Here is a 72,089-nt window from a genome sequence, read left to right as displayed (position 1 = left end):
CAGCCCATTTTTTCGAGATCTTTCCATTGGAACACTTAATTTCAACATCTACAGCTTTAGTTTTTGTTAAAATTGAAAGTCCATGCCAAGTTATTCTTGACAGCATCAACTACTTCCAATGGTGGTCCTACATTATGGATTTACTTAGAAGTAAAGGTCTTTACAGAATAGCCTCGGGCCAAGAAACCAAACCAAAAGATGAAGATAAGGCAACCAAATTGGAAAATAGTCAATATCAAGCACGTGGGTTGATAGTGATGTCTATTTCTCCAGACCTTAGATTCCATATTGCAGAACTTGATACTCCTAATGAAGCAATGAAACAGATCACTAATTTTTTTGGAATTAGAAATGAACTTAGATCCCATCAACTCGAAAATGAGTTGCTTACATTGGACCCCAATAGTTTTTCTTCCATTGAAGATTTTCTATCCAAGTTCAAGACCCTTAGACTTCTCTTGGAAGGTGTTAAGGTTAAGAAAGAAGATGGTAACCTTATCTATTCCATTCTTACTAAGTTGGGACCAGCCTACTCTGTGTTTGTTTCCACCTTCCATTCTACAAGAGAAGCCTTCATTTCTCAAGGACAAGACTACAAGTCCCCTTCCTTTGGTTCCTTTTGTGATTCTTTAATAAGAGAACAAGAAAAACTCTTACACCTTGGTCTTCTTAATCTTGGAAACTCTTCTAAGAAAGCCTTAGCCACCCAAAAACAACCAAATTCAAAGAATCCTAACAAGTTGTATCCTAAAAAGAATGGTCCTAAACCAAACAAGGGTCCTAAGCAATTTCAGCCTCAAAATGAAAAATCATTTCAACAAAATGATAAGGAAAATAAAAACAAAGGGAAGAAGACTGATAGACATTGCCACTTTTGTAATCGAGATGACCACTTAGAATCCAAATGCTTTAAGAAGATGGAAGCCTTGGAAGCAGTAATGAAGAAGCATGACATCCATTTGGAGCACTCTTCAACTTCAACTTCATCTTCAGGAATAGCACTTTCTGCATGTGGTTGTCAAACATCTCAGTGTGGATATGCACTAAATGTATCTTCTTCTTCTAATGCTCATGAGTGGCTCATTGATTTTGGAGCTTCAGAGAGGCATCTCTCTATATGATTTAGATTTTTGTTTCAGATTTTAGGCTAGCTATTTGAGTTTGAGATGGGTTTTTCAAAAGTTTGGTTGAAACGTGCTGGAAAAATCCAATGGGCATGGAGTCATAAACCTTTGGGTAATCAATCACAAAATGACAGAGCAATTGTAACAAGGCAGGATAAGCAAACTTTTGGATCCTTTAGATTGTTTGTGGGGTGAATAGGATGAAATATGATTGAGTTCAATTAAATATAGAGCATACTAGGATGAGTTATATATTTAACATCAAAAATAAAACATGGATATTGCCAATAACCCAGATCTGAGTACACTTAAGTGAATTCGACATTAATATTCTTGCAACAATAAATAGGAAAAAACATATGGAAACTAAAGAGAGAAAGCACATCACCTATTGTCTGACACGAGACTCCTGGAAAAAAACTCTCTGTATTTTTGCAAATTGATCAATTTGAGTCCAATCCATGACATATATCAATACAGAGCCCTTTTCTTCATACAAGTTCCAACCTCATCTACATATTCAGAAATTTTTTATATAGTGCTTTACATAACAATTATACAAAATAATAGTCATTACATAATTACAAAAACAAAGATATTTTAGTATCTCTCAAGTTCATGTATACAAAAATAAACTTTAAAATATATTTGTATGTCCTAGAACAAACATAGGAAAATATGCTTACATTCAGGGAAAAAGAAGTATCTAGTTAATTGCTTCCCTTGAAAGTAGAACAGGTCCCTAACTGAAGTTTTAGCATTTATGCTATCATAACAGGTCCCTCTACAATAATTCATAAAACCTACTCCTTCTCTCTTCTCAATTCTACTGGAAAATCTTTAGCCTCTAAATCCGTAAATTGGTTCAATATTTTTTATCCTTTGCCTTTAAGACTGGAGTGGTTGTAGTTGTTTTCTACACAAATTTTAACTATCCATTTCAAACTATCATTCCCTCTTTTCCATGTGATTCCATAGCTTCTGACCCATTCATTTGTTGACGCCTCTACATGGTCTACTAGAAACGTTTCCGCCTTATTTTGGCCTTTTTGTTTCACTGATACTCTTTAACTCCTTTACAGTTTGATCATAGTTTCCGACTAATTCATGCTCTAAAACTTTCGTGTATCACACTATCGGATATTTTATGCCCTTTAATATCACTGTGATGCCACTTTGGAGCTTTCCCTCATCAGAACTTTTATTTAAGATCATGTTACAACAACAACGAATTTTGATATATCCCTTGGCCCTTTTTTCTTTGGCCCCTTTCTGTATTTCCTGGCCATAAGACCAAGGGTTGTGCCCTGGTGCTAAGATTTAGGGTGCTAAGTTATTTAGGTTCCCTCCTGGGGTGATTTTCCTTTGTAAATGGCTTTAGCATCTGGGCTCTTTAAACTCTAAAGAATGTGCATTAGCTCTATCAGAGCCCCTCTATCGCAACTTTTTCAAGTGGCATACATTACAAACATTGATATCCATCAACCTCCGACTTGCAAAATCCGATCATGATTTCATCACTGCTACCTGGTACATTGTGAGTGGTGACACGTGTCACCCTTTTTTGGCCTCTTATGGCCCCTAAAAATGCCGAATCTGCCTGCGATGTGTCCACCGTATCACCACGTCATTGTTGACATCATATGCCACGTGACATATTGGAACCAATTGTTGCTCACCACATTCGTTTTGCAACGAATTTCTTTGTTAACTATTTTTGTGCTTTCCTTACGATTTAACACTATCAGCCCCTTTTCCTGGCATTTTAACACTATCAGCGCCTTGTATGTTGGTCATCGCAAATCGTAATTTCATTAGGATTGACACTCTGAAAATGTTGATCATTGATATGTGATATGGCCACATTGCCAACTGTCAATTTCACTATGCACATGACCCCGTTGATTGGATTTCATCAATACGCCAATTAGACCCTATCGATATGCCACTTCATTGATCTGTTTTTCTGTTTGCAATGTGTATCGGTCCTTTGTTCGCCAATATGTATATTGGCAATCGTTGATCACTAATATTCTTTTCTCCTCTGCTACTTCTCCTTTAAAAACTCTAATATGCAGTATCCGATATTTTACTCTCAGGGATTTTTCCTTTGTTCTCTGGTTTTGATGAGGAAATTTCAACTAGCTCTATCTTTTGATCTGGAAGTCAGTTTGAAGAACTGGATATACTATTGGAAATTTGTTTTCGAGAAATTTCCCATGGAGAGGGTCCGATGTAGAATTTGAATCCTTCTGCTGCTTGGAAAATGGCTATAAACCTCTCTACTCATTTACGATTTGGGTAGATGAAAACACACCACCATGATGATCTTTTACATGGAACCTACAGCTGCCATAGGAATCCTTATGAAAACTCACTGATGACCCCTTAGGGACCTTACAATTAAAATCAAGACTAATGGAACCCTTTTGACACACATATTTACAATGACTTTAGCAATTTTGAGACCTTAGTACAAAAATAATTTAGACTATAATACATTGTGAATTTATAGGCTAAAATTCACAAATAAATAAATGGACAGATAGGCTTAGATTACCTATATTATATGACCCTAACAGTAAGTAATACAAGTTTTACATGTCTATTTATTTGATTGATGTAATATGCGCTCAGAAATCTTTTCCTAGCATGAGTTGAGCTTGGTCACCAAAGGAACCTATTGTGCACATCTACTGTAAGATTATTTTAGGGTGAAGTTATAAAGGATTCATGGAGAAGTTGACTGATCACTTCCTCATCCCATTGTATAAGATGATCTTTGAGGAAGACCCACCTTGAATGTCCTGTGAGGCGATGGACGCATTGTCAAAATTGGATGATTGGTTTGCCTCATCGAATGGTACTTACCTCAGAGTGTTTGGTGGTCAAAAGTCTCCACATATGCTACTGAGGTATGCCACCAAAAGAATTTTCATGCAAGAAGTAGCTTATTATATTTCCATAGGTTTTTCAGGAGTATTGCAAAGGATGAAGAAAGCACATTGGGCCACTCTTCATTTGCAAATTGGATTGTACGAGATTAAGAATCTAAAGGATGCTGAGACCGAAGACAGAGATAGAGAAATTCACATTCAATCACATGCAATTTAACCTACACGATCCTAGGAGAATTTGCAAGACAAATTGTGCAAAGATTAATTTCACTTGGATGAGTGAGACTTATTCCATACACAAGAAGGAAAGGACAAAGAATTGTTACAATGCAACTAAGCCCTGCGAACTAGTTAGATTCATAAGTACATCACAAGTTACTCCTCATAAATACTCACTCCAAAAGCATAACCGGTAGAAAGGCACAACTTGGTGTGTGGAAACGGAAAGAGAAAGGTTGTGCATTGTCAAGAAGAAGAGAAAAAAATGCAACTATAAAGAATATCCCATAATCTTGAAAGAATCCATAGCAACAGAGAGAAAGAGGAAGCAGAGGAAGCAGGAGGAAGAACTAAAGAAGAAGGAAGAACAAGAGCATAAGAGACTAGAAGAAGAAAGGAAGAAATAAGAAGAAGAAGAAAGGCAAAGAAAGGAAAAGGAACAAGAAACACGGAAACACGCTGAATAAGAGTCACAAAACTGGCTACTAGAAGAAGAGAGCAACCAATTACAAGATAAGGAACTTTCTAAGAAATTGAAGATCTGATAATAATCTAAGACATGGAGTTAGAGTTGGAGTAGCAAAACCAAGATGTTGATATGATACTAAGCACACAGAAAATCACTATTCAGTCTTCCCCTCCAACAGCAAAGCAAGCTCCAAGCAAGGAAGAGTAAATTTCTCCTCTTGAAGAGGTTTTGGTGATGGAAAATATAGCTTGAACTATGATGAGCTATAGAAGAATATCATACAAGAAAGGAAGAAACATTTCTCAGAAAATCTCACGCATCCTGCTTTTATTAAATAAAAGGTGATAGTGATGGACACCACCAAGAATCCACAAAACATTGTTGTGGCCAACTTGGCCTTCGCATGAGCATCCAAGTCAAATACAAAGTATCTGATGGCCAAGAACAAACAAATGGAAATGAACCTACAGTTTGTAAGGCAACAAATTGAACATCTCCAAACAAAGGTCCAGAAAGCAGCTCTCGCACAGGTGTATCTGGAAGAAATTAAGGCATACATACTTGGTGAATTATCAACATTGTGAGAAACCATGCAAAACCTCTATGAGAAGCTTGCAACCGTGCACAAAGCAGTTTTCTGCTTGCACGACATGCAATAGAAGTGCAAAGATAATGCTAAATCTCAAAGGTTGTTCATACAACCATCACTGTGGTGCATGAGTAGGTAATGCAGTACAAAGGTGCACCTCCCAACTTAGTGAAGAAGACAAGTAAATAGGTTGAGTTAGATAAAGTAGAAGTCTGGATGCTCATCCAAAGAAACAAACAACTCGGCTCATTCATCGCTAATGTTGAATCCTTTTATGTGTGGCTATATAATAGTGTGTATTTCATGGTGAAGTCACACAAGATCCCTTCTGTTGGCTCACTCACCGAAGCCAAAGGCAAGGACTAGGTAAGATAGGAGGTCAAAGAATACTTGCTCCAGCTTAGGCATATTTCTACCAAGGAAGATTTGGAGGTCAACAAGCATGATATGCAGAAGTACATTGGTCACCTTGTCAAGATCAATCCCATGTTCCTCCTACTAAGGAAGGAGACTCAAACTAGCTCCAAGACAGTGTACCTAGCTGTAATGGAGGCTAGGGTCCACTTCTAGCATGATCCCATCTCAAAGTTTGGGGAAGTCATCGCACAGTAAAAATTTTGGTATCCCTATGTAACTGAAAAGCTACAAGTTAAAGTGGATGATCTAGAGTTTCCCCAAACTTAATCTTGAAATGTTATTTGTCCTATTAGGTTGTCTAGTTGACTCTACCCAATTTTGTTTTATATCGATACATGTAATTTTGTATTTAAAGCATTTTTGTAAGTGGAAGTCGAAGTGTCAATTTTGGAATATGAAGAGTCATTACATAAATAAGTCAAAAGGTCATGAGGGAATTCAAAGATTCATAAAGGGAGATGAATAGTAATCTCATTTATTATAAATGTACCCTCATTATTCATGTAAAGGGATTTTGGCTTATGATTGAAAGCTTGGGAGTTTTGTTGAGAGCCTTGGCTTCTCCTTAGCATAGAGGGAGTATCATTTTTTGGAGGAGTAGGTGTTTGCTTCATGTTCCACTATTGGGCCTAGTGGTTTTTCAATTGTATATGCATGTTTGGGACTTTCACTTTAATAAAAGCTGAGAGCTGACATGTTTTCATGCATATGTTGTGAATACAGAAGGACTACTCTTGTTATGTTTGCAATATATGTTGTTTCATTATATTTCAATCATATTTATCTTGTGAACTATTTTTTAGGCTAACTTATGATTCCTTTTATGCTCGTGTTCCTTTCAAGTTACGTACTATTACAGGCTTCTAAGGGGCTCACTTATTCCCTTATTTTAGCGATAGAACCTCTCATGCATTTCACTTGACTCTTCACATAGTTTTACACTTGTTTCACCAAATTCATGAGTACATCATTCTATGTGGTATCGCAACCAAGGCATACCACTAAAACCCACTATTTAGACAATCAGGTCGTATTCTAGATGGGCCTCCTACTCCAAATGGTGTGAGATATAATTGGGACTTAATATTGGGGATATCCCTTGAATGTTGGTGGATTCAGTACCGTCAACATTTCTGGCACTAGAAGGAGGGCTAGATGACAAGTTGAGCCTTGAAGTCTGGTTGAATTATTTATCTGTCATGGCTTCTTCCCATATCTTGACCTTGACATGTTTTTCTAGAATTGGAAATATGAAAGTGCCCTCGAGGATAAGTCATGAGTTTTCCAACGTAAAGTTTAATGTTGATGGTTGAATAACCATTTTCGAGCACACCACTCACTTTCTTGAATTTTTCTCTCGTCATGAAATTCACTATGAGGATATTTCTTACAAGTTGTTCGTTCTTACGTTTGAAGCACATGTTAAAGAATGGTGTTACACATTGCCTACCACTTCTATTCACTCCTTAGAACCTAATCAAGGAGCTCTACCGCACCTTTTATAGGAATGATTATTATAAGAAAATCATGCATCTTAGAAAATCGTCAGATGAATCTCTTCAAGATTTTCATGATCGTTTTATTTATTTCTGTTATGAATTTTCTGATGATGATATCAATTGAAATTTTATGAAAGAGAAGTTTCAATTTCTTATTCATATTTCAATGAATCCAAGAGAATATGAATCTTTCAAAATTCTCCCAACATATACTAGTTATGGTGCTCTTAAATCTGCAGCAAAAAATTTTTTGTTCCAAGTGACTCTTTGTCTTCCCCTCATCAATAGAACCATTTACGCATATTGAGGTTGGAGAACTTGAGAGTCCATCCGTTAATCTACCATCATCTTAACCCACCCCACAAATTTAGAATTCAAACACAGGTTTTGGTTGTGGATCTAATTTTACCAGTGATGCTCCTTCTCCACACCCTCTATCTGATGGTTAATTTGGCCCTCCTGATCATGAGTTGTTATATCCACTCGTTTCAATTGTTTCTTCTAGTCCTCATGAGGATCAAATTCAGGATGAAGTTATTGTTAACCCGAGAGCTGGCGATATCATTCATACTGACTATGTGTGGTACATTGTTTCTAAACAAGAATCTACAATGAAAGTTGATGGTTCTCCTTTCTCGCCTCTCCCTCATTATCCTGACATCTTCCACGATTCTTTCATATATGTTGTATCTTTCAAAGAACTAGTTTCCAAAAATGTTAATCCTTATCATTATCAAGACTCATGGAGTGTCGACTTTACGTTTGAACAAGTTGAGGAAAAAACTTCTCTTTGCAATCTCTCTCATCCATCATCTGATAATTTTGAAGAAAGAGAGAGTGAAATTTCTTGTTTTCAATCTCCCCCTCTCTACAATTCATAATATCATGAGGATTCCTTTCTCTCTGATGATGGAAGTTTTTATCAGGACCGTCATGGTTTATTCATTGACTCGTCCTTGTATGACTTTGTATCTTCCACTGTCGATTATTCTAAGCCAATAAGTTTAACAATCTACCTTCTGATGTCTTGGAACTACCACAAGTTGTCGAGACACTTCATTCTTCACTGATGGTTAAGTTAGGTTCTCGTAGTCTTGATGCTATTTCCAATCCTAATCAAGATTGTACTTTATCTCTCAAAAATCCTCATCAACTGATCACACACTTTGAGAATCAATAACTTTCACAATATTCTCATCCTTCACTTATTTTTCATGATACTATCACTCAGTGATTGGAGGAATCATACCTAGTGAGCTCATTTGTGAAACAAAAGTTTTCCATTTTATTCATGTTTTTTATAGACATATTTGGGCACTTCAACCCCAATCTTATATGTCGATAAAGTAGGGCTCATCAACCCCTAAAAGAGTTTTTCATACCCTAAAAGAACATGGTCATCTGATTACATCATTCCCCAAAAGTTCCACCTAAGAAACCATCCAGAAATGGCCTAAACTGAACCATACTGACTGCTACACTGGCCAGGTGCGATGCATACTAAGTGGTACACTGCTCAGGTGTAATGCATATTGATTAGGCCTTCTATAGGGTGCGATGGGCGACGATGGACAAATGTCCGAGACAGTTTTCTAAGTGGATGCTCATGGGATCTTCTAGAAACTTCTCCTATGACACTTGCCTCTCTGAATTCACCCAGGGATGAGTAAGAGATCCAAGAAATCTCCAAGTGGAACCAATTATAACAAGTGGAATGACACTAATCAAAACCCCAGAGATGACTCACACACTTGAACATATCTATAAATGGATCCCTCATCTAAGAGATCTAGTGGCTGGAATATTATGAATTGCAAGGAAGCGTCAATAGTTTGTATTTGAGGAAAGAGAATTGTATTGTTGGGGTGATCTTGCTATTTCATGAGGTGAAGAGGGATTGATGCTGGGAGGATGATGCTGGATCAAACAACTGGGTTGTAATTCTCCCTTCTATTTAATAAATTTCTTCAAGTTTTCTTCCATATGATTGTGCAATTGTGAATGTTATCATTTGTGAATGTTATTGTATGTTCATTATATATCTGATTCTGTAATGTTTAAGATATAATAGATCAAGATGCTTTGACGGTTCTTGTTTACTGTGTTTCTACAAGTACTCTCCAAGCGGGATAAGTATGGGGAGGAGTTGCAAGCTCTGTCAAGGGGGAGAGAGATCAAGCAAGGGATTAAGCAGAAGTTCCAGGTTGGTTCCATTGTCTTTCTCTTATCTATTATACATAGAAGAAATCGTGAATTGCTTTAAACTATTGTTTCTAGGGTAGCTGCCAAACCTAGAGGGCTAGTCATTCGAAAAGACACTAGTTTTCCCAAAAACAAATTGGCGACTCCACTGGGGAACGAATAGATGTTTATTTGTTTTATAAACTATAGATAGAGCCTAAAGTCAGCCAGGTAACCTTCGAACTACTCTTGCTCTGCAATTGCATAGTAGATGAATGTTGCTTCAGTCAATCTCTGGTTTAGTTTATGAATTAAACATTTGACTTTCAAGCATCTAGATGCCCTTTTGGTAGCTCAGTAACCTCTCAATACATTCCTCTGTACTTTGCTCTTTATTGTCCATCATAGCTCAGCTTAACTCACTGAAAACAACTGCACATCTGAGCCAAAACCCAATTCAGTTACTCTCCCTAGCCCATCACACTGTCTGTCACTATAAACCAGTATGCGTCGCACCTCCCAAGTGTGTAAAATGCGATGCATCCCTTTTTCTGTGAAGCCCGGGTGCGATGACTAACTGAACCTATTTCCATTCTAGAAATTGGGGGTTTTTGCGTTGTTTTCAGTTTTGTTTAGTTGTTTTTTGTTGCTTATGAATAGTGCCTCATTACTGAAACCTCCTTGCTTCACATAGATCAGCGTCCTTTAGATTAGGATTAGTAAATGTTTTTATGTATTTGTTCATCATTTACAATCCTTTGTCGAAAAGTTGCTTAAATCGATCTGTCGCTTTGGTACAAAAAGTGTCGTAACTGTTGTTTTGTGTCAAAAAGAGAAGTGTCGTGGATTCTTCCTTCCTAGATAGTCGATTGAACTTTTCGTCATGTATTTGGTTTGATTTATTGATATTCAAAGTATCGAAAACATTTTTTATTCAAAATTGAAAAGTGCCATTTATTCTTCCTTTCTCTTTTGAAGAAGAAATTGTCGAAAATGTCATTTTGAAAGAAATATTTCAGATCTTCGTTGCATTTAGTTTTCCTTTTTGGCATTTTTTACAATAAGGAGGACGAAAAACAAATACATGCATTGGCATTTGCATTTAGTTTGTGTGTGAAATATGATTTAGGAAAATGCACTAGTGTGTGCTCTTTGCTCTTTGTTTGAAAGAATTGTAATCTTCTTTCCCTAGTAGCTAGGATTTTCACTACTCAAAATAAACAATGATTGTTTATCATTGTAGATTGCATTTTAGGAATTTCAAAATCATCATCACGCGGTGAACTGTTGAAAGGAAAACTCTAAACAATATCAACTCTAAAATAAATTTCAATGAACCTAACAACGCTTTGGAACTTAATGCAACACATCTAGAGGTCTAGGCTAGAGACGTGTTCCGGCGTCTTAAAAACTAGTAACTATCATTTTCATCAAAGGTTGGGTGATTCCTCCTCCTTGATACGACAAGTGCTAGCACGGACTTGTGCTCCCTGTACCATCGCATATATATTGGAAGACCACAATAGGCTTATATCCTTTATCCATAGGAAGCTGAGTTTGTCGCCTTATTGATCGCAATGCACTGAACCTAGAATTTGGGAAGATTGACTACCGTACATAAGTCCTTGGTAATTTCTCTTTAATTTATCACCAATGTGTATATTGCAGTTTTGCGATTGGTTTGGTAATCCCTCTGTCTAGATTTTCTAGAGTAGTCACTTTCATTCCTTTTTTACTCTTTAAAAGAAAAGGTCCATCTGAGCACTTGTCACTTTGGGCTCATTAAAAATAGAAGGTGACTAGAGTCATATTTAGCTTTTTCTCGACTCTTAAAAGCTGAAAAAGCAAAGTTGTGTCAAAGCGTCTTTAAAATTAATTGAATTCGGAATAACACCCCTATTCCTTAGTTGATCCTAGGTTGAGATATATGGAGACAAATATGGGATCCACCAATCAAGGAATCCCTTTTGAGGGGAATCCTAGTCCTTTTTCTTCTTGGGGAAATATTGGTGCTTCGTATATGGCCACATTGTCCCTACCGGGAATTACCATTGGCCTGCCAATATGGCTATTCTCAACCTCCGTGGTTCAAAACATCGTGATTTCTTCGTAATCGAATCAATCTCCAGTTGATACTGAAGTTAACCCTTTGCCTTCTTCCTCGTTTGTTACTCCCTCCCCATCTTCCTCTTTGCTTGGTGAAAGTATTGGTACTAGTAACCAAGTGGCTAAGAAGAAAAAGAAAGGGAAGAAGAAGAATAAGAAACCAATTCAGCAAGGGGGAAACCAAGCAACCATTGCTTTGAATGCAACATCTAATGAAAATCCATCTGTTCAGCCACAAAAAGTCAAATATCCATGCATAATTTGTGCGGAAGACCATTTTCACTGAAATTGTCCTTACTTTCCTCAGATCTTGAAAGAATGGTCTTCCCGTTCACACAATCCCGTGTCATCAACCTCTGGAGATCATGTTGATAACACACCATCAACTAGTGATAGTAAAGTTCATGGATAGAAGGGAAAATTCAAACTTCCATGTAGGTTATGTGAAGGTATACACCCCTTTCACCTTTGTCCCTTTTTGGATGAAGCCAAAAGAGTGTTGGATAACCATTCTACTTCACCGCAACGACTTCCATCTGGTTACAGGAAACTCTCCCTAAGTCCTTCACTAGTTGAAAAAATGACTGACTTAAATCAACCGTCAGTCGAAACCACTCTCTCTGAAAGTGAATCCTATGAGTCTATGCCCGACCAAAATCAACAGGTCGAGGTAGCAGTTGACCCGGTTTCACCTTCAACTAATCGTACCTTTCCCAAAGAGAGTGAAAATGATACCGCTCAAGTTCTTTTTGTTTCTTCAGATTCAAATGAGCTTGGGAACAATCCGCCTGTTCCATCAAGATGGAAGGAAAACCCTCCAGTTCTAGTAACTCAAGGGGTTAATCCTCCCATTACTATGGTACCCCCTCCAAGTAGTCTAGCTACTTCCTTCGATTGGAATCAACTGGCAAGATCCCGCCTTCCTTCTTATGTGCCTTTCCAGATCATAGTACAAGTCTATAATATGATTATACCTGGAAATATTATAAATGAAGGCGCATTCGTGAGTATCCATTCCTCAACTGCTTTGCAAGCACTCGATTTACCACCGCTTGTACCTGTTACACAGAATATGTTGGGCTTTAACAAAGCAACCAGTCGACTATTAGGGATCCTTCCTCAGTTACCTATCACTTTGGGAGGAAAAACCGTTTATCTGAACGTGATGGTAGTCCCAGGACCTTTAGATCACAATTTACTTCTTGGGCATGACTATGTTTATCACATGGGAGCTATTGTTTCAACGCTCTTTCAATTGATTTGTTTCCCGCATGAAGGCAGGATTGTCACTATTGACCAGCTCTCATCCCCTGATCCAAATATGGCTCCTAGTCAACCATCTTCCCTAAATGGTCCTTTTGTACCGATGGTATCATCCCCACCACGGGTTAATCATGTGGCAACCTATTCCATACCTACATTGACTTACGATCAATTCAGTGATGTTGTACATCATGTATTGGGGACATTGGAACCAGATTTCTCCTTCATGACCTCTTACGAGTTATGATCGGAAGCATAGTGATAGTTTGTTGACTTGTCAACCTCGTTAAAAAATGAAACCAAGGAGTCTGAGCAGAGTTCCTTGCCTTGTGTCAACCTCGTTAAAAAATGAAACAAGGACCCTTGGAGCAAAGTTCCAAGTTGAGTCTTTGATTAGATCTCGTAAAATTCTAGTCGAGTCTTTCACTTGATCTCATAAAAGAACCTTCATTCCATCCACCTGATAGCCATGAGTATTCTGGTGAATGTAATGAAGCTTGGGGGGCATGCACCTAGTTGTAAAGATAAGTTTCCCTATAGGTTATGTGATTGGTTTGGCACACCATTCACCTTTGTCTATTCTGCGGACGAAGCCAAGGAAGTGTTTTGTCTTCTGGACAAAACCATCCTACCTAACCTCAGTAGTTTCCATATGGTTACAGGAGACTCTCCTTTTCATCATGTGGGGGGCATGCAAACTTTTTTATTTCCTTTTTCGTTTCATTTTTCAATTTTTAGTTTTTTCGTTTCTAGCTTTTTAATTTTGTCTTTTCTAGATTTTTAGTTTTGATGTTTCTAGCTTGTGTAAAACTAAAACTGAGACCGAGCATAGTTCCCCCACGGTTCAAGCTCATTAAAAAATGAACCCACCTTCGGTAATTAACCTTTGTGATTTCCATTCTATCAGCCTTTTGAGCCTTGGTTGTGTACCTCTCATCACCTCCATTCTTTTGGCCGATCATACGCTTCCACTTGGTTGTTTACCCTTTTTGAGGAACAATTGCGATGAGTGGTCTTGTTAGCCAACCTCTTCCTAGAAATGACCATGTTTTGAGAAGTTCCAAGCTTACCTGGAACCAGTTGCTACCCTAGACACCACTTGTTCCTCAAAATCGAGTCTCCTTTAAACCCTTTTCAGACTCGTTAAATATGAAAAGATTATCGAGCAATTGGCCTTTCCAGCTCGTTAAAGTGATTGGAAGTGACATCCCTCCTGTATATTTTAATCTCTTTTGGACCGAAGGGATTATCTCACGAAAAAGTTCGAGCGCTTGTCTTTTTCAGCTCGTTAAAGTGATCAGAAAAGTCATCCATTTTGTATTATTTTATCCTTTTTCGGACCTAAGGGATTATTTTACGAAAAAGAACTGCTGGAGTTTCCTTTTCAAACTCTCTAAACATTAAAATGATCGAGTTATCCTTGTCGTTAAACTTGTTAAAAACAATAGCGATAAACTTTTCCATTCTAGACAAGAATGAGTTTCACTATTGATAGACTCGTTAAAACATAGCAATAGGTTTGCCCAAAGGGAAAATTATAGAACAAGCATATGTTATCCTCCTCAAGCTTGACCAAAATAAAGAGGTACTGGTCAGAAATGACTGGGGAAAAAGGGAAGAAAACTTGAAGAACTTATGGTAGCAGGTCGCTCTTAAACATGACACTTTCACTCCATCACCATTATTGAGTCGGGTTGGGTTATTCTGTTCACCAGTCATCTCACCATTGGTCTTCCACACCACCCATATTTTGGGGTTAACGCTACCAATCCATCTCAATGTCGTCGACATGTTCAAGAGAAGTCATTCAGTTGAGAAACCACAATCCAGTTAATGCCTCATCCACTACGATACCTTCAACCTTCATTTTTCATGATCACCATTCCTGAACATTGTGTCGTCAGATCGTTTTCACCTCCAGAAAATCATTTGCTTCATTTCATGTCATAGACGTGGGATACATTAAGGCCCTCCTACGATGAGTCACTTCTTGTCGACATCAGCCCATTATCCAAGAAGTTGACTTAGAAACACCCCTTTCAGTACTTTGAAGCTTGCATGCCTCAATGGCAAGTTTCTCACTTCCAGCAATAGGTTGAAATCAATGGCCTTCGACCGAAAGATTTTGCTTGGTGTTTGACATCGGATAATATATTCACACCATGTGAATTGTACTGTAGTACTTTGAGGGTCATTATCATTATCGGTGATTCCTCTCGCCCCTGTTAACAGCTCACATTATTGGCTGGTAATCAGGCAATGTCTTTCCATGTTCAAATTCAGAACATCTCTTCACATGTATTGACTTGTACATCGAGTGAAGATTGAACGAGTTTGAAGACCCCGGATCTAGTTTCATCCATCCAGGCTGCGATATATTTAGGGATATAAAAACATAAAATGTACAAAGGAGCTGCACAGATGGTCATCTGAGCCAAGGATGATGACTCTACACTTGAAGAATCACCAGTCTGCATCTGCAGACGACTATTTGATCTATGTACATGAAATGAATTTATAAAGCTAAGCATGGGAATGCCCGCCTCAACTAGATCATGAAAATTATATTATGATGATGTATTGTATTGTATCTCATACAGGTCACCTTCCAGTTCGAAACCTCGGATCCTCATGATAAAGCATTTCACCCGACATCAAAGATTTACGACTTCATGCTTTAGGGGACAACTGTTATAGACATATTTGGGCACTTCAACCCCAATCTTATATGTCGATAAACTAGGGCTCATCAACCCCTAAAAGAGTTCTTTCATACCCTAAAAGAACATGGTCATCTGATTACATCATTCCCCAAAAGTTCCACCTGAGAAACCATCCAGAAATGGTCTAAACTAAACCATACTAACTGCTACACTAGCCAGGTGCGATGCATACTAAGTGGTACACTGCTAAGGTGTGATGCATACTGATTAGGCCTTCTATAGGGTGTGATGGGCAAGGATGGACAAATTTCTGAGACAGTTTTCTAAGTGGATGCTCATGGGATCTTCTAGAAACTTCTCCTATGACACTTGCCTCTCTGAATTTGCCCGGAGATGAGTAAGAGATCCAAGAAATCTCCAAGTGGAACCAATTGTAACAAGTGGAATGACACTAATCAAAACCCCAGAGATGACTCACACCCTTGCACACATCTATAAATGGATCCCTCATCTAAGAGATCTAGTGGCTGGAATATTGTGAATTGCAAGGAAGCACTGATAGTTTGTATTTGAGGAAAGAGCATTGTATTGTTGGGGTGATCTTGCTATTTCATGAGGTGAAGACGGATTGATGTTGGGAGGATGATGCTAGATTAGACAACTGGGTTGTAATTCTCCCTTCTATTTAATAAAGTTCTTCAAGTTTTCTTCCATATGATTGTGCAATTGTGAATGTTATCATTTGTGAATGCTATTGTATGTTCATTATATATCTGATTATGTAATGTTTATGATATAATAGATCAAGATGCTTTGACGGTTCTTGGTTACTGTGTTTCTACAGGTACTCTCCAAGCGAGATAAGTACGGGGAAGAGTTGCAAGCTCTGTCAAGGGGGAGAGAGATCAAGCAAGGGATTAAGCGGAAGTTTCAGGTTGGTTCCATTGTCTTTCTCTTATCTATTATACATAGAGGAAATCGTGAATTGCTTTAAACTGTTGTTTCTAAGGTAGCTTCCAAACCTAGAGGGCTAGTCGTTCAAAAAGACACTAGCTTTCCCAGAAACAATGTTTTCCAAGTTTGAAAGTTCGGAAGAATGCTCTAGCATGACACCTTATTGTGATGTGTTTAAACACCATAATGCATCAATAGAATGTTTAGCATACACTTTCTTGTTATATTTTTTTGCTTGTGTTTTTAGTCTTCAGATGTTGCAACATTTCGGGTTTTATTTTTCTCGTCAGTTGTTATTCTTGATTATCTTTCTTGTTGTTGTTTCCCTCTCCTGCACAAGTCATGCAACACTTCAATGGTTACATCGGAAGTTTCATTTTACGTGAACCTGGCCTAGATTTGGTTACTTTAGGATTAGTATTAGTTTGTTTTAGATGTTTTGTCATTTTTTTTCCTTCCACTCTTTTGTTTCATTTCATTTGTAATAAAGTTATGCCTTAGATCGTGTTTTCTTCCAAAGAAAGCATGGTGAATTTTAAGAGGATATTGTGTGACTGTCAATGCTTCGCTTTTTGTTTATTCCTTCTATTTGCATGGGCCTCTCACCTTTTAGTCGATGATACCCTAATTGAAAATATGTTCTTTCTCGGAGAGAAACTTAGTGGAATTATGATGCTTGAATTTGAAGCTAGTACCACCTACTCTGATCGATTTTAAGATTGGTCAATTTTTCCTTGTTAACTTAGCCGAGTAGAGTAAGGAGGGGAGGACAAGTAAATTTTATTTCAAAGGTGTATAAATATCCTTCTCTGAAATGACAACCTCTTCTGCTCTCAATAAGTCGGGATCCCTCTTCTACCCCATGAAATCAATAAGTGTCGATGCACTGTTATATGAACAAATACACAAAAATAAATAAATGCTGAAAGAATAGAAAGGCTTCCTACACAAGGAGGTGAAGCAAGAAACTCTTTCAGGGTAATGTCCAAGCTCGCTGGCAGCGAAGCAATGTTTGTGTTCCTGAAGTGACTCCGTCGGGGTATTGTCTAGGCCTGTTGGAAACGTAGAAACACCAGAGATGAAAACCAAGAATCTGATAATCCTTTAACACTTGTGTATCTATATACTCCTCATCCCCAATTGAAACAAGTAAGATTGACTTGTCTTTGTCATTGTGCCATCAATGAAGCGAATGGTAGGGACTATATTTGTAACTCAAGGTAAGTAAAGAAGATATGGTGATCACTGAAATGAACAATACTTCCTAAAGAATTAAACCTGGTTTACATAAGTTAAGACCCATATATAGAGCTGTAGTTCTACTAGTGTGTCGCCAAATGTTATAGCTGCTACAAACCCCCTCCAAAAATTTTCCCATGCTTTGATTTTGGAGCCTCCCTTCTATCTATAGGAGCTCATCATTCACTATCGTCAAGTATTCATGCCATGATTGAAGATGTATCCTTTCATGCAGTGCTTTTGATGTCTTGTTTTGACCTTGACCTAAGAATTTTTCTAACTCAATCCATCCCCTACCTTGACCTTGCAGCATTGTCAGTCTTCCTTCTTGGAATTTTGTAATCCACTACCTCTGGAAATTGCGTTGAGCCTTGAGGATATGAACTGAACAATCAGAGAAGGCAAGCCAACCTTGAGGATATAATTTGCACAATCATGGAAGATAGGCCAATCTTGAGCTCATAAACTATGAAAAATATCCTCTTCCCCTTAGAAACTGCGTAATTCATTGAGGCAAGGAATTTCCCAAGCCCTTGAGCCTAGGAATTATGCAATCCTTCTAGCTATCATGAATGGGTAGTTTCACGAAAAAGTAGAGTTGACATTCCTAAAAATAAGATTTTCCAAATTAATATTCAGTTAAGTCCACTAAGTTATTAATTATGACTTTCATACAAGTGGTGTTTTTTCCTTAATTTTAGGAAAGTGTGTCATAAACCCTAACCCACCTAGATCATTTAATATATGCCTCTAGAGATCACTTTTACACTCTATCTTGGAGCTCTAGCCTTCCCAAGGAGATCAAGGAATTTTTTTTACAACACTTTTTGGAGTAAGTTTTGCATGTGTCGCTTTTTTGTCGCTTTTGTTGCTTTTGCTTCTATAAGTGTTATTTTTCTTTTTTATTTTCATATTATCTGGTGTTTGAACTTATATTAGCTTATAAAAGTGTCGGTTTGGTCCGTATTTCATGTTTTCCAAGTGTCACATTGAGTTCTTCATTTTTTCCCCCAAGCAGTTGTCGTGGCTGGGTCATTTTTTTGCATGTTCATTTTTCCTCTTGCATGTTTGTTTCTAGCACTTAATTTTCATTGATATACCCTACCCTTATCCAAATCTACTTTCCTTCCTACCCCAACACTCAAATATGTCACTTTTTTATCTCTTACGTGGATAGATCTACATAATCATGGCTAGCAGCTGCCTTCCCCAACTACTCATTTCACATCTTCAAGAGGAAATCTTAGAGCTTGACCTATGAGATTGTGCAATGTGCAGTCATTAGCTTTCCCAGTTGTGCATTGTGTAGTCATATGACTCAGGCCTCGGCCCTTGCCATTGAGACTACGTAATGCATAGTTCCTTCCCTCACTTTTCCTAGCTAAGACTATGCATTGAATAGTCTCAAGCCTCTAGTTGCCTCCTTCATTGTTGATACTATGCAATGCATAGTTCATGAGGCCAGTCTCCCACCTTCAACCCAGGAATTGTGCAATTTCCCCTCAATGTATTATTTGTTACCTTCATCTTGTAGGATAAACTATTTTTCTTAAGCTAATTTATGTTTTCCAAGAGTGCATTTTGTCATACATGTACTACAAAATTTTTAGGTCATCTCCCTCCATTAGTTGGTTATCATCATGGCACCCAAGAGATCTACCTCAAAAGACACCACAGAGAGCAGCACCAGTGAAATAGTTGAGAGTGTTCCTGCCATTATGCCAGTTCTTTCAGACACTCAACTATTCATTGGGAAAGATTCATACATTACAAGGCACATAGTGAAAGATTGTTTCTCAACAACTAGCTACAAAGCAAATCTATAGGACTAACAGGTTTACATCAATGTCCAAGAGTCAGGATTACACAATATTGCATGCAGGTATCCAACCTTTCCTTGTGCAAACATTTTCAAATGGATCATGTCACACATAGATGCAAAAAACATGATTCTAAACAATGCAAGTGGAAAAAGACTTGCCTCTTTTATGACACATGATTTTTAGAGTATGTATCATTTACCACTGCCATAAACCTGCATGGACTCTCACTTTTATGCAGTCACCAATTACTTGAGCATGAAATATGTTTTTAAAATTTGGGTGAAAGATCAATCCCAATTCCTCCAGACACCCGGCGACACCTACAAGACCAAATCTCTGAGGAAGGCCTTTCAGTACTTGATAGTTGATAGGCCAAATATATGGTCAAAGGAGTACTGATACTTTTCTAGAAGGTTGAGCATTTTTACTGAATCAAGTTATAAATGAAGGAAAATCATTCAAACGGTTGGACTTGTTGGATCAATAGTTGAAGATCCATGTAATTCATGCCAAGCACCCCCCTAAGGGTATGAAAGCCAGGTTCTACATGTCTTCTTATTTGTTGGATGCATTATGCACTCAAAAATATTTTCCTAGCATGAGTTGGACTTGGTCACCAAAGGAACTTGTTGTGCACATTTACTACAAGTTGCATTAAGAGTTAAGCTACAAAGGAGTCATGAAGAAGCTAACTGATCACTTCCTCATCCCATTGTACAAGATGATATTTTAGGAATACCCAAATTGCATGTCCCATGAAGCGATGGAAGAAGTGTCAGAATTGGATGATTGGTTTGCCTCACTGGATGGTACTTACCTCAAAGTGTTTGGTGGTTAGAAGTCTCTACATCTAATACCGAGGTATGCCACTGATAAACTGGTCATGCAAGAATTATCTTATCATATTTCCATAGGTTTTCTAGGATTATTGCAAAGGAAGAAGAAAGCACCTTGGCCCAATCTTCCTTTCCAAACTAGATTCTACGAGATCAGGAATCTAAAGGCTGCTGAGACCAAAGAGAAAGATATAGAGAAGTTCACATTCAATCACATGGACTTTAACCCGTACTTTCATAGGATCATTTGCAAGAAAAAATGTGCAAATATTCATTTAATTTGGCCCAATGGGACTTATTCCAAAACTGAGGATGAAAGGATAAATAATTATTACAATGCAACTAAGCCTTGTGAAGCAGTCAGCTTCGCAGGTACATTGCAAGTTACTCCTTAGAAATAATTCACTCCAGAAGCAGAACCAGTATAAATACGCAACCCAGTGCGTGGAAAGGGAAAGAGAAAGGTTTCTCATAGTTAAGCAAAAGAGCATAGCCACAAGTATAAAGAAGATCCCATAATATTGAAAGAGACCATAGTGGAAAATAGAAAGAGGAAGCAGGAGGAAGAATAAAAGAAGAAGGAAGAACAAGAAAAAGAGACAAGAAGAAGAAAGGTAGAAACAACAAGAAGAAGAAAGGCAGAGAAAAGAAGAGGAAGAAGCAACATAGAAACAAGCCAAAGAAGAGTCATAGAATCGGCTACAAGAAGAAGAGAGCAAGAAATTATAGGAAAAGGAACTTGCTTAGGAAATTGAAGATCTTATAGTAACCCATTACATGGAGGTAGATTTGAAGGAGAAAAACCAATATGTTGATATGATTCCAAGAACGCAGTAGATCATTACTCAATCTCCCCCTCCTTCGACAGCAGACCAAGCTCCAAGTGAGGAAGAGGAAATTGCTCCTCTTGACCAGGGGTTCACTGATGGAAATATAAAACTTGACCTATGATGAGCTACAAAAGAATATCATATAGTAAAGGAAGAAACATTTCCCGACTGATCTTGCGCATCCTACTTTTATTAAAGAAAAGTTGATTGTGATGGATAATAATAAGAACCCACAAGACATTGTCACAACCAACTTGGCCTTCGCATGAGCCTACAAGTCAAAAATAGAGTATCTAATGGCTAAGAAAAAATAAATGGCAAAGAACCTAGAGGCTACAAGGCATCAAATTGAACAGCTCCAGGCAGAGGCCCAGAAAGAAGCTCCTGCACAAGTGTATCTGAAAGAACTTAAGGCAACCATACTTGGTGAAGTATTGGCATTGGGAGAAACCATGTGGAACCTCTATGAAAAGCTTGTCACCATTCACAAAGCACTTGTATGCTTGCATGGCATGCAGTAGAAGTGCAAAGATAACTATAAATATCTCAAGGTTGTTCATACAACCATCATTGTGGTGCATGCTTGGGAAATGCAGTTTAGAGGTGCACCTCCCAACTTGGTGAAGAAAACAAGGCAATAGGCTAAGTTAGAAAGAGAAGAAGTTGGGATGCTCATCCAAAGAAACAAACAACTTGGCTCATTCATCACCAATTTTCAAGCCTCTTATGCACGATTATATAGAATGTGGATTTCATGGAGAAGTCACACAAGATCCCTTCAGTTGGCTCACTCAGTGAAGCCAAAGGCAGGAACAAGTTAAGACAGGAGGTCGAAGAATACTTGGACCAGCTCAAGTAGATCACTACTGAGGAATATTTGGAGTTAAACATGCATGATATGTTGAAGTACAGTGGTGGCCCTATCAAGATCAATACCATGTTTCTCCTGCTAAAGAAGGAGACTCAGACTGGCTCTAAGCTAATGTACCTAGATGCAATGGAGGCTAGAGTCCACTTCCAACCTGATCCCATCTCAAACTTTGGGGAAGTCATCGCATGGTACAAATCTTTGTATCATTATGTAACCGAAAAGCTACAAGTTGAAGTGGTTGAGATAGAGTTTTCCCAAACTTAAGCTTGACATGTTGTTTGTCTTATTAGGTTGTCTAGTTGACTCTACCCAATTTTGTCTTATATGGGTACATGTAATATTGTATTTAAAGCATTTTTGTAAGTGGAAGTCCAAGTGTCAATTTTGGAATATGAAGAGTCATTATGTAAAGAAGTCAAAAGGTCATGAGGGAAGTCAAATAGTCACAAAGGGAGATGAATAATCATCTCATTTGTTATAAATATACCCTCATTATTCAAGTAAAGGGATTTTGGTTGGGATTTTGGCTTAGGATCGAAATCTTGGGAGTTTTGTTGAGAGAATTGGCTTCTACTTAGCATAGAGGGAGTATATTTCTTTGGAGGAGTAGGTGTTGGATTAATGTTCCACTATTGGGAATAGTGGTTTGTCAATTGTATATGCATGTTTGGGACTTTAACTTTAATAAAAGCTCAGAACTGACACATTTTCATGCATATGTTGTGAATATAGTAGGACTACTCTTGTTATGTTTGCAATATATGTTGTTTCATTTACGCTAACACTTATGAACTATTTCATTTACATTAGTATGAATTCATTTGAATGCGTGTTGTTATGTATTTCAATCATGGTTATGATGTGAACTATTTTGCAGGCTAACTTATGATTTATTTTATGCTCGTGTGTTCCTTTCAAATTGCGTACTATTACAGGCTCTTAAGGGGCTCACTTATTCCCCTCTTTTTGTGATAAAACCTCTCGTGCATTGCACTTGACTCTTCACAGAGTTATACACTTGTTTCAGAAAAGTCATGATAACATCATTCTATGTGGTATCGTAGCCAAGGCATACTACTACAACCCACTATTTTAGCAACTGGGTTGTATTCTAGATGGGGCTCCTACTCCAAACGGTGCGAGTTTTAATTGAGACTTCATATCGGGGAGACCCCCTAAATGTTTGCAGATCCAGCACTGTCAACACATCCATTTAAGGATTTAGGTTTGAGGATGGTTGAAAACCTTTAATTTTAGTCTTCAGCTAGATTTCGGAGTAGTTTTTTTTATCAACGAATGTGCACAATTTGTTATTTCACCCAAAACTTAGTGTGGAATAGTTCCTCTAACTCTTCCTGGTCTTATATTGTTGCAAAATGGTTGTTTTACTTTCCCAATCATAATGGAAGGTTGTGTAATTATGACATGAATGGGAATAGCATTGCAAGTTAGATGCAATATTTTTGTGGTTGGAATACTAGTATTAGTTGCAAGCGATGTTGGAGGTTCATGTTTTATTTTATTTTTCAATAGAAACTAGGTAATTTGTATTATAAAAAGTGGTTGCAGTGTAGCTAAAAAATCTCTTTAAACATGCATATTATTGTAACATCCTTGAGTTAAAAGTTAAGGTAATAAAGGTTAATAAAGGAAAAATAATAAGACCAAGGTCATGTGACATGTATTCCAAGTTGAATATTGGGGAGGGAATCCTAGTGGGTGTCACTTTCGGTTTATTTATGACTAAGGAAATTGGAAAGGCAAAGAGATTAATTGGCATTTAATTATGAAAATAAAGGTAAATAGGAGAAAAGGGAGATGAAAGGTCACAAATTTTCATGAGAGGGAAATTGAAGGAAAAATGAAGAAAATAGAGGCCTCAATGATAAAAAGGCCTCTAAGGATTAGTTCACAACTTTGGTCGGTTCAATTTTCGAGTTCTCTTCTATTATCTCACAACCTTGCACATATAGAGAATTCTTAGAGCACTCTAGCAATGGGGAAAGGAAATAAAATGAAGGACAAGGAAAGAAAAGGAAGGCAAAGGAAAGCAAAGGACAAGCAAGGTAGGTTGGATCAAGCAACTTCAGCAGGGGGATTTTGCAGGTAACAGGTTGCATGTTTGATTTCCTAGTTTAGGTCTGAATGCATGGTACATGAATTTATTTATTTGGTTCATTTGTTGTGATTGGCATGGGTTTTTCTTGGTATGACAATGGTATGAATGTTGCCTTGCAATTTCCTAGATAGCCATGGTGTGATGGGATTCATTTCGTGGTTAAGCTTTGGATTGCTAAATGGTTTTGAAATCGGGTGAGGTGGTCTCATGAAAATTACAAAGGGTTCGGGGTGGAGATAGTTTTCTCCGGGAAGCCCTCTATAGGTGGGTGGAGACAGGAAAATTCCTTAAGGTAATGGTGAAGAAATTTTGAGGCACCCAAGCTTGTTTTGGCTTTATGATCTCTTTTCCAGTTTTGGAGAGATCGCAATAGATTAAGGGTGGAGGTGGTTTAATCTTTGGGAAGCCCTGGTTGTTTATGTCTTGAGATCCCACATTCATGCTTAGAATATGGCATGGGGATGATTGGTTTAAAGAAATATTTAGTTCAACTCAATCGATGGTCGAGTGAAACATGAAAGTCCCTGACTTGGTTGGATTTTGCATAAGTTAATAAGAGTTATTTTCCTATGGTGATTTATGAGAGCTTGTACTTGTTATTATGTGTCTTTAATGGTTGTTCTATCATGGTTCATATTTTGGTTATATGTTGGTTATAAGCATGGTTCTATAACATATTCTAGCTGTGGATCTTGTTATGTTTTGATTAGTTTATGAATGGTTGATTAATGCATGGGCTAAAAAGTGTTATTGTAGTTATCAAGAGAGGGAAATAGAACTTCTTGATGATTCTCATATGAGGTTCTAAATCTTAATATCATATATGCATTCATGCCCTGTAACTCACATGTTCACTATATGTTTGACGAAATGACTTTCATGGTTAGGCCTAGTTAGGTCAAGTTCTTGTCCAAGTTTTTTTATGTATAACATTATCATTATGCCATTTATCATTTTGAGAAGTATCAAGTAGTTATGGACAATGGTCTGGAGGCTGGCCTTGAATTGTGGCTCAAATCTTGGGACCGTACCCTCTCAACTGGATAAGTTGGGTGACAACCACACTCAGGCAGTCTTGTGCATGTGGTTGGAGGCCTTCAACTGCACCCAAGCCTTGTCATGCATGTGGTTGGCAGTTAAGTGTTGCGAAGAGCATCCCAACTTAGGGTTTGGTCACCTGGGGTGGTTTTTCAGCCTCTGAGTGACCTATAGGCCCTATAGGATTTTAATTTGTGGTTAGTAAGTCTCAGTTGTAGACCCCACTTCCTTAACTGGAGCTAGAAGGTCGGTTCAGGTCATAGTGGCACTTTGCTTCACATTTACCTAAAAGGCTTGCAAAATTGGGTAAATGTGGGGAGGGGGTGTCATAAGTATCTTCATGTTTCAAACTAATAACACATATCAAGATCAAAATATAAATTTTACTAATATCCTTTAGAAAAATTTGCTAATTTCTACTACTATAATATATCCTATAAAAGATACATAAGAAACTTATAGCTTTAAAAATTGTAAGCTAAAGAAAGGTATGATCAACTGCAACCTCTTCTAATCCTATAATTGTATGTACTAGATCCTATTCTCCAATTCCCGTTTCTTTTACTGGTTGAATCATTGTATCCTCATACTTATATTCTCATTGTCCCAACATCCACTAATTTGAAGCCACCAACTATGATAACATAGTTACCGATCAAACGGGAACTATTACCTCAAAACAGGTACTCGAGCCCAAAAATCCAAAAAAAACATGAAAAGACAGCCCAAAAATAAAAAGTGTTGATTTTGCATAACCATTTTTTTTTAAAGTAAATTTTCAATATTTTTTAAAAATAACAGTAAAAAACAATACAAGGCATCTTGTTTGGTGCAAAAAACACCTTGGAATCGAAAAGTGTTGATGCCGGAATAACGTCTTTTTTTCCAGGGTACATTTTCAATATTTTTTAACAATGACGTTAAATATCATGACACTGAGAAACTTTAAATTTCCAACGATTTTCAAGCATGATAGTAAAGATAAAATATCTTTGAAAAGCCTTAAAATTCCAACGATTTTTAAGCATGACATTAAATTTAAAATATCACTTCTTTGAAAAACCTTAAAATTCTAATAATATTCAAGCATGGTGCAACGTTTTCAATCATAGCATTAAAAATAAAATATCACGACTTAGAAAAACATTAAAATCTTGATAAATTTTCAATCATGGAATTAAAACCAAAGATTATGACTACAAAACAATCTTAAGTTTTCAAAATATTTCAAACATGACATTATGGAAAAATTTTATGACTAAAAAAACTTTAAAAATGAACATGTGAATGAAAGAGTTATTATACCAAGAGTAATTTTTTTTAAATGCTATATGTATAGCGATTTTAAAATCTTAGCCTAATACAACTTGATACATTGCAAAAAAAAATTAAAATCAACTATCAAATTGACATGCAGTTTAGGTGAGCTCAACCCATTGTAATGAAAACTTAAAGATAAACCATGAAATTAACACATGGTGGGGTAGACTCGATTCATTATAATGAAAAAATTAAAATCAACTATCAAATTGCACATAATGGGATCAAGTTGCTAGACAAACATCGACACGGACCCTACAAAATATATATATATATATAAGAAAGATACATAAGAAAACAAATAAAAAATAATAAAAAATAATAAAACATGATAAAAAAATCAAATATAAAAAATATAGAAATGACATTAAAAAAAACTATTAAATGTAAAAAAAATTAACCATGTCATGTAAAATAACAAGAAAAAAAAAAGAGAGTAAGGGGGCGAGAGGCAGTGGGGTTGGGCGGAGGGAGGGAAGGGGAGAGAGGCCGTGGGGTGGGGTGGAAGGAGGGGGGTGGGGATTTTTTAATGTTTTTTAAATATTTTTTTTACTTTTTATAATTTAAATTTTTATTTTTATTTTTAATTTTTAAATTTAAATATTGTTTAATTTGTTTTTTAAATTTTTATTTTTATTTTTTAATTGACTTAATTTTTTATAATTTATTTTTTATATATAATTTTATTTGTTTTTTAAACTTAAAGAAAATGGTTTTATATTTTTTTTTTGGGTTTTAATTTGTTTTTCTTTAAATTATATATTTTATTTGAAAAAAATCAGTTTTTTTATTTGTTTTTTTTATACTTTTTTATTTATTTTTTGTTTTTTTAGTTAATTTTTTATTCAATTCTTTTATTTTTACAAGTTAATTTTGGTTTTTTTTATTTTTTTTTGTCATGTTTTTTTATTTTTATTTTTATGTTTTATTACCAACATGAAAATCACCAACATTTAGAAAAGAATTATCCACACTTAATTCATTAGAAAATTTAAAGTGTAAAAAATAAGCTCTCTAAACAAAAAGGGTTGATGCTCATCAGCACTTTTCAAAATCAAGATGAAAATCACTAACAAAAAAAAAAATATTCACACTTGATACATAAAAAAAAACTTAAAGTCTCAAAAATAAGCCCTCTAAAAAAATGTGTTGATGTTGCACCAACACTTTTCAAAATCAGCATTAAAATCACTAAAATTTAAAAAAAATGTTCATACTTGATACATAAAAAAATTAAGTACCAACAATATGCTCCAAAACAAAAGGGTGTATTTTGAATCACTATTTTTCAAAATCGAGTGATTTTTTGCTGCCTCAAAAAAATGGGTACTAGGTAATTTTCTCGTTTGATCGGTAACTATGTTTGAATCTTCGTTCATATTCTCCACCATATTTTTAAGAAATTGTACTCTATCTTTAAAATTACAAAGTGTTGCTTAGCTTACACCAAGGTTCTCATAACCTCCACAATTTTCGAGATACATTGTTGCTCATATTCATGGAATTTGGAGACAAGAGTGAGAATGGACTCTTTATAAACCTGAACCATTTCGTCAAGTGTGCTTAAACTCCGCATAAGTTATTGTAAATCATAGCGGTCTATGAAGTATGGTTGACATTTTTGATGTACAAGAAAGAGTTGAAACTTAACAATGCAGCAAACCCACAAGCCTAGATCAAAATATAATTAAAGAGGTTCAACACTATCCTCAAGGGAGCTTCCCCTATTATCATGTAGTTGTGATCAGATCCACAACCTTTAAGTGGAACAAAATATTTACACTCCCTACACCCCTACCCAGATACTTTGAGACAACTCCACACTCTAAAAACAAGAACTATTTTATGTATTAACAACCATTACATATTTATAGACCAAATTCATCAAATAGAGAGTTAATTAGATTATAGCTATACCAACTATCAACCTAAGGACCAAGAATAATTTATTATGAACATTAACTAAACAAATATGCCATAGCTAAAGAGTAGAGATCAAAGTTTTGTACTCATAGTATATATACCCAGGACACTCTTCCTTGGAATTTCAAATTCAAAACCGAGGTAACTATTTTACTAACTAGTAGCTCCTATGCACTATCCAAACTTAGCAAAAGAAGAACTAATTGAGTGGAAACAAAAGTAACCACAACATGAGATTCAATGTTGATTTCAAATAGTATCCAAAGGAGCAAAGTTACTCACCTTCCACACACAAAGTAGAGTTTGAATTGGGAATTATCCCATCTTGTTTGAGGTGAACTAAACCTATGCCTCCATTACCCTCCATCCTCACAGACTTCAACATGTGTGAGGGAGCCTTTAGTCTTGTGTTTATTATACTTCCCTGATAAATGGGCTGGCACATGAGGGAAAAATAACATAATATGTGGATGGTACATTTCATTAAATACATTTGGGCAAATTAAGGTATGACATGGATGGTTAATTGTCCATTAACTGAAGCTCCCTGATTTTGAGTTTTGTTCCCTCATTGGCTAATGAATTTGCTTATCTATTATGCCTCCTCAAGACATTGAAAAATTAAACTGCTTGTATTCATGAAACATCATGTTAGTAAAATCAAAATAGGGAGGAGTCTATAATTAGACAAATTTTCTTGTGCATCAACCTAAATAATGATAAAATCCCCTAGTATAGTTGAAAGCTGAATTTGTTTTCCCACCACTAATCTTAGCTCCTAGAGTAGAGAGTAAGCTTCCACTTGATTTTTGGATGGCATTCCCAATCCCCAAGCATATATGACATTTTAATTTTCCTCTAATATTAGTGAGAATTCTTCCCACACTTTCAATCTACTATGGGTTCATGGTTTGTATCAATGTTATCACTCCTTTCCATGTCCATGGTTCACCTTTGTGATTTTCATTGCTCATTTGATTTAGTGGATGATTGATGAGTTTCACACCACATTATAGTGGTAGACTTCTTGGGACCACTACTGAATGGAGGACTTTATGTCCACTACATCGACTTCTAATGTTACTTTCCTTACCTTTATCTTTCTAATAAAAAAATTACACTTGAATGATGTTTATCAGTTTGACTATTTAACTTTTAAAGTTTCCCTTTGTCATGGCTCTTGAGCTTCTCTTCCACTTTATTGCAAACCTATAGTCATTTCCCTACATATTAATCATTAGAAAATCTAGTTATTCTTTCAAATAAATACTTAAACCATCCTTTATTTTTATGGTTAGAAAATCCAATTATTCTTTCAAACAATTATACGAATAATCCTTGATTTTTAGAATTCTAAGGCATTCAAGGATCCTCACATCCCTTTAATCAACATTCGTTGGTATTTTACAATGAATTTTAGGATAGGATAGCTTAGCCATTATATGTGTTTATCATTGAAGTGTCATGCATGATATACATTCTCTTTCAAGGCTATCTTTGAATTATTCCCATATGATTATGGGTTAATGTGTACTTTGACTTTCGATGTATTTCTTCCTCCTAATAGCACATTGATTCCATGATTGAGATTTTGATGGTGGTAATCTCCACGCATGAATCATCTCATTAATTGCATGAAAGGACCATATCCCCTCTCTATTTGTACAAGACTTCCTTCTCAACATGCTATGTCTTCCATGTAGAGGGGCATTCTTTTGTCTCCCATTGTATTCATAGTTTTATATGTGGGAATGTGGGATAAGTGGAGGATGGTGTACCTTAAGATTCCAATATGTCAAACATATCCATAGAGATACATCAATCAACGTTGAATGTGATTTTATTTTATTTTAAATTATATATCTGCGGAAAAAAAAAATAATAAAATAAATTAATGAATAATAATAATAAATAAATAAATAAAATGTAATTTTATTCAACTTCAACAAGGAAAAAAATTACATTTTGTAGTTGTTGAAAGCATTTGTTCATATAATCATTTCGGCTTATTAGTGATTAAAAAAGGGAAACTGCAAAAATTACATAAAATATGTTGAAGTTAGGTATGATAAAAATCCCCTAACTTTCCTTTTTTTCTGTTCTTTTTCTAGACCTTTCACCAACCCCCAGGGTTGGGATCAACTAGTACCACTACTAGTTCATTTCTAGTTGTCTGCAAGGAGACTTGTCTAAATTTGATCCGTCAAAGATATGAGTTATCTTGATAACCTTTTTACCCTTTTCGTTATGTGTTTCCTCTTTCTGTTACTTTAATGCTTGGGTCACTATTAATTCAGTACCCTTCTGAGTGTGGTTTGTGGTTCCAAATTGAGCCACATCACCCCCTTCTTCTTGATTACCTTGTTGGGAATAAGCATATGCATTTGGTTGGTTCTCCATGGTCTCTCCTTCTGAAAGATAAGGATTTGATACATGTCATCCTTTGGCCTTTTGGATGCCTCTTTTTCTTTTTTGGATTCTTTTTTTCCTACGGGAATGAGTCCTTCAAGTGTCATGTTTGAAAGCATATTCAACATCTGAATGACATATTCTCGTAATATAATACCTCGATCCACGGAAAGTTTTTATGTTTCAGTAAGATACATTCAGGTTTATCTCTACACAAATTCTAGTAAAAGTAAATATGTCTTTTTATGTTCTTTCAAGGTCCATATTTTTTAATTTTCCTTGAATATTTCTAATATCCTATAGGACCTTATGGTGCCAAAAAGGAAGAGGAAGATTGGGTAGTCTCACCCATACTGGAATTGTTGAGACTACCATGTTTGTAGCATCAAAATATGGGAACCATGGGGTAATGAAGAGCCCTTCTCTACCCCAGAAACATGGTCCCTCATTTAGGATGAAATCCATAGCTTTCTGTGTATCAAAGTGAAAAATAAAAAAACCTTTGGAGCATAAATATATATCACGGTTAGGGGTCCAAGTGGAGAAAACCAATTGGTGTAATGCACCATAATTTGGCCAAAAACCATTGAATATTCATATAACAACCTTGGATTGAAGAATAATAAAGAGATAATTTACCTACAGAAGATTAACTTCCATATATGGATCTTGTTCCATTTGATCTACAATATAAGGTCTTGAGTTATTTTAAATCTAAACTAATGGGTTGTGAACCTTCCCTTGCATTGCATCCTTAAAGGAGGATGCTACATAAGGATTTTTTGTGCTATGATCTCCACCACACAACCTCAAATTTAAAATGATGGTGGAGTTTCATGCAATGCCATAGTCCTGCATCTAAAAAGAATCTTGTAGAAGTTTCCCTTCGAATAACAAGCTTTGGGAGATTGTACATATACCCAGGCTATTCTAAATACTTTGCTTTATGTCTACCACCAGATCTAAACTTTTGATCCATAATATGGAGGTCTTCCTATTCATATTTTCTAAGAAAAATTGAAATGTTTCCTTTCCATTCTCTTCCTTCCTATTGGCCAAATCTGAAAGGGAAAAATGATGGAAATTCCCATGGGCATGAAAAGCCCTCATGTATATAGACTTCTTCATATATATAGACCCAAAATCAACCATAAGGGGCTGCAAATCCCATAGAGCGATGAAGATTTGGGGTCACTACACACGGAGAAAAAGGATTTCAATGAGCAACCCCATAAGCAACACCTAATGAAACTTTTCCAAGCAAAAATCGACATTGTCATAGAAAGCTTATGATAATTCCAACCATGACCTCATCTTCCTTTCACAGTCATCATCATTGTGAACCTTGAGTCCCTCGAGAGTGTCCTCAGCCCGAGTTTTAGACTCATAACAAGCCCAACCTTGAAAAAATTCCATGGGGTTGAACCCTCGCATTCCTGTTTGATTTGTATCTGCATAGTGTTTGAGGGTGGTTGATTTGCCCCATACTTGCTCCAATAAAATTCACTTCCAGTGCCATGGAGGGAAATGAACTCGACATCCCTAAATCTAAGTTTCCTACTAGGGGTAGCACCTGCATTCCATGGCTCAAGGTCAGAGGCGACGTCCAGAAGAAAACCAAACAAAAACAAAACTGTAATGCCACTATTGTTCTCCATCGCTGTCACCCACTTGTGTGTGTGTGTGTGTGTGTGTGTGTGAATTTTCAATCTCGTAGGATTGTTTTGAGTAAAACTTAGGATCGAATCACAACTCCCACTATTCAACATAATATCAAGATATTCAAATTTGTGTGCCCCTTTGAGCTTATACATCATGATTTCAACTTGTTCATTTTTTTGCACCACAAGCTAATATGTCTCTAGATAATAAACCTCAAGAGGGGGGAATTAAACCCCCTAGCTACCACTCTAGATATTGTTCTTCGACTACAATAAATAAATTTTTAAATAATAAATTTGATTATACTTTAATAAATAAAAAAATAGATATGAGTAGAGTTTTATTACCAACCTAGATCTATCTTAACTCAGAATCTACCAAGTGCCCAAAGGGATCAAATATCTTGAGATGCAAAGAGATTTGATCCGTCTCAGGGCTTAGTAGATCTAGAGTTAGGATGGATATGGGCTGGTTTAATTTCCCCCTTTAAATATGTTATATTCCACATGAATACCATGGGTTCTCAAAAAACAGTAGTGACTTGACCAAGTCAAGTTTAACTTAACTTCCCAACAAAAAATAATAATGTAGAATTTTTATTTTGGAGTATTCTTTAAGTGCGACTTTTTGGAGTTTCCGGCAAATTTCTTGCTAGAATTTGGCGCAAAAATTTATGGCAAAAGCTTGATTTTTGTTGTTTAAACTAGTTTTTTTTACTGCATTTATAGATTTGGCACCCTTAAAAACCCTTGGAGCACTTTTATTGTAAAGATTTCACCCATCAAACTTCTTATTTCAATGAATCCCTATCGGATTTTAAACAAATTAAATCTAAAAATAAACCGGAAAATTTTCTAAATAGTCGCACTTAAAGGTTACTAGTTTTATTTTAACATAGGTTTGTTTTTATTTTTATTTGATTTTATTTTGACCAAGTTAAATGTTTACATGACGTTACATTACAACATCTCTACCATAGGGTTGGAGAGCGTTGCTCATCCCAATAATCTAATATTTATAGAAAGTGAAAGAAAATCTTTTAACGTTTTTTTTCAATTTTAAATCATTGCGTGGATAGGTCCCGTATGGTAGAGATGTTGTAATGTAATATTTAACATTTTGACTAGGTCAAATTACATAAAAATAAAATTTTCAAAATAATAAATTAAATAAAAACATTAATGTAATGTAATGTAAATTAAAATTAAAATAACCTTATAAAAATAAAATAAAAATGGACCATAGTATTAATCCATGGTATTGACTCATGGTATTCATGTGGAATATAACATATTTAAAGGGGAAATTAAACCAACCTAGATCCATCTTGACTAGAGATCTATCAAGCATTGAGAAAGATCAAATTTATTGATATGCAAACATCTTTTAGAGTGAAAATAAATTAGATCTAGAATTAAAATAAATATACACTAATTTTAAATAGTAAAAAATTCAATTAAAAATGATTATATTACTAGATATTTTTAATTAAACAAAAAATTTATTACAAGATTATGTAACTCCTTGCAAAGAGATTATTATTCTCTAATATAGTGATCAATTATTTTAAATGATTTGTGGATTTGATATTAATTTATAGTTTTATTTTCACACGATGGCAAAAGGTTTTTTTTAAAGGGATTTTGCAATTCCAAATCAACTTGGAACATCAATACAAACTCTAACTTTATATATCGCTAATTTTTTTAAATAAAAGAGAAGATACACGTTTATATAACTACTTGTAAAGAGAAATGGCATTCCTCAATATAGATGACTAGTTATCTTAAATGATTTGTAGATTTGGCGTTAATTAATAATTTTATTTAAGATTTTGATATTAATTAATAATTTTATTTATAGATTTTATATTAATTAATAATTTTATTGGCTGATTAGGTATTAATTAGTAATTATATAGTGGAATAATTACTAATTTATTTTAATTTAAGTTCTTTATGAAAAATTAATGCTTGATTTTAGATTTTTGTGATTTATGTTAATTTTGATAAAGTCTTTCAGATCACATCATAAATTGTTAGTAAATCCAAAAGACTTTATCAAAATGAAAAATTAATATAAATTTGAAAAATAATTAATTAGTGTAACTTATACACAAAATGGTTCTTTTTCAAAAGCAAAGATTTTTGAAAACTTGAGTTTAAGTTGTTTAATTGTACAATTAAGTGTCTAGGGGATTTTTTAGGGTGTTGAATCCATTTATGCATTCAAAAATGTATTTTAAACAACATAAAATCACAATCTTGCTTGATATTGTATCACCGGATTCCGGTGAAAAGGTCATTTCATCTATAAGTTAGACTATGCCATAGAAATTATAGAAATATTATTTTATAAAAATAAAATAAATTAATATAAATTTATTTTAATCAATTTTCTAAGTAGAAATATTTTTTTAGTTTCATTGTTTTTTATCCCACTTGGTGATGATGACGATGATTGTTAATGTCAACTAAGATCAACTTTGGTTGAATGGACCTTGATAAAAAAATAACAAGGAATTATTTGGATTGCATTGAAATATATTTCCATTCTCGAAAAGTTGTGAGAGAAACTTTCCTAAAGCTTCATACTTGTGTTGGCTACCTCCCTGAGTACTGAGGGAGATTTTCAAATGCTTGAGAATTATGTTTACCAAGAGTGACAAGCTTACTCAGATTCGAAGCTATTGGAGGAGGTTTCTCACTGGCTTCCTGAACTTGGTCACACCAAGGGAAGAGAGAACCAATGCATGCATTATGTAACTCTTCATTACCAGTTAAAGAACTTGTTAGGAAGAGTTTTAAGAGAAAATCATGAGGTCAAGTACAACATAAGTTCTTTCGTGAATGATATTCAGTGGAATCAATGGAAGTAGTAAGCATGCCTCGATAGATTGGAAGCTTTCTTAGCTCACTTCAAAAGTCATATCCAATTTGAGTTTAAACCCATAGTGCCACCTGGCTCAAGTACAATGGATTCGATTCATGTGAAGTCATTAGACACCTGAATTCGCTACCATGTTTTGGTTATCTCGTAGTTGTCTTCTTTTGGTTTTATGTTATCAATGGTGTTCCTTGTTTCTATCAGATACTCTATGTTTTCATATACCAATCAATAACTTTTCTTTCTTGTGTGGCAGAGTGAGGTTGGTATATTTTGGCTATCAATGATGTAATCTTTTTTTTTAGGTAATATAATTAATTTACAAAAAAAATCTTCATACTCTTGATGAATTAAAATTTAGGAATGCCAATATTGTTACAAATATTTTGAAATTGAGATCTAATGTGGCTATATGCAAGACATTCTAAAAGAAAGTGATTTTCATTCTCCACCTTCTTAGTATCAAAAATAGGATATATTTTTTCATTTCACAACATTATAGGAATTGTCCAAAGCCCTATTTCACTATGGAGCTCATGAGCGTTCATTCTTATTTTTAAACGTTCATTGTCTTCCTTTATTTTAAAACAAACACTTAGAAATTTATATGAATTAAAAGGGTTGAAACCAAGGCTTACAACTAAACAACACAAAATTGACTTCTTTCCTTAGTCAGATAATTCAGAAGGCCCATTGCATTTTCTCAATAAGAACCAATTAGTAGACTCGTAGGAGACTATGGACATTATCAAAAAAGAAATAGTTCTAAAGATGTTAACCAAATAGAGACTAATACAATTGTAGTAACTAAACTAGAAATGACATATATAAATTTCGATCAGGGTGGTTAGTTGCTTCAAATTTTGTGTTGACTCCATCAGTGTTCATCTTGGTGCTAGAGGGTCTATGAGTACTTTATTGCTAATCTCGAACATGAATGGAAAGATCCAATTGCATTTGGATCTAGGGCTACCCTGTTGAGGCGATCATTCGATGTGACTCGTCTTGCTATCATATTGTTGTGGTGCTTGGGTGTTTTCTCAACTACCAAAGCATTGACTCCAAAGTTTCCATATACCTCTTTTTTTGTAGCACTATTCCCATTATAATGTCAATTTTGATCCATATACCTCTTTTGTTGTAGCACTATTCCCATTATAATGTCAATTTTGAAATTAATGATGTGATATTGTTTGTTTGGGCCATTCAGATGGGACTGAAGCGAATATGGAAGTTCATTAAGGGTAGTCTCATGTCACTTGAGGGAGAGTTGTGTCTCACAAAGCTCATGATAATCCATTGTTATAGGTCCTGATGTAGCTTATATTGTGTTTAAGCTTATTTATCACTTTTATCACAATGTGTGGTCTTAAAATGATTGCAGGGGTTCAACCTTAATGAATCTCTCTTATTTTCTTTACATCCGCAGAGTCTAAGGAAAATTAATTATTTTGTTTATTATACATTGAAATCGCAAAAGAAAGAATTGTAAAAGAATCGGCCCCAGTGTAGCCAAGGTCGATACACGAACAAATCAAATCGCTATATATAAATGGTTATATGGAGCTAGACCCGATATATATGTGTGCGTGTGTGTGTGATAGCTGCATATTGAAACAAGAAAGAAACAAAGTAATATATCGGATTCACAAAAGAAACAAGTGTTAAAGTGTTTAGGATCTGGACTTGAAATATATATATATATATATATATATATATATATATATATATATATATATATATACATATATATATATGCATATATATATATATGTATATATACATATATATATACATATATATCTATATATATATAGATATATATTGCGTTTTATAAAGTTCGGTGGGTCCGCAATGTTATGGATGATTGGTTCTGTTGATAGCGCCAATTGTGATTTACAATTGCCAGCCGGACCCGAAACATATATACATTGCGTTTGTCCTGGCGGGTCAACAGAGCAATGGGTGTTGGTTCCGCCGATTGCGATTTTCAATAGGCCGATCCGATATTTTATATATTACATTTTAATATTTCCGAAGGGTCCGTTGTATAGCATAGCGCATTATGTACAAGCGTTTGGTTCCGCCGATTGCGATATACAATGGGACAGACCCGAAGCATATATATATTATGTTTTATAAGCCTCGGCGGGTCCGCGATCATCACATAACACTTTGCGATATGCAATGGCTGGACCCAATATGGTATATATTATGTTTTATAACTCCAGCACGTTCATCTTGTCACAGTTTATTAAGGGTTGGGTTGATATAACTATGGAAAGCGCTAATTACGATTTGCGATGGGAAGTCAATGCAGTGATGAACAGGCAGATATGATAGATTTATTAAATAGATTTAATTCCTTCCAGTTCCGCTTTGCGTGTATTGCGTCGATTTCGCTGTGTAAACAGAAAAATTAATGTTAAAACCGAATCTGAAGAGGAAGGCAATTGGGTGTATTTTCTAGTGTTTTTTCCAATCAAAACACATTTGATACATACGTAAGCCCAGGTTATGCACAAGTCAAACACAATTTATTATTATTAAAGCGGATTAATTATTATTAAGGCATATACAGAGGAACTCGGCAGCAGATTAACATAGCCGAAAGGCCAACAGTCATTGTCATGTTTAGTTATTTTCTATTATTTTATGTTCTTTGAGATGTCTTTACCCTCTATGTAATATTTTGTAATAATTCTTACTTTAGATAGTGAGAGAAACAATTTTAGTAGTTTGATAGTTTCAGAGATCAACAACTGTTTCACAATTGTATAAAAGGAGGAATATTTACAGAGAGAGGGGTTGTTCGAATTTTGGAGAACCCGTAGACTAGGCCACTTTATTCCTGATATAATTGTTGATTAATGAAAGAATCAGAAGTTTCCATGAATTGTTGGGTATAATTTTGTAACCTTCTCTGTTATGTGTCATCTTATGTTTTCTTCTTTCAAGTATAGTAATGAAGCTGCAGGTCTTTATTTACCTATGTATATAAAGTTAAAATTCCTTAAAGGAGTTCTCCTATACTTGAAGTTTTCACCTTCCTTTCTACGTTATAGATAATAGTTTTTGTGTAAGGCAACATATTATCTTTAACTTCTCCAAGGGTCGCAGATAGTAGTTTATGTGTTAAGCAACATATTGTCTATGATTCAATTCTCATTTTCATAATTCTTCTAAGTGACAGATAGTAGGTTCTGTGTTAAGCAGCATATTATCTTTAACTTCTCCTTTAAGCTTTCTTCATTCATCATTTATATCTAGCAACAAATGGCATTCTGAGATGTTCTTGTCATACATGTATTAAGGGTTAAAGACCAAGTTTTCCAGGTCCTTCATTTGAGAACACAACAAACAATAAAGTGACAAATAAGTGACAACAAACAATAATCATTAATGTCTTAAGCACAATTTCTCTGCAGCCAGGAAATTGGTTTCTTAAGGTACAACATTAATTGGCACTGTTGTTGGGGAGAGAAGACAAGAACACTTTTCCCTGGGTTTTCACTATTTTCCTCTGGTTGTTCAGTGAGGAGGAAATACTTGGCTGTTTTGAATAAAAGCAATAAAAGGTGACTCCATAATAACAGAGACCACAGCCTGCAAAATAATTGAATAAGAACACTTTTCCATAGGTTTATTAAGTTTGAAGCTGATCCTTGAGAGTGACAAGTTTCAGCAGTTGGTCGTACATTCACACCTATGATTTTCACTTACAACATTAATTGGCAACTCCACTGTACTTTGAAGTTTTCTTTTCTGGGTTTTAATGGCTCTCCCTGCATTCTTAGTCCATAAATTTGATCCATTTGATTTTACTGGGATCACCGGCTATCCTCATGATATGCCTGCATTTTATGAGTGGAATGAGCATCTTCCAAAATTCAGTAGAAAGGAATATGAAGATCCAACTCAGCATATCCAAGAGTTTCATGAATGCATGAAGTAGTAGGGCATCATTCATGAAGATGTGAAGATGGAGTTGTTTCTGTTTTCTTTGGACCTAGAAGCTAGGCTTTGGTTCAAGTCTCTGCCTCTTTCAAGCATTTCATCTTTGAAATATTTCCATTTAGTTTTCAATTCTTCTTGTAGAATTTATTATCCACACAAGTTTCTTTTTGAAGGTTGTTGTGAATATAATGATGCTAAAGAAACGTTAAAATCTCATGATAATCCTGTTGAAGAAACTAATGATCTTGTTGATACTATATCAAGCATTCAGAGAGCTTATAGCCAGAATAATTATGAGCAGGTCTCTGAAAGCAAAGAACTATCATTTTCTCAAAAGAGCCAGTTCCAAGCAAATCAAGAGAGTATTCAGATAGAGGAAAGTTCAAACATGCATCAATAATTTCTGCTCAACAGTCAAGAAGAGGAAGAAATAATTAAGTTGAAAATAAATCCCCAGAGATCTTATCTTGATAAATTTGATGGTCCTCCTATCTATAACGAAAATGGTTTAAATGGGGAGCAGGATGAAGCTCTTCAAGTTCATCAGTTGGGTGTTGAACATAGAGGAAGAAACCAGCAAGTGGAATATGTTGGACAACAATATATTGAGCCATCTATCATAGCAAAAGAGGCTATCTTATGTAAAAAGAAAGTTGATAAAGAGATTGTATATCATTGCATTGAAGAACATAATGATGCCCATGGATCAGAGGTAAACAATCTATTTGAAGTTGATCATATGTCGTATAGTAATGTGAAAATTTTTCTTTTTCTTCCTAAGGTTAGAATTACAAATTATTCTCAATAAAAGCTTAGAGATGAAAAGTGGAGACATGAAAGTGACATAGATCATTTTCTTAAAGATGTTGTTGATTGTTCTGTTGAACATATTATCCCAACAAAAGGTTTAATCGAGTAGGAACCTACATACATAGACTTTTTTTGGAGCTAATCAAGACTATAGTTTTTCTTATACTTTTGAAGATATTGTGGCAGATTACATGGAGGAATTTATCAGCAGTCTACACATCCTACCTAGTGGATATATTCCTAACTTTTGTTGTGAGTTGCCCTTATGCATAATGTATCTTTTTTCAGGAAGAATTGTATTTTCAAGATTAACTGGCAGAATGGTTCTAGATTAGGCACTCAAATGCTAACCTGGTACCATTGGAGGATCGACTTCACCTAATGGAGATCAATCATATACATATGTAGGAACTTGTACGTAAATAAGCTCAGGTGTTGAGAATTTGGTTTCCAATTGCAGTTCTTCAGTTTAATCATTAGTTGATGAATAAAGGTGACTTTCCAAGTTGGAAATTGGTTTGCAGAGGTTTCAAACTTCAAGATTGTCAGGTTTCAGTTTGTCAAATTTCAGGGTTTTCACAGTTTTGGACTCCATGCCCAACTAAGGCTACTGATCTACGATTCTCAATATTTTGCTATCAAAGTGCAAGCATCTTATCACTGCAGATAAATAAGCTTATATGGAGCTAGACTACGCAAAGGAAACAAGTGTTTAAGTGTTTAAGATCTGGACCTAAAATATATATATATATATATATATATATATATATATATATATATATATTGTGTTTTATAAAGTTCGACGGGTCCACAATGTTATGGATGATTGGTTCCAGTGATAGCGCCGATTGCGATTTGCGATTGCAGGGCGGACCTGAAACATATATACATTGTGTTTAAAAATCACGGCGGTTCCGCATAGCAATGGGTATTGGCTCCACCAATTGCGATTTGCGATAGGCCGATCCGATATTATATTAAATTTTAATATTTCTGGCGGGTCCGCTATATAGCATAGCTCATTATGTACAGGAATTTGGTTCTGCCAATTGCAATATGCGATGGGCCGGACCCAAAGCATATATATATATATATATATATATATATATATATATATATATATATATATATATATATATATATATATATTTTATAAACCCTAGCGGGTCCGCATATTATGTTTTCTAACTCCGGCGCGTCCGTCTTATCACAGTTTATTAAGGATTGGGTTGATATAACAATGGAAAGCGTCGATTGCGATTTGTGATGAGAACTCAACAAAGCACTGAACAGGCAGATCCAATAAATTTATTAAACAAAGTTAATTCCTTTCAGTTCTGCTTTGCGTGTTTTGCATCAATTTCACTGTGTAAACGGAAAAAATAATGTTAAAACGGAACCTAAAGAGGAAGGAAATTGGGTCTATTTTCTGGTGTTTTGGCCAATCAAAACGCATACGATACATATGTAAGCCCAGGTTATGCACAAGTCAAACATATTTTATTATGATTAAAGCGGATTAATTATTATTAAGGCATATACAGAGGAACTCGACAGCAGATTAACAGAGCCGAAAGGCCAGCAGTCATTGTCATGTTCAGTTATTTTCTGTTATTTTATGTTCTTTGAGATGTCTTTACCCTCTATGTAATATTTTGTAATAATTCTTACTTTAGATAGTTAGAGAAATAGTTTTAGTAGTTTGACAATTTCAAAGATTAGCAATTGTTTCACAAATGTATAAAAGGAGGAAGATTTACAGAGAGAAGGGTTGTTCAAATTTTGGAGAACCCAGAGACTAGACCACTGTATTCCTAATATAACTGTTGATTAATGAAAGAATCCAAAGTTTCCATGAATTGTTGGGTATAATTTTGTAACCTTCTCTGTCATGTGTCATCTTATGTTTTCTTCTTTCAAGTATAATAATGAAGCTACAGGTCTTTATTTGCTTATGTAGAGTTAAAATTCCTTAAAAGAGTGCTCCTATACATGAAGTTTTCACCTTCTTTTCTAAGTTATAGATAATAGTTTCTGTGTAAGGCAACATATTATCTTTAACTTCTCCAAGGGTCACAGGTAGTAGTTTCTGTGTTAAGCAACATATTGTCTATGATTCAATTCTCATTTTCATAATTCCTCTAAGTGAGATAGTAGGTTTTGTGTTAAGTGTAGAAATTTCACATCTATAGATCAAACTGATATATGCAATGTACTAAAGCATAATACTTTATCTAGTTCCACAAAACATTAAGCGGAAGCAAAATTGATTTCATGAGCAACATCAAGCATAAACACATATAACTAATCAAGAGAAATAATCAACCATAACACAAGATATATCACTGGGGAAAGCACCAGCATAAAACCCCTATTTGTATTATCAATCAAGTGGAAATCCTCTTCTATTTACAAAAATAATCAGCTCAAGAGCTATCTTGTACTCTCTACAATCAAAAGATGAAGATCATAGACTCCCTAGGCCTCAATATATAGGCCACGAGTCCTCCAAGCTCCTATATCACGTAATTCTCTTGGAAATAAATCCTTCTCCATGCAAGGAATACTTACTAGAAATATCCAAGCATCTGATAGTACATTGTCCCTCATCTGAACTCAACTGGGTCTCTGTCTGAACTGACATGCATCAGTTATCCATGAGGGAATGCTCAGTTATCTGAAATAATAGTTGTCATATGCATGCAAGCATTAACAAACTATATCTCATTAATTTAAAAAGTTGTTAAATTAATCTAACTGGACTTGACTAAGTAAAATTAAGTCAACTGACCCTCTCATTATATAACTCATACCTGATTCCTCAATCAGTGGAGAAAATCAAGGATAAATTCCTCAATCAGTAGGACAACTAATTGCATGTTCTCACAAAGACTTCAAGTTTAATTTTCCATAATTAATAAACTCATGGAGATTTATTTAAATAATATTTTAAACTGTTGTTAAGACCAAATTCGTTTTTACTTCCTATAGCTAGACTAGGGACTGCTATATATAGGAAGGGACCCAGAAATGCTATTTTTAGAAGATTCTATTTTTAGCAGTTTCACCTCTCACCCAAGGTGGCCAAAATGCTCATTGGCCAAACTACTATTTTTAGAAGTGTTACTTTAGGAGTTCTATTTTTAGCACATTCTAAATTTAGCATTTCTTGTTGCACACTTTTCAACATTCCCTCTCAACAAGAAAGGGATTATCAGCAACCCTGATCCTGTCTTTATGGAATCAAACTTGCCCTTTGACAATGCCTTTGTCAAAATATCTGCATCCTGTTCCTCGGTCGAAATGTATAGCAACATCATGATCCTCTTGACAACACAATCCTGTAGATGATGATAGCGGATATCTATATTCTTGGACCTGTCATGAAACACTGGGTTCTCAGAGAGTTTAATGCAACTCTGATTATCACAATATATCACGATAGGATCCATCATCTGACCAAACAATCCCACTAGAATCTTCCGCATCCAGATGGCCTCACATGCAGCCTGACTAGCAGCCATGTATTCAACCTCCGCTGAGCTAAGTGAAACTGACCTCTGTTTCCTGCTATACCAAGAAACCGTAGCTGACCCAAGGTTGAAGATTCCTCTAGAAGTGCTCTTCTTGTCTGATGGACTACCTGCCCAATCTGCATTCGTGAAGCCTTGGAGCTTCACTCCCTTTGTCCACCCATACCATAATCCATACTGTGTAGTTCCCCTGAGATATCTCAACACATGCTTTGTCGCCTTCCAAAATAAATTAGTTGGCTGAACCATAGCTTGACTCAGTTGGTTCACCGCAAAGCACAAATCTGGTTATGTGTTTACTAGATACATAAGTGAACCCACAAGCTGCCGATAAACAGTAGCAGCTACTACCTCGCCTGAAGTAGCATCCTCCTTCCTCCAGTTCCCTACTAGAGGAGTGTCCATGGGCTTGCTAATCTCCATGAATAAGCGCCTGAGTATCTCATTGGCATACTTTCCTTGAGACACAAATACTTCCCCATCTCTCTGCCACACCTCCATGCCTAGAACGTAGTGCATGAGGCCCATGTCCTTCATCTCAAACTCTCTTGCAAGGTCCTCCTTGCAAGACTTGATCAACAGATCATCACCTGTCAAAATCAGATCATCAACATAAAGTACAATAATCAATAGCTTACCTTCTACCATGATGTGGTAGAGTTTCACATCCGCTTCACTCTTGGTGAAGCCCAACCCGGTGAAATAGTCGTCGATCCTGGTATACCAAGCACAGGGTGCTTGCTTCAGCCCATAAAATGCTCGCTTGAGCTGGCACACATGCAACTCACAATCGAAGGTCTCAAATCCCTCAGGCTGCTCTATGGATACCTCTTCCTCAATCTCCCCATTGAGGAAAGTTGTCTTCACAACCCATCTGTGTCGATAGTGCTAGAATCGATCTGATCGATGAGTACCTTGCGATAGGAGCAAAGGTCTCATCATAGTCAATCCCCTCCACCTGTGAGAAACCGCGGGAAACAAACCTTGCCTTGTGTTTCTCAATACTGCCATCAGTTGCATGCTTTACCTTGTAAATCCATCAGGAAGTAACCACTAACTTGTCCCCCGGTCTAAGGACAACATCCCACACACTATTCCACACGATAGAATCATACTCCTCTACCATTGCATCCACCCAAACTGGTTACTGCACTGCCTCCTCAAAAGAAGAAGGCTCGGTCGCTACACACTCCCCAACCAGGGCCATGTAGCCAGTGTATCTATCGGGAGATCTCCTCTGTCTGCACTAAGAGGATGGCTGCCCCACATTCTCTGTCAGCTTCCCTTGAGCGTTTCTGCCCATCTCTGGAAGACTCTCCAGCAGTGGTGATCTCCACTACTAGAATCTCTACATGTGGCTGATCCACATCATTAGGAGGCTCCTCCTCCTTAGGAACTTATAGTTCCTCATCATCACCATGCAACTTGAGCTCCCTCTCAAGTGACACTCGCATGGCTCGCTGCTCATCGAACTTCAGATCCTTGCACACTACGGTCCTCTGACTGGCAGGCATAAACACACGATAGTTGTGAGGTGTATCTATGTCCCCCACAAGTATTCCCAACTCAACTATTGGTTCTAGCTTCTTACGAGCATATTTGGTCACATGACAGAAGACTGGTGATCTAAATATGCGGAAATGACTCACATCTGGTCGCTTCCCCGAAAAAGCCTTTGTAGGTGTCTTCATCCCCAACATGCGATGAGGACTTCTGTTCTGAAGATATATTGTTGTATTGCATGCCTCAGCCCACAGATGAAGTGGTAGGCCTTGGTCATGCAACATCGCTCGAGCTGCTCCCACAATAGACCTATTCTTCCTTTCAGCCACCCCATTCTGTTGTGGGTTATGAGGTGTCGTGAGTTCCTGTTTAATTCCTTCTGAAGCACAGAATTCCTTAAACTACTAGGAAACATACTCTCCACCATTATCAGTCCGCAAGGCCTTTATTTTCATCCTTGATTCTTTCTCTGCCAAAGCTATCCCTGATTCTTTCTCTGCCAAAGCTTTGAACTCACAAAATTTCAAGAAGGTTTGATCCTTCTTTTGCATGAATTAGATCCAACATCTATGAGAAAAATCATCAACAAAAATAACATAGTACCTATGCTTTGTCGTGGAGGGTGTAGAGAAGGGCCCACATACATCTGAATGAACTTGCTCCAGAACTGCTCCTGCTCTACTAGCCCAATCATGAAAGGAAGCTTTTGCATACTTACCCAAAGTGCAACCTTTGCATGTGCTTGTTTGCTCCAACTTGCACTTGGGTAATCTAGTAGAAATTTGTTGCATGGTCTTCAAGGCCCCATGATGCAAGTGGCCCAGTCTCCTATGCCATAACTCGCTAATATCTTGGCCATGCACCACCTTTGCTTTGGAACTCAATGCAGCACAGTCTTCTACTTGTAACTTATAGAGATTCTTAATTCGAATCCCTATCTGTTTGGTTTGTCCATTGCCGATATGCCTTAGGAAAACCTTTCCTAAAATAAAGACTACATCATAGCCTTTATCCTCAAGCATAGCAATAGACACAAGATTCTTTTTTAGCCCTGGTACATACATAACATTAGAAAGAGTGAGGGGAGAACCATGCTCCCTCTAAAACACAACCGTACCTTCACCTAAGACACGGTACTTTCCGTCATCGCCCATCTCGATCCGTATCTGGAGATCCTTCTCCTCCAAAGTGTTGAAAATATTCTTGTCACCTGAGATGTGGAAAGAGGCTCCACTGTCCAAGTACCAAACACATCCCATGCTGGATGAAACCATGCATGCAATAAGTGAGAATTCCATCTCAAATTGTGAAGTTAGTGCATCACCATTAGATTCCTTGGAGGAACCTTTCTTGGACTTCTTCTTTGGGCAATTAGTAGCATAATGGCCCAACTCATGACAATGAAAGCATCTCACCTTCGAATTGTCAAACTTCCGCCCTCCTTGAGAAGACTTGGATTGGGATGCCTTCCATTTCCCTTTCTTAGCTTTCGATGCTAAAGCCAAGTTCTCTTTATCATCATGTTTTGACGAAGAAGCTCCATCCCTGGTGCTTCGTCTGATCTCCTCATGCATCAAATCCGACCATAGTTATTCCCAATCTGGCAGTTTGTCCCTTCCATTCACCAAGTCCTGGTAGCTATTCCAACTCTTAGGAAGGCCAAGGAGTGATAGACTCACCATATCATCATCAGCAGTTACGACCCCTACACTTGCAAGCTCATCCCTGTAGGTGGTGAGCTTGTTCAGGAACGTAGAGATAGTGTCACCCTTTTCGCACTTGATCTTGTGAAGTTTGTCCTTCAGTGCCAGCTTCCTCTAATCATTACTATTCTGATATAAATCTTTCAATGTTTTCCACATTGCATGTGGAGTCTCCTTCCCATGGAGGCTTGAAATTATGTGATCTCGAACTCCCTCTAGGATGATTCTCCTAGCTCTAGCCACACACTTCTTCCATTCCGCCAGTTGAGTAGCATCAGTAGGCTTAGGGATTTCTTGATCAATGAAGTCCTTAAGGTTGTTATTTTCCAATACTGCCTCCATGCGATCCTTCCAAGCTATGTAGTTTGAGTTACCATCAATGGCATACTCAAGCCTCAAACCATAGAAAGCCATCAGTGAAATAGTTGTGATAAGAACTTGACATCTATATTCCAAATAATAAACTTTGAATTTCTCTTGCTTGTATATTGTTCTTCCTTGATCACCTATGCTCTGGTACCATGTAGAAATTTCACACCTGTAGATCAAACTGATATATGCAATGTACTAAAGCATAATACTTGATCTAGTTCTACAAAACATTAAGCGGAAGCAAAATCGATTTCATGAGCAACATCAAGCATAAACACATATAACTGATCAAGGGAAATAATCAACCATAACACAAGATATGTCACTGGGGAAAGCACCAGCATAAAACCCCTATCTGTATTATCAATCAAGTGGAAATCCTCTTTTATTTACAAAAAGAATCAGCTCAAGAGTTATCCTGTACTCTCTACAGTTAAAATATGAAGATCATAGACTCCCTAGGCCTCAATATATAGGCCACAAGTCCCCCAAGCTCCTATATCAAGTAATTGTCATGGAAATAAATCCTTATCCATGCAAGGAATACTTACTAGAAATATCCAAGCATCTGATAGTACATTATCCCTCATCTGAACTCAACTGGGTCTCTGTCTAAACTGACATGCATCAATTATCCATGAGGGAATGCTCAGTTATCTGAAATAATAGTTGTCACATGCATGCAAGCATTTACAAACTATATCTCATTAATTTAACAACTTGTTAAATTAATCTAACTATACTTGACTAAGTAAAACTAAGTCAACTGATCCTCTCATTATAGAACTCATACTTGATTCCTCAATCAGTGGAGAAAATCAAGGATAAATTCCTCAATCAGTGGGACAACTAATTGCATGTTCTCACAAAGACTTCAAGTTTAATTTTCCATAATTAATTAACTCATGGAGATTAATTAATTAATATTTTAAACTGTTGTTAAGACCAAATTCGTTTTTACTTCCTATAGTTAGACCAGGGACTGCTAAAAATAGGAAGGGACCCAGAAATGCTATTTTTAGAAGATTTTATTTTTAGCAGATTCACCTCTCCCCCAAGGTGGCCAAAATGTTCATTGGCCAAATTGCTATTTTTAGAAGTGCTATTTTTAGGATTTCTATTTTTATCACATTCTTGTTGCACACTTTTCAACATTAAGCAACATATTATCTTTAACTTCTCCTTCAAGATTTCTTCATTCATCATTTATATCGAGCAACAAATGGCATTCTAAGATGTTCTTGTCATACATGTATTAAGGGTTAAAGGCCAAGTTTTCTAGGTCCTTCATTTGAGAACACAACAAACAATAAAGTGACAAATAAGTGACAACAAACAATAATCATTAATGTCTTAAGCACAATTTCTCCACAGCCAGGAAATTGGTTTCTTAAGGTACAACATTAATTGGCAACATTGTCAGGGAAAGAAGACAAGAACACTTTTCCCTGAGTTTTCACTATTTTCCTCTGGTTGTTTAGTGAGGAGGAAATACTTGGTTGTTTTGAATAAAAGCAATCAAAGGTGACTCCATAATAACAGAGACCACCGCCTGCAAAATAATTGAATAAGAACACTTTTCCCTGGTTTTATTAAGTTTGAAGTTGATCCTTGAGAGTGACAAGTTTCAACAATTGGTCGTACATTCACACCTGTGATTTTCACTTACAACATTAATTGGCGACTCCACTGCACTTTGAATTTTTCTTTTCTGGGTTTTAATGGCTCTCCCTGCATTCTTAGTCCATAAATTTGATCCACTTGATTTTACTGGGATCACTGGCTATCCTCATGATATGCCTGCATTTTATGAGTGGAATGAGTATCTTCCAAAATTCAGTAGAAAGGAATATGAAGATCCAGCTCAGAATCTCCAAGAGTTTCATAAATGCATGGAGCAGCAGGGCATCATTTATGAAGATGTGAAGATGAAGTTGTTTCTATTTTCTTTGGACCTTGAAGCTAGGCTTTGGTTCAAGTCTCTGCCTCTTTCAAGCATTTCATCTTTGAAAGATTTCCATTTAGTTTTTAATTCTTCTTGTAGTATTTATAATCCACACAAGTTTCTTTTTGAAGGTCGTTGTGAATATTATGATGCTAAAGAAACTTTAAAAGCTCATGATAATCTTGTTAAAGAATCTAATGATCTTGTTGATAATATATCAAGCATTCAGAGAGGCTATAGTCAAACTAATTATGAGCAGGTCTCTAAAAGCAAAGGACTATCATTTTCTCAAAATGATGTGGAGAATTCTTCAATAATCTCCCAAGCAGAGAATTGGTTGAGCCAGTTCCAAGAAAATCAAGAGAGTATTCAGATAGAGGAAAGTTCAAACATGCATCAAGAATTTCTGCTCAGCAGTTGAGAAGAGGAAGAAATAATTAAGTTGCAAATAAATCCCCACAGATCTTATCTTGATAAATTTGATGGTCCTCCTATCTATAACGAAAATGGTTTAAATGGGGAGCAGGATGAAGCTCTTCAAATTCATCAGTTGGGTGTTGAACATAGAGGAAGAAACCAGCAGGTGGAATATGTTGGACAACAATATATTGAGCCATCTATCATAGCAAAAGAGGCTATCTTATGTAAAAATAAAGCTAATAAAGAGATTGTGTATCATTGCATTGAAGAACATAATGATGCCCATGGATCAGAGGTAAAAAATCTATTTGAAGATGATCTTATGTCGTATAGTAATGTGAAAAAATTTGTTTTTCTTCCTGAGGTTAGAATTACAAATTATTTTCAATTAAATCTTAGAGATGAAAAGTGGAGACATGAAAGTGACATAGATCATTTTCTTAAAGATGTTGTTGATTGTTCTGTTGAACATATTATCCCAACAAAAGGTTTAATCGAGCAAGAACCTGCATACATAGACTTTTTTGGAGTTAATCAAAACTATATTTTTTCTTATACTTTTGAAGATCCCGTGGCAGATAACATGGAGGAATTTATCAGCAAACTACACATCCTACCTAGTGGATATATTCCTAACTTTTGTTGTGAGATGCCCTTATGCATAGTTTATTTTTTGTTCAGGATGAATTGTATTTTAAAGATTAACCAGCATAATGGTTCTATATCAGGCACTCAAATGCTAACTTGGTAACATTGGAAGATCAACTTCACTTGATGGAGATCAATCATATAAATATGTAGGAACTTGTACATAAATAAGCTCAGGTGTTGAGCATTTGGTTTACAGTTGCATTTCTTGAGCTTAATTATTAGCTGATGAATAAAGGTGACTTTCCCAGTTGGAAACTGGTTTCCAGACGTTTCAAACTTCAAGATTGTCAGGTTCCAGTTTGTCAAATTTCAGGGTTTTCACAGTTTTGGACTCCATGCCCAGCTAAGGCTATTGATCTACGATTCTCAATATTTTGCTATCAAAGCGCAAGCATCTTATCGCTGCAAATATAGGTGTGGGTTCGTTGTACAAATTTTCACACAGTTAAGCTTGGTGAAGCAATATATGACTCCATTCCCAATGGATAAGGCACTAATCTACAGTTCTTAGTGCTTCTGTGGCAAAAGCACTATCCCCAGTTGGAGCTAGATGTTGTAGCTTATATTGTGTTTAAGCTTATTTATCACTTTTATCACAATGTGTGGTCTAAAAATCATTGCAGGGGTTCAACCTTAATGAAGCTCTCTTATTTTCTTTACATCCGCGGAGTCTAAGGGAAATGAAGTATTTTGTTTATTATACATTGAAATCGCAAAAGAAAGAATTGTAAAAGAATTGACCCCGATGTAGCCAAGGTTGATATACGAACAAATCAAATCGTTATATAAATGGTTATATGGAGCTAGACCCGATATATATATATATATATATATATATATATATATATGTATGTATGTATGTATGTATGTATGTATGTATGTATGTATGTATGTATGTATGTATGTATGTATGTATGTATGTATGTATGATAGCTGCATATTGAAACAAGAAAGAAACAAAGTAATATATCGGATTCACAAAAGAAACAAGTGTTTAAGTGTTTAAGATCTGGACCTGAAATATATATATATATATAGATATATATATATATATATATATATATATATATATATATATATATATATATATATATATATATATTATTGTGTTTAAAAGTCCCAGTGGGGCCGTAGAGCAATGGGTATTGGTTCCACCAATTGCGATTTTCGATAGCCAGATCCGTTATTTTATATATTACATTATAATATTTCCGGTGGGTCCGCTGTATAGCATAGCACATTATGTACAGGCGTTTGGTTCCGCCGATTGCGATATGCGATGGGCTGGACCCGAAGCATATATATATTATGTTTTATAAGCCCCGGCGTGTCCGCGATCATCACATAACACTTTGAGATATGCGATGGCCAAACTCGATATGGTATATATTATGTTTTATAACTCCGATACATCGGTCTTGTCGCAATTTATTAAGGATTGGGTTGATATAACAATGGAAAGCACCAATTACGATTTGTGATGAGAATTCAATGGAGCGTTGAACAGGCGGATCCAATAGATTTATTAAACATAGTTAATTCCTTTCAGTTCTGATTTGCGTGTTTTGCGTTGATTTCATTATGTAAACAGAAAAATTAATATTAAAACTGAACTTGAAGAGGAAAGCAATTGGGTGTATTTTCTGGTGTTTTGGCCAATCAAAACGCATTTGATACATATGTAAGCCTAGGTTATGCACAATTCAAACACAATTTGTTATGATTAAAGCGGATTAATTGTTATTAAGGCATATACAGAGGAACTTGGAAGCAGATTAACAGAGCCAAAAGGCCAGTAATTATTGTCATGTTCAGTTACTTTCTGTTATTTTATGTTCTTTGAGATGTCTTTACCCTCTATGTAATATTTTGTAATAATTTTTACTTCAGATAGTTAGAGAAACAGTTTTAGTAGTTTGACAGTTTCAGAGATCAGCAACTGTTTCACAAATGTATAAAAGGAGGAAGATTTATAGAGAGAGGGGTTGTTCGAATTTTGGAGAACCCGGAGAATAGGCCACTGTATTCCTGATATAACTGTTGATTAATGAAAGAATCAGAAGTTTCCATGAATTGTTGGGTATAATTTTGTAACCTTCTCTGTCATGTGTCATCTTATGTTTTCTTCTTTCAAGTATGGTAATGAAGCTACAGGTCTTTATTTACTTATGTAGATAAAGTTAAAACTTCTTAAAAGATCTCTCCTATACTTGAAGTTTTCACCTTCCTTTCTAAGTTATAGATAATATTTCTATGTAAGGTAGCATATTATCTTTAACTTCTCCAAGGGTCGCAGATAGTAGTTTCTGAGTTAAGCAGCATATTGTCTATGATACAATTCTCATTTTCATAATTCCTCTAAGTGACAGATAGTAGGTTCTGTGTTAAGCACCATATTATCTTTAACTTCTCCTTCAAGCTTTCTTCATTCATCATTTATATATAGCAACAAAGGCATTATGAGATGTTCTTGTCATACATGTATTAAGGGTTAAAGACCAAGTTTTCCAGGTCCTTCATTTGAGAACACAACAAACAATAAAGTGACAAATAAGTGACAACAAACAATAATCATTAATGTCTTAAGAATAATTTCTCCACAGCCAGGAAATTGGTTTCTTAAGGTACAACATTAATTGGCGTCGTTGCCGGGGAGAGAAGACAAGAACACTTTTCCCTGGGTTTTCACTATTTTCCTCTGGTTGTTTAGTGAGGAGGAAATACTTGGTTGTTTTGAATAAAAGCAATAAAAGGTGACTCCATAATAACAGAGACCACAGCCTGCAAAATAATTGAATAAGAACACTTTTCCATAGGTTTATTAAGTTTGAAGTTGATCCTTGAGAGTGACAAGTTTCAGCAGTTGGTTGTACATTCACACCTGTGATTTTCACTTACAACATTAATTGGCGACTCCACTGTACTTTGAATTTTTATTTTCTAGGTTTTAATGGCTCTCCCTGCATTCTTAGTCCATAAATTTGATCCATTTGATTTTATTGGGATCACCGGCTATCCTCATGATATGCCTGCATTTTATGAGTGGAATGAGTATCTTCCAAAATTCAGTAGAAAGGAATATGAAGATCCAGCTTAGCATCTCCAAGAGTTTCATGAATGCATGGAGTAGCAGGGCATCATTCATGAAGATGTGAAGATGGAGTTGTTTCTATTTTCTTTGGACCTAGAAGCTAGGCTTTGGTTCAAGTCTCTGCCTCTTTCAAGCATTTCATCTTTGAAAGATTTCCATTCAATTTTCAATTCTTCTTATAGAATTTATTATCCACACAAGTTCCTTTTTGAAGGTTGTTGTGAATATTATGATGCTAAAGAAACTTTAAAAGCTCATGTTAATCCTATTGAAGAAACTAATGATCTTGTTGATAATATATCAAGCATTCAGAGAGGTTATAGCCAGACTAATTATGAGCAGGTCTCTGAAAGCAAAGAACTATCATTTTCTCAAAATGATGCAGAGAATTCTTCAATAATATCCCAAGCAGAGAATTGGTTGATCTATTTCCAAGAAAATCAAGAGAGTATTCAGATAGAGGAAAGTTCAAACATGCATCAAGAATTTATGCTCAGCAGTCAAGAAGAGGAAGAAATAATTAAGTTTCAAATAAATCCCCAGAGATCTTTTCTTGATAAATTTTATGGTCCTCCTATCTATAAAGAAAATGGTATAAATGGGGAGCAGGATGAATCTCTTCAAGTTCATCAGTTGGGTGTTGAACATAGAGGAAGAAACCAATAAGTGGAATATGTTGGACAGCAATATATTGAGCCATCTATCATAGCAAAAGAGGCTATCTTATGTAAAAATAAGGCTGATAAAGAGATTGTATATCATTGCATTAAAGAACATAATGATGCCCATGGATCAAAGGTAAACGATCTATTTGAAGTTGATCTTATATCTTATAGTAATGTGAAAAAATTCTTTTTATTCCTGAGGTTAGAATTACAAATTATTTTCAATCAAATCTTAGAGATGAAAAGTGGAGACATGAAAGTGACATAGATCATTTTCTTAAAGATGTTTTTGATTGCTCTGTTGAACATATTATCCCAAAAAAATGTTTAATCGAGCAGGAACCTGCATACATAGACTTTTTTGGAGCTAATCAAGACTATATTTTTTCTTATACCTAAGAAGATCCTGTGGCAGATTACATGGAGGAATTTATTAGCAGTCTACACATCCTACCTAGTGGATATATTCCTAACTTTTGTTGTGAGCTGCCCTTATGCATAATTTATTTTTTGTTCAGGATGAATTGTATTTTCAAGATTAACTAGCAGAACGGTTCTAGATGAGGCACTCAGATGCTAACCTGGTACCATTGGAAGATCAACATCACCTGATGGAGATCAATCATATACATATGTAGGAACTTGTACATAAATAAGCTTAGGTGTTGAGCATTTGGTTTCCAGTTGCAGTTCTTTAGTTTAATCATTAGTTGATGAATAAAGGTGACTTTCCCAGTTGGAAACTGGTTTGCAGAGGTTTCAGAGTTCAAGATTGTTAGGTTCCAGTTTGTCAAATTTCAGGGTTTTCACAGTTCTGGACTCCATGCCCAGGTAAGGCTACTAATCTATGATTCTCAATATTTTGCTATCAAAGCGCAAGCATCTTATCACTGCAAATATTGGTGTGGGTTTTCTGTACAAATTTTCACACGGTTAAGCTTGGTGAAGCAATATATGACTCCATGCCCAATGGATAAGGCACTAATCTACGGTTCTTAGTGCTTCTGTGGCAAAAGCACTATCCCTAGTTGGAGCCAGATGTTGTAGCTTATATTGTGTTTAAGCTTATTTATCACTTTTATCACAATGTGTGGTCTAAAAATCATTGCAGGGGTTCAACCTTAATGAAGCTCTCTTATTTTCTTTACATCCGTAGAGTCTAAGGGAAATGAAGTATTTTGTTTATTATACATTGAAATCGCAAAAGAAAGAATTGTAAAAGAATCGGCCCTGGTGTAGCCAAGGTTGATATACGAACAAATCAAATCGCTATATAAATGGTTATATGGAGCTAGACCCAATATGTGTGTGTGTGTGTGTGTGTGTGTGTGTGATAGCTGCATATTGAAACAAGAAAGAAACAAAGTAATATATTAGATTCGCAAAAGAAACAAGTGTTAAAGTGTTTAAGATTTGGACCTGTATATATATATATATATATATATATATATATATATATATATATATATATATATATATATATATATATATATATATATATATATATATATATATATATATATATATATATATATATTGCGTTTTATAAAGTTCGGCGGGTCCGCAATGTTATGGATGATTGGTTTCGTTGATAGCCCCGATTGCAATTTGCGATTGCGGGTCGGACCCGAAACATATATATACATTGTGTTTAAAAGTCTCGACGAGTCCGTAGAGCAATGGGTATTGGTTTCGCTGATTGCGATTTGCGATAGGCGGATCCGATATTTTATATATCACATTTTAATATTTCCGGTGGGTCCACTGTATAGCATAGTGCATTATGTACAGGCGTTTGGTTCTACCGATTGCGATATGCGATGGGCCGGACCCGAAGCATATATATATTATGATTTATAAGCCCCCGTGGTTCCACGATCATCACATAACACTTTGCGATATGTGATGGCCGAACCCGATGTGGTATATATTATGTTTTATAGCTCTGGCGCGTCCATCTTGTCACAATTTATTAAGGATTGGGTTGATATAACAATGGAAAGCATCAATTGCGATTTGTGATCGGAAGTCAACGGAGCACTGAATAGGCAGATCTGATAGATTTATTAAACAGAGTTAATTCCTTTCAATTCCGCTTTGCGTGTTTTGCGTCGATTTCGTTGTGTAAATGGAAAAATTAATGTTAAAACTAAATTTGAAGAGGAAGGAAATTGGGTGTATTTTCTGGTGTTTTGGCCAATCAAAATGCATCTGATACATACGTAAGCCCAGGTTATGCACAAGTCAAACACAGTTTGTTATGATTAAAGCGGATTAATTATTATTAAGGCATATACAGAGGAACTTGGCAGTAGATTAACAGAGCCGAAAGGCCAGCAGCCATTGTCATGTTCAGTTATTTTCTGTTATTTTATGTTCTTTGAGATGTCTTTACCCTCTATGTAATATTTTGTAATAATTCTTACTTCAGATAGTTAGAGAAACAGTTTTAGTGGTTTGACAGTTTCAGAGATCAGCAACTGTTTCACAAATGCATAAAAGGAGGAAGATTTACAAAGAGAGGGGCTATTCGAATTTTGGAGATCCCGGAGACTAGGCCACTATATTCCTGATATAACTATTGATTAATGAAAGAATCAGAAGTTTCAATGAATTTTTGGGTATAATTTTGTAACCTTCTCTGTCATGTGTCATCTTATGTTTTCTTCTTTCAAGTATAGTAATGAAGATGCAGGGCTTTATTTGCTTATGTAGATAAAGTTAAAATTCCTTAAAAGAGCGCTCCTACACTTGAAGTTTTCACCTTCCTTTCTAAGTTATAGATAATAGTTTCTGTGTAAGGTAGCATATTATCTTTAACTTCTCCAGGGGTCGCAGATAGTAGTTTCTATGTTAAGCAGCATATTGTCTATGATTCAATTCTCATATTCATAATTCCTCTAAGTGACAGATAGTAGGTTGTGTGTTAAGAAACATATTATCTTTAACTTCTCCTTCAAGCTTTCTTCATTCATCATTTATATCTAGCAACAAATGGCATTCTGAGATGTTCTTGTCGTACATGTATTAAGGGTTAAAGACCAAGTTTTCCAGGTCCTTCATTTGAGAACACAACAAACAATAAAGTGACAAATAAGTGACAACAAACAATAATCATTTTTGTCTTAAGCACAATTTATCCACAGCCAAGAAATTGGTTTCTTAAGGTAATGGTGGAAGATTCTGATTGATGGAGTGGGGAATTGCAAATAGAGAAGGCCAAACAATAGATTTTGTATCAATCTCACTGTTATAAGAGCCATCTCTTATATGAAGCTTGATGTTTGTTGACATGATTGGATGGTCCATAAGAATAGGAAGTGTTTAAAGGAAACGTGCGTCTTATATCACATTTACACCAATCCTGATGAGAGATGTAATTACAATTAGTGATGATAGAGCCAAGCTTCCATAATTCACCTAAAATCTACCCTAAAGTATTGATTGAAATCTATCAGGTGAAGCCTATAACCTTATACAAATTAAACATTATCCCACATTCAAGCATAAGAGCCATGATAGAGCATTCAAAAGGAGAATAAATGTGAAATTAAGCAAGCTACAAGTATAGGTTAGTATTCTCCACCTTGTCCTTACTACATGACAGAAATCTAACATGCGTTATGTCATTTATTGGGTTGATTCTTAAATGTGTGACTTGAGTTGATAATTAAGGAATTAATTGTTCATACTACTTATAATGGTTAATGTCCCCTCTTTTTGCATTGAGGCCTTCTTTTCTTTGAAATTGGGATTAAAGTTGTGCTCACAAGTATGTGTTGAGATTTATAGCCTTGGAGGTACTCCAAGCCCTAGGGTTCAGTGTTTGGATGAATGAGCATCAAGGATGTGCTTTGTCGGCTTAGAACCGGGTTTTTTACCTATTGTAACTTATTTTACCCTTACAATAGTTTGTAAATTTCTTTTTATTTAAAAAAAAGAATGGAAAATAATTAAAAAAATCAAAAAGAAATAAATGAAAAATAAAAGGGGAAATAAAGAAAAGAAAAAGAAAAATATTTTTACCCCTGGAATAAGCAAGCACATTGAAATGTCTCTCTTTATATTTTATTTGACAAACATGTATTTTTTCAAAATAAATATTGTAAATAAATGTTGATTTGACTGTCATTCACCGAAGATTAATTTGTATGCAGTGTCTGACTGCTACAATCAAGCGCATTGATATCAACAACATTTGAAGGATTCAGGACCCCACTCATTCCCGAAAGTTAATGGGCGGGGGGGGTCTGCAAAGTGGTTTCCCTTGATCCCACTTTTGTTATGTGTCTTCTCCTCATGCATTGCAGCACCCCCACCCGCTTAAAACCACAATCCTTCACCACACCACCCCCCCACACCACAAACCACTTATCTCACTCCGCCACTATTCACGCCATTCTCACCTTCCACCAACCTTCTGCTATGTTTAGCCGTGAATATTTCTCCCACCAAATTTAGTTGACAACCGTTATATCATAATTTCTCTCACCAACATTCAAATGAATTAAATCCTTCACACCATTAACGGTTAATCCAACAAAAATCCATTATGATTTCCTTAATAAAAGTTTTTATCCCTACAAAACTAGATTATTTTACCATTCCACTTGCAACCAGAGCTTCTAGAACGATATCCAAGCGAATTTCAGTGAATAGAAACTTTCAATCATCATTACTTCTAGGTAATTTTTTTTAATTGTTCTCAGTAATTTTATTTTTCCCAAAATGCCAACCATAAAGGAAAATCTAAAATATTTGTAGACAATCCTTTGTTACCCCCTATGATCAATTTAGATGAATTTCCCCTTATCGACACCCATTTCAAAATTATTGAAACCAATTGTGAATTCAACTTGTACGAGCTTCACAATTGGGCGTTTCAGAAATATGAAGATGCCAATGACGAATTCTCTTTTTGGGAATCCTTACTTCCTCAGTTTTGTTTCCCTCAAACATACCATTTTCCAGAATTTGTCACCTGGTGTGGAGCTCGATACCTTCCTAGTCATAGAGTTATAATTGCTCAAAATAATGAGACTCTTTTCTACATAACCTCTAAGTCAATTTGTCAGGCCCTGTAGTTAAACCCTCATAACTCCCTTCACCATTTTTCGATTGATGCCTTTACGTAGATTTATCAAAGACTTTCTTCTTCAGAGAGAGTGCATATCTTTGAGTCTTTTCTACCAGAAAATTTATAATTACTATTGTAGCGGCTGCAACACCCTCAAAAATTTTGGCCCACATCCAATTTCGAAGCCTCCTTTGAGAGTTTTACTTGATGTTTGTGTTAGGGTCCTATAATTATAGGAAATCTGATGATTTAGATATTATTTGTTGCTCTCATGATGAAGCTTTTGGCTTGCTGACTCACCCTGCTTCCTCTCCATTTTGCATCATCCTTTACTCAGTTTCCTGCTTTATCACCCACTTTCCTTGTTAATTCATCTGAATATTACCCCAGCATAAGCCGAATACCTGCTTTCAAATCATTAAGAATAGGTTTGTGTGACAAAAAGGTTATATATTGTAGAGCTTCTGGTTTTAAAGCCTTGGATTTTATTGAAATTTGCATAAAAAATAAGCCCAAAAGCTTAGCTCCTACTCCATCTCCATGCGACCTACATTCACAATACCTAAGCCTAGCACACCTAACACCAAGCACAAGTGGGTAGCCTTGGGCTTATTTTGTCGAAACACAATGTAACTATGGGCTTATATAAACCATCATGAAGAATGTTCCCTTGTGAATGTGGGATAAATCCCATAAAGTAAAATATATATATATAGAATCCCTCTTTTTACCCCTTACTTCACAAAACCCTATTAATATAAAGTTTTGGACTTTATATTAATTTCTCCCTGCAAGCCTATACTACCTCTTCCCCCTGCAAAGTCAACCAATGGCCTACTCTGAACTAAGAATTAAACCCCCTTCATTTTTATTTGCCTCGAGATTCGTAAAAATAAATGAACGGTTAAAATTCCATATCACGCGCTCAGCTCATCCAACACTTAACACTCAAAAAGCACATGATATTAGTGGTTTTCCCAGTCCACCTTTTTGCTACGTGGCAGCCCCACGTTATATCGCATCCTCTAAAAAAAATACCACCTACCATTCAAAAGCGATGTGATAAACGATTAACTGTTTTGGTTTTGAACCTTATAAATGTTACGGGAATATAGGGTGGATTAATTTCAAGTGAAATATAGAGATATCAGAATGCGGTAATATTTCATAGCTACAGGTGAAACCATACTTGAGGTAAAATTAGATAGCTACAGGCAATATGAGACTAAAGTTGTGGAATGAGATTCAAAGGTAAAATGGTGACACTAATGTATGATAAAACAACAGGGAAGTCACAGGACCGGCCATCAATGAGGGAAGTCTCAGATTATCAAGTCAAAGGATCAGCAAGTAGTTGAGTGAATTAATAAGAAAAAGGGAGATACATCTGCATCTGCTAGTTCATCTACTAGCACAGCCACAAATTTGGGTCCACATCCTACCTACTCCCACTTCCATAGCAACAACATTTGCTTAGCACATTCCACCAAAACTATTAATCTGTAGCAGTTAGAGCTTTTAGTTCATCTATATTCTAAAAATGTCTTGTCTATTAGAGACAACATTTATTGTAAACTATATGTAAAATTTGTATAAATACTTCTACTTTTGAAGTATTAGGGGTGGATTGTTTGAGATCAGAAATATTAGTGATCTGTTGGAGCATTGTAAGTTTTTTTTTAAGCACTGGAGTGTCAATACTAAGCAGACCATTCATAGGATTCTTGTAGCTTAAACACTAGTGATGTTTTTCTTATGTTAAAGTGTTTCACTATAATCATCTAAATTCCAATTGCAAAACAGAAAATGTGATGAATAGGATTTACTTTTAGTACCTTATTCTGGCTGCATTTGCAATCTATATGTTTTCTACTGAAGGCCACACTAAAGAATTCTTGACTACTCTATAGTTCTGCCTGATTGATTGAATGCCACACTCAAGAATTCTTAATTGCTCTTTAGTTTTGCTTAAGGTTTCATTGTCCTGCCATCATCCACTTATTATTCTGAAAGATCCAGTAAATATTCCTAACTTGCCCTGAGTTTACTCTGTGGAAAATTGATGCAACCATCCAGTTTAACTTTTGACTCCATTGCCCAATAGATGTTGATTAAATTGAATACAATTAGTCTTCCAAAACCCAAAACCCAAGTACAATCATAACTAGTCTAAGATTTTCAAGCAACAAAGATAAATTTTATAGAGAGAGCCCTCTCTAGGATTGGAAAGGCTAGATTCCCATTCCGAAGTTGGTTTGATGTTACATTCTTGTGATTTGTCCTACAGCCTTCAAATTATAGGGTGATAACAGTCTGCACGCACTCGAGTTCACCCCGTGAGCTCTAGTGAGTCTTCGCACCCACCTTGCTTAATAGTTCGACAAAAAAAAATTGCATGTCGATGTCAATGTCATGCTTGTGACCATGTTCTAGTCAAACACAAGGTCTTCACTTCATGTGTACATGTTGTGTTCGTTATGTAAACATATGTCGTGCTCACACACGGGGTCATATACATTGTCATGCAAGCATCGTCATGGTCGTCCAATGATCAATCACAAGCATCACACTTGTTGCTCACACCGTCGGTCGGTCATGTTGAGCATGTGTTTCTGGATGGTTTGATTCGTCTCGTCGTCAAGTCATGTAAGTGTGTGTTTGCAAGATCATGTATGCACCTTTTCATTCTTTCACACACTTAATCATTTTGCTGAAGTTTTGACAACCAGATTCCCCTATGACAGTCAGACCTTCACCCTGTCATCGAATTGATCGATTGTCACCCAAAACAACATCAAGCAAGCCATTTCAAGTTGTGCTACCCACAAGCTAATCAATTAACCCTCTTGTTATCCAACTGGAGAGTTTGACCCAGCAGTCAACCCGAGACTAATTCCCCTCAAAAATTGCGCAGAGGTTGCAAACCTTTCCCGCTTCGCTGACTGATAAAATTGCGCAGACAAACCAGAAAGACACCCAGTACCCATCCTAGTCTCTCTCAGAAAATTGAGCAGTTTTCCCAGCCAGCCCACCAGTCAGCCAACCAGCTGCTCACTCGGAAAACTGCACAGGTTTCATGAGAAAGCCCTCTACTACCCAATAGTCTTCTCAGCTCAAAAATTGTGTAGAGGTGATCAGTAGGCCAGCCTTCTAGCATCAATGCAGTTTTTCCCGCCAGCAGCTGACTGTCAGTTCCCTCCAGGAATTGAGCAATTTTTTCTGCCAAGCTCCCAGCAACTCACTGTCAGTTCCCTCCAGGAATTGCGCAGTTTTTGTTGTCAAGCTCCTGATAGCTAACTGCCAATTCCCTTTAGGGATTCCGTAGTTAGGGATTCCGCAGTTTTTGCTGCCAAGGTCCTATCTGCCAGCTACTAGTTCCCTCCAGGAATTGTGCACTTTTGGCTGCCAGGCTCCCATTGCCCGCTCCTTCCAAAAATTGCACAGATTTTGTCTTCCCAACCTTCCTACAACCCAAACTTCTCCTCCCAAAAATTGCACAGTTTTTTCCTCCAACTAAGCCAGAGCCCGTGGAAAGTCACTACCGATCCAGGTTGCCCGTCACCATCTCCCAGTGACTTCTGCAGTTTTCACCAATAATGCCCAGAGCCTCCATCCCAGCTCGAAGCTTGCAACCTTGTCTTCTCTCCCGGTCACTTGCATCTGAAACGATCATGCATCATGGTAGGCTAGGAGGTTTATGAATTTGATGTCATCTCATCATGAGTGACTACAGATACAAGTACACAAACAAACATGGTGCGATGACGAATGAGATGAACAAAGGGAGTACATGCAGAAGGACATGTTCGCCAACAGACGAACAAATGATGCATGCAAAGAGATATGCTTGCGAACAGATGATCATGCAAAGATATGTTCTCAGACGAACGGATGAGCGAACATGCGAGTATGTATTCACACACGGACGAATGAACCAACATGCACTTTTTGCGAATGGATGAACCTATCAAGAATAACAACATACAAGCAAAGAGAAACGTGTGAATGCAACATCAAGCGAACCCAACAACCATCAAAGGCTTCGTGCACCTTTCCATGCAAAGGTGAAGTTGTGACACACCATGAGGACATCCATCACCCAACAACACTTTAGCTCGACATGCACACCAGCAACAACACGAATGTACCGACACTGTCAATTAATGTAATGTAACGTGGAAGTCCAAAAGGCCCACTTGTCATATGAAGAGTCATGTAAAGTCGAAAGGTCATGGAAGTCAAACAGTCATGAGGGAATTTGAACAGCCACAAGGGTCAGTTTCACCCTTGGCTATAAATACCCCCTCATTTGTACATGAAAAGGAATTTTCAGCTCAGCTCCTCCTAGTGGCTCCAACGCCCCGCCCACGAGGTTAGTGATGTATGGTGTAACGATGTATCTTGGAAATTTTGCTTAATTTAGAAGCCTGTTAACAGGCCAGCACGTTTTCACACATGTGTTGTAACTGTTGTAAGACTAATCTTGAACACTTGTAATGCATGTTGCTTTAACCTATGTTTAACACTTGAACTCATTCAATTGTTGTAATACATATACATTAATGAAAATGTGTTGTATGAGCTGTTAATGTTGTCCTGCCCATGTTGGTTACCTCCCCAGATATCAGACAGACCTTTCATGTAAAATTGTTATAACGATCGTCGCACTCTCGTGAGCTCTTCCGCTGTGCGTTGTACATGTTATCTTTCCTTGTGTGTTGTGACTGCCGCATCCATGTGGACTACTCCTTCGGAAGCTCTGCAGGTCTTATTGTGTTTTGTGTTCCTAACAGATTTGGGGCTTCCCCCCATCCGACTTGGGACTCGCCCCCACCCTCTCCCTCTACAATGAAAGAACCATTGACATAAGTAACACTACTAATCATCAGGCACGCGAACCTCACTACTCGAAGACAAAGTAGACCACTCTCTTGTGTTGGCAAGAAAATCTTTAAGATAATGGCAACCAGGCCATCATACTGGATGGGACTCCTACAGAAAATGGTGTGAGGTCTAGTTGGGACTTCATAATGGGGTGATCCCTTTAATGTTGGCGGCTCCAAGCACCATCCACAATTACCTAGGACAAACCCACCATATCCCTCTGCAATGTTTCCTGAGATGTCTAGGGAGGTTGTTTCCTTAGTTTCTTGTCTGTTAGGATATACTAATGATGAATGGGTAGATGAATTTATTTTAGGGTTCTTATCAATGTTTTATTTTAGTAAAAAACCTTCAATCATGTTCAATTACAACCAGTTTTTGTCAGATGCAATTCATGATCAGTTCCTAAAGTTCAATGTTGAAGGGTCATTCAAGCACCAATCAATTTTGGTTTACTTATTTTTATATCATCAGTTAGAAAGGTTCAAGTTTCCTCTACAAAAATTGGATGTTGAATGAAAACCACATTTAATGATTCATTGGACCTCATTAGTGAGGAAAACTTATGAAGAATTCTCATTCAGAGACTTTGTTAATCATTTTTTATATATGGAAATTTGTTTTTTGAGTAGTGATGCAGTTCCCAGCCTTTCCGCGGATATCAAAATGATTCTACATTTGAGTGAGTAATCTAAACTTAGAGACAAGTATTTATACAAGAATTTTACAGAGATTAGAATCTATGGTTGCGAGCTTCCACCTTACAAACTACCAGTGTTCCTCCCCATGAGGATTTTTTCACTAGAATATATTAGACAAATGATGAACATGGATGATGTTCATTTTGTTTCCAAGAAGCAAAAATCTCAATTTAAACTAAAGGCATAGGTTGGCCCATTCATAGTCAACACTAGAGTTGTAGAAAAAGAAGTTAATGATTTGTTAAGTCATATGAAGTTTAGATTGAGTTTTAGTTGGTCATATGATCCATTAGGAGTAATATCATCAATTAGAGTTGAGCAAAATTCTGCACCATAAGTGCACATTGCAAAATCTGAAATTGAATAGTACGCTAACAGAGAAGAATGGGAAGAGAACACATTGTAGGAACTTGAGGAGATAGTTTCCTGTCAAATAACATTGGACACTCCAAGGATGACAGAAAAAAGAATTGAAAATACCAAGATAAAGTTTATCCCTAGTAGGATCAAAGTTCCATAAGGAAACATTCAAAGTGTTTAAGAGAAGAAACCCAATAAATGTTGAAGAAGAGTCCTCATAAGTTCAAACTTATGAAGAACCCACCACAATCATACTTTCAAGAGAATCTACATTTTCATTACAACAAATTGAAGAAACCACCATAGATTATCCGTCTTATCTCTCTTCTTCAATAAAGCAGAGTATTTTTGCAAAATTCTTAGAGATGAAGAAGAAAAATGAGGCACTAAAAACTTCGACATATGCAGAGTTCTGGAAAAAATATTCCACAACTCAGACTAGGTTACTTTCTACCTTAGATAGTGAAAGAGGACAGTTCCAATTAGCATTTTTGGAACCAAAGGTCCTTGTGCCTAAGAGTGTTGAACATTACAAAGCCTTCATATTTTCATTTGATACTAAATAGATACATCCTATAGATCAAATTGATATTCACAAGCAAGTAGGAGAAATGATCTACACATCCTTGACAAGTTCTGTCATGGAAGCATCTAAGCTACAAGCATCTCTAAACAATATTCACTCTAATTTAAAGCTAGAAAAGATGCCTTCTCTAGCTAAGGATACCAAAATTGAGGGGTTGGGATATTTATTTTTAAGGTTAGGATTGAATCCTAAAGATGTAAAGGTAGTTGAAGAAATAATTAAAAGCGGGAATTTAGACATTCAGGCACCAAGGAAACAACTGAAATTACGAAAAATTGAACATCCCCAAGCACAAGAAGTAGGTCAGCTGGAGAAGGAAAAGGAAAACTTGCTTCGAATGATTGTGGAACAAAATGTGCAGATTTAGAAAATGGAGGCAGAGATGGAAAAAATAATCAAGGAAAGAGAACTTCAAATGAACACTGGAGCAGGGACATCTACAACAGCAGTGTCAAAAGTAGAAACATAGTCTACTATTCATAATCCAACAGAGCAATTATCAAAAGCTATGGGAGACTTGTCTTTAAAATATATGGAGATTGAGAAGATCATAGCTCAGTTGGAGAAGACCCAAGATAACAAAATAAAGGTTGATAATGCATATATTGTTGAAGTACAGAAAAACTTCATATTAACCAAGCAACTTGAAAAATATGAAAATGAATCATTGATTGTGCAAGCATTATCTGAAGCAAAGAAAAAATATGGATTGATATAAAGTCAACCATAACTGAACTCTGGACATCTATTGAAATCATTTTTAAACACAAGCCAGGAGAAGCAACCAGAATAATCAAAGTGTTGAATTCTAAAACAAAAGAAGAATTGGAGGAATTTGGAATTGAAGACAGGACTGATACAGTCCTAGAAGTAAGAAGAGTTTTGAAAAAAAGGAACTTAATGTTACAGTTAGAAAATAAATGTCAAAACTTAGAAGTACAGGTGAAAAAATTTCATAGAAAGTTTAATGTTTTACGCCAGAAAGGACTTCCATCTCTAAGAGATTCTAGTGGCCAATTGATTCCACTAGAAAATTACCAGCACATATTGCATGAGATAACAACAGATAGAAAAAAGTTTGCTAAGTCAAAGGGATAATCAGTGGTAAAGCATTCCTTGAAGGCCTAGAATATGATATTTTTATCCAACATGAAATTCAACATTTGTTCATTACTAGGCCAACCTTTGAGAAGTATACAGAGGTCGATGAGGCATATAGAAAAGTAACAAAATTTTCTATTCCAGATGACAAAATATGGGATAAATTACTCGAACTCATTGAGTAAAACAGAATGCAGAAATTCAGCAACCAGTTGCAGGGAAAGAAGGAGCAAAAAGTAGGATAACAGGAGCATAAAGTAGAGAATTCAGTTTGAAACAACAATCATCAAACAACGCACTTGAATTGTGTACTGATTACTCAAATCAGTTCAGAGAATCTATAAGATAATAGAAATGAAAGAAGTCTCAAAGAGTAGCTTCCTTTTTCCCACAACTAGATGGTAGCCAATTTACAATTGTTTTCTGTACCTAAATATATTTTCCACCCTCTATTGATCCTTTTCTAAATGCTATAGTTTCAATGAAGCTTGTGATGAAGGTTACTTCAAGATATTTGTATGAAGTAACTTTCTCTAAGTTGTTATTTCCATACACAAAATTATAGTAGGTGATCTTTTTGGATTTGATAATCGTATCCTTTGCTTTGTCAATGTTTACTACCGTATCTTTGCTAAAATAGAAATCCTTAAGAATTCTTAGTTGCTCGTCAAGATTAGAAGGGCATGTTGCCATAAGAACAATATCATTAGCATAAAGAAGAAGGATGATGACTATTCCAGCTAAAGTACTACTAATACAACCTACTTCCTTGAAACATGCCACTTGTCAATGTAAATTTTTATGAAGGGTAAGGGATAAGGGATATCTTTGCTTAAGTCATATAGTACAATTAATATATTCCCACCAACCCTCAGTGTTTCTAAACTAAGAATATTCTTGTACAGCCGTATTACAACAACACTCGACTCAAATGGAACCTTTAACTCTTCATATCTGTTCCAAAGGTTTATTCTATGCATTGTGTCAAACATGTTCCTAAAGTAAATAAAGTAACATAGCATATGGGTTTTATTATTATGACTTTGCTCTAGAATGATACAAAGTGCAATTAGGTGGTCCAAGATAAAATGAATGCACAAGAGTGGTGAGAGTATAGTGAAGTTCTTTTCATGTACCTTTGTGTGCAGAAAAGAAAATAACTATATATGTGACAACATGTAAAAAATTACCAGATTAGATCCATCTTAAACTCAGATGAATCAAATATCTTAAGATGTATCATTTTATCTTTTGGTATGAATAATTAGTACATGATATGGAATTAAATAATAATAATAATGTACCTTAAGAAATTTGATCTCTCTCTATGCTTGATAGATTCATGTTTAAGATGGATTTAGGTTGTTACCTTTTAAAATTGACCATAGCATTTAGCCCCTTTTTCATTACTTTCTAATTATATGTTATTTATTTTTCCAAAATAATTCCATATAATTTGGATACAATATAGTTTATCATAACGATTTTATTGTAACATGGTCTAAAAGTTATACATTTTTTCCCTTTTTTAGAGATATTTTATGTTGTTTTTTATTGGAAATCTAGCCAAAAAAATTTAGAATGGTAGATTTGAGTTGTTAAATCTATATACACTAAATTCTCTATAAAAAAAATTCAAAACTTTGAATCTATTTATACAATCAAAAATGCATTTCAAATAACTAAAATTAATAATCTTCTCAAAAATTATATTATTTTCAATAATAAAAATATAAATAATTAAATTTAATATTTTATTATTAATTTTTTTAATTAAAATAATAAATTTTCACTTCATAATTAAAATAATTTTTTATTCACAAACACTCTAACAAATAACTAATCTAGTAAAAATATAATATTGTTATTTTTCATTTGATTAAATCCATCATTGATTTGAAATTCAAACAAATCCTTATACACTCTGACAAGAAACAAATAATGACTTTAATGGCAGCCCACTTAAAACCATCTTTCTTTCAATATAAAATATTGACCCAATAGTGCACATAAATATTAATTATATGTGAGTGGGAAGAAATTAATTGTGAAAGGCAAAACTTTGAAGCCACCAACCAAATAGGAGAAGGTACATACCATTCACCCTAAGTCGTAAAAGGTCAAGAGTAATGCGATGTAAGCGGAATGTTACTCCAATGTTTTTAATAGATTTTTCAAATTAACTGAACCCTTTTTCCGCCACGAGGATTGAAATATGAACACTGCCATGTTGTTTTTAATATTTTAAATTAAATTAAAATAAAATTTAAATTAGTTATAATTATATAAATATATAGCTTGAGTGGGTTTAATGGTTAAGAGCATGTGTTTCTTCCTAAAAGGTCACAAGGTCAAAACTAGAGGGGGTAGAGTATGTATGTCTTCATAGACTTAGCAATCAAATCACTTTGTGGAAGTGGGTCCCTTGTCCCACAAACAAGGGGGTCTCATACACCAATTTGGTGTCTGGCTTGGCTGTGACCTTAAAAATAGATATTATTATTATTATTTATAAAAAAAATTATGTTAATTTGAATAGATCTACTAAGTTTTGAGAAGATTAATTTTTTTTTATTCTAAAAAAAGTTTATATTTCAAGAAATTTAATTTCTTAATACATGATAAATTTAAAATTTAAAATAAATATAAACTAATTAAATTTTTTATTTTTATATAATTTGATTAAGTCAAAACAAAATACATTACAACATCTCTTTTATAATCAATTAAGAATATATATTACTAAAAATATAATTTATCACCTTTTATTATACACCTATAAATTATATTTAAAAATATAATTAATTTTAATAAAGCAATATATTTATATAAACACTATGGGGTGGAAAGCTTATTTTGGTCTTGAAAATAATTGTAAATCGGCAAACCTCGTAATGTGGGATAGAAAGAAGTTCCTCTTTGAAACTTTAGTCACTCCGATTATCTTATATGGATGTGAGGTTTGGGGTTGTAGCATTCCTAGAGAATCCTGGAGAAAGATTGAGCAAATCCAGAAGCGTTTTATAACGTATAACCTCAAAACTAAAAGCAACACACCCTATCCTATTCTCCTTATAGAAGTGGGTCTTTCCCCTTGGTGGGCTCCAGTATTGTAGCAATAATGCTACAACTCCTGGAACTCCCTTCTTTAATTTTATCAACCCGGTAGTTCGTAACAAACTTGGAAGTGACGGTGCTGTATGCACAAGTACTAGCTCTTGCCGCAGCTGTCACTTGGTCAGCTGGCACAAGTCCACTAGGAGCTTAAGCCAACTTCTATGAGCTCTTAGAAGAAGCTTTTTAATTGATGGATGAAAGCTAACTCGAAGGAAGCTAATCTAATTGCAAAAAGAAACTGAAAGCCAAAAAGAAACGCAAACCCTAGCAAACCCTAATTCTACCAGCTAGTCCTACTGACGCAAAGGAGAGCATGCAAACTACTGAAAGAGATGCCATTACTTCTATGAAGGTAAAATACATGTGTCTAGACTACCTCTATCTGAAGAAAACATCGTTTTTTATTTTTGATTAAGTTGTTGGAGTTATCATGCATGTGGTTTTAACTATTTTTGACTGTGCAGAGGTGGATCAAGGAGGAGAAATGCTTGGAAGAGGTCGGGAAGGTTCGGAGAGGGTCTAAGGAGTCCCCAACACCCTTCTAGAGAGTTTCACAAAGTTTGGCTGCCAAGAAACCGCGTTTCTGAGCTTCTACAGGAAGTCTGCAGGGGTTCTACAGGATGTTCAGGATTTCTACAGTATGTTCTGTAATTCTTCTACAGGATGTTTCGAAATGGGATTTTGGAGCATGGATGGAGGGAAAAAGATGGAAGAATGAGTATGGAGGTGAAATAGGGGTGTGAAGAGGTCTAGGACTTGGTGGATGAGGCTAAGGAGCGATTGGATTTGTTCAAGGATGGAGGAAGCGATGATGCACAAGAATGTAGGAATTAGGGCAAGGTGGGGAAAGTATGGCAAATGAAGGGTACGAATCATGGACTAAGGGTTGGAGTAGATTATCTGATGGATTATGGGTAGATAGAGAAGGATAACAAGTGCTCTGCAAGTTATTTTTCGAATTTAACAAATGAAGACTTGGAAAATCAAGAACCTAATTACCTTGACCTAATCTAACCTAGATAATAGCAAAAGAAATGGAACAGAAGTTTATTTGCACAAAATTAGATGAACTAACTATGCAACTAAGCAATCATAACCCTAAGCATGCAGTCAAAACTGATATCAAGTTTGACAACTAAGAATCCAACACTAATACTTGCATGGTGAAGCAAAACAGCGTTTTTGTGGGCAGCAAGGTCACCTTTGTCCCAACTCACGATCCCACTGAGGGAGAGGTAAGATCAGAGGTGCTTGAGCCCCTTTTTCCAAGGATCCTTTATGTTATTAATCTATCCAAATCAATCTGAACATGAAAATCTACTTTAATCATCAAAAGAAACCTAAATAACACAACAAGTTTTAAATCTAAATAGCAGATTTTACTCTAAGAATGCAGCAAAGACACATGAAAGTAAACAAAGGAGGTATTGGGCGCTTGAGATGGGCCCAACCCTAAGATCTAGAGCCTCCTAAGAGAGATTTAGAGCTGGTGCAAAGCTGGATTCATCTTTATTGAGCAAGAAAAGAAGAGTTACATCAAAACTGTCCACAATGGAAACTTGAAAATGTGCTGAAAGCAAAGCTAATCTACTGCATAAAAATCGAACTACAAACTAGCTAACTTCTGCCTACAAAATGACTAACCATTGGCTACAAAATGACTAACCACTAGCTAACCAAAATGAGGCCCTAAGCCTTATTATTTATACAAATTGAGGACCCCAACAGTCCTCCTAAACTTTAGGGACTCGGCTGCCCAAGACTTGTAGTTAACAGCAGTCCTACTTGACTTGCTTGGCTGCCCTTGTGCTGATTGATTTGGTGGCCCTTGAACTCCGAGTTGATGGTGGAGAATTCGAGGTAAGGGCCCATAAATGAAAGGGACACCTTCCTACAAATCCTCTCCCTTGTTCTCCCACGAATTTGGCTGCCAAGTGCTCATTAAGACCTTCAATTTTGTCTCCAAATTGACCAAAAAGGCTACACAAAGCACACATTAGACTTGTTGGCATAATGACTAACCCAATTCACTCAATTAGCATAAATATAATAAAAAACATGCAATAAACTAATGAGAATGGTGGATTAAGTCGAATTAGGAGGTTGAATGAGCCCAAATAATTATCCATTTTTGGGGCTCATCATCACCCCCCTACTGAAAGTGTTGCTCATCCTCTGAGCAACCAATCTATCTCCTCATCTTTGATGGCCCTGGTGGCCTCCTTGTCATGCCAAGCTTCTGAAGTGATGTCCTCTTCTCTGTCATGAAACCATGC

The sequence above is a fragment of the Pinus tabuliformis genome, chromosome 8 (genome assembly GCF_031772625.1).
Source record: "Pinus tabuliformis cultivar Carrire ecotype Pingquan chromosome 8, CPIR1, whole genome shotgun sequence".
Classification (NCBI taxonomy): domain Eukaryota; kingdom Viridiplantae; phylum Streptophyta; class Pinopsida; order Pinales; family Pinaceae; genus Pinus; species Pinus tabuliformis.
This window is presented reverse-complemented; position numbering follows the sequence as displayed.